This window comes from Diadema antillarum, unplaced genomic scaffold (genome assembly GCF_040938485.1).
Source record: "Diadema antillarum isolate AM-2024a unplaced genomic scaffold, OU_Dant_1.0 scf00000049, whole genome shotgun sequence".
NCBI lineage: Eukaryota > Metazoa > Echinodermata > Echinoidea > Diadematoida > Diadematidae > Diadema > Diadema antillarum.
In genome coordinates this window covers 564936-632500 of record NW_027270938.1, presented here as the reverse complement: position 1 = coordinate 632500, position 67565 = coordinate 564936, and the positions used below count along the sequence as shown (strand labels likewise).

The following is a 67565-nucleotide window of genomic DNA, read 5'->3' as shown; positions in this document are numbered from 1 at the left end:
TCACGTAACATATAGCGTCACACAGGAAAAGCACAAATCTTGAGCGCACAATAGTTGACTGTACGATAAAATTAGAGGTAACTAACGATTTAAAATCACGTATGCATAATATAGTTTCAAACCCAACTTGTTACATTGCCCATGCTCTAAGAAAACTATTAGGGGTTCACTAAAGAGCACAGCTCGTACACTGTTGCCAACTCATGCAATCGACGAAAAAAGAAAAAGCTTTCATTTCTTCACATCCCATTCTTCCAGTTCTTCCACTTCTGGCTTTAACATCGGAGAGGGGTCTCCTTTTCAGACTACTTACCAACATCCACATTCTACATTCTCTAGAAAACACCACCACACCATCCACACTCGTTATACCCAGCAGTGGCATGTGAGCCCTAGCAAAGTTTATAATGAAAGAAAGAAAAAAAATGTCAAACGTAATAAAGGTCGTTTATAGATGTGTTATTGTTATGTGTTCCCTGCATGACCACACTCGTAATACTCTCATCCGTAAAACAAAACACCTCGATTAAGCTATCGTTGACAGCAGGCTGCCTATTCAGATGTGAAAGGTTTTAATGAATAATATACACCAGTTGATTTTAATGGGCCCAACGACGATAGCACAGATGTATTTAATCACCGAATATCTCACACGGTTCGCCATGAAAGATTCGGCACAACAACATGCAGGTCAGTGCCCTTGTTAACGACATTGTAAAGGTACTGTGCCTGATCATTATGTGTACTAAAAAGTAAATAATGAACCACTATAGATATATCCAAAAGGGTGGGTGAGATAGGAGAGACAGAGAAGGAAAGAGATGCACCATCTGTGTATGCACGTGCACGTGTGTGTCTCATTACAGGGGACTTTAATAAAAATACAACCGATCTCCTTTCATGAAAATAAATGCTCTGGTCTTTTAAATCCCCCTAGACACTAGGTTAGAGTACCAATTTAAGAGAAAAAAAGTTACCTTTAATTATCTACTGGTAACTCATGCTGTTCCATCTTTTAATCATGTGCATGTTTAGTGAGTCAAAATGATAAAAAGAAAAATAATTATCATCAATTGAAAAAGCTTGATTATGCATCAACATTTTCATGACTTGTGTTGGTTATGAATTTCGTCTGGAAGTGAGAGTGAATAAACATACAGAATGAAAATGTATGTCATCATTCATTGAGTGTCTTGATGCGTGGAATGTGTGAAAGCTACTTTATTCAACGTACTGTTATTGCGTTTACAGTGCATGCCTCACTATATGCTACTCAAGGATTAACAAATTAGTTGTTACTACAGCTAAGCAATTTGGCAAGGTCTTTAGTTGCGTACGAATGAAGGACCATGATTGAGATGATTGAGATAAAAAGAAACTACAGATATTTTATGACATGTATAATAAACATGCTAAGGTAGCATATATCCAACGTAATTTAATACCTTCTGTCATTTAGTTGCTACTAAGTAATTCTTGCAGTTTATTATTACATTTTCTCTTAGTGTTTTCTGTTACCCTGTAAAGCGTTGTTGATGTCATTATGCTTGTATGTCAAGATGGTGCGGAAAAATAAGAAAGAAGGAAAGATCAATATGAATAAACTCTACTGTATCCAAAGAACAAAAGACAAAAGATGAGAGATATTCAAATAATCACTGTCATCATAGAGTCAATGTTTAATCCACAGATACGTGCTTACACACACACACACACACACACACACACACACACACACACGTGACAGACACATACACACCAATACAAACTCATACCAAGGAGGTTCTAGAGAATGGAGTCACAACCGTCTTATTTACTTTGCTAGATGTTCGAAGCCGCCGCTCAAAAAATATTTGAAGCATGTGGCAAACTGGATCTGCCGCTCAGATAGGAAGACAATTGACTCGTGTCTCATTGCATAATCACCAGCCCCTTTCAAAGGAAGATATGTCTTTGTGATGGTAATTACTCTTCGCTGTCCCTTCTTATAAAAGGTAGGAGGTACAGACACGAGAATGCGCGAATAGAATTGAGCAAAAAAATGCTGAAATAAAGATGAAAATTACTCGACTGGGCATACCCGGGCACTAATTTGATATATCTATCAATAAAGAATTATACTTGAAGATTATTCCACATTAGTTTCATTTGTGGAAATTAAGCGGAAAAGTGATAAAAGCAGCTTTCCAGGATGGTAGTTTTAAACATTTTCACATGATACAGCTCTGATTTACACTTTTGCGCAAATTTCTGGACGGAATTGACTTTTGTTTTACATGCTTTATCATTACGTAAAATTTCATTTCATTTAATACATAAATAAGCAAAATATGACCAACATTATGATAACGTTCAAAATGAATCTTCAGATTGCTCAGCAAGACGGCGGCTTGGAACATCGATCATCAAAGGCACAAGTGCACCTGTGGAATTCTTTTGTACATCAATAGAAATCTGACAATTGTTTGAATAATTGCAGCCAGTTGGAACTCCAATGTATTAAACCTCCTTGCTCATACAAATGACACACACGGTAAGCACTCAATACAGACACACGCAAACGCACACACAAGAGGGGATACGAAAGAGAGTGTTAAACATGCAAACGGTTAAGAGCGGTCATTGTAGCGGCGCTCGGCGTCTCTCCCATATATTGAATGCAGGTGCACGGTGTAAAAATCACTTTACGTGTTGGAGCTATGGTCTCGAATATTACATCAATTAAGGCGAAGTTATGATAAGAATTCATCATATGCAATGTATCTGTTGCTGTTATTTGTTACAGTGTATCTCAAAGACCACACAAAATGCACGGGGTGATTTTCTAGTGACATGAAATAATCATGCATGCACTCTTGGTCAACTTGTGGGCTTAGAAGTTTTCTGACAGTTAGAATGTTCATCGAGATAATTACAGTATTATGTTAATTTTAAATTAACCTTGATTGCTGTACGATGCCTTGAGTTTGTTGGAGGGAGAAACCTTGGCAACGGCGGTGGAATGCCATGGCCTTCGTCTACTAGTATACATAATGAATGCCATTACTGATTGCTTCCTTTTTTCAGAAGTCAATTAGGCGAGGTCCGTTGCTATTGTCATTGCATTCTTCTATTGTCCTAAGGGAACACAAACAGCAGACATTCCGGTCTATGTTCATAGCAGCATATCGATTAATTCTCTATAGAGCAAAGTTCAAGTTACAAGCGGGGCGCACAAGGTTTCAAAATGTTTCAAACTGGAGACAACGACAGAATGTCAGGAAAATAATCCCGCTTCCTGTCCAGGTTAGTGTGGTGGTGGTAGTACCACGGGGGAACAATGGTCACACGGGTGATTATTGTTTTAACTTTCTGTATTCCATTCGAGCAATACACGGCTATGGCTCGTTGGAATAAATCTATCAATATTGCTTGTTTGTGACAAGTGACCGATATGTCTATGTTCAAGGGAGGAGGGTGGCTCCTTCACTGTATGGCATTCATGAACATGGAATTGTCCATTATCATTTTTTCGAATGAATACAGATAGATACAGTACAGATGGGTACATTTTTAAAACTTTATGAATTTCACGGTATATACATTTATAGGCAGAAGGAGCTAGCCTCTTTTTACCCTTTGTGTAAAGAATAATGCAAAGATTGTAAGTGATTTTTTTTTTTGGTCTATCTTTTATCAAATGTATTGTCAACATGCTGTATAACTATTTTTTTTTTCTTTATTGAGAGCGTTAATTCATTTTAAATGTTATATCTTGCCAGAATACAGCGTCACAATTCCTACATTTTTCAGTCCACATAGGAAGACTCTGATTTCCAAAATGTGTTTCTTCATCGTATCATAACTTCTTCGTATGGCATTGCAATGTGCCTGGTTGATACCGTTTGCTGACTATTGCTATTTACCTGAAGGTAACCCCGAAGGGTTGGCATCATTTTCCATTTTCTGATGTGAGTGTTATGGTTGGACCACATCACTGGACTATTACCCTGCTCTTTGAATGAAGTGGGACCTTGTATATGTGAGTGAGCCGTGGCTCCATCACACACGAAACCTCTGTGTCATTATTGTCTTATTGGAAGGACAGAGTGTTTTACCTTTTACTACATAGGAGATAGCATAGTTACCAGTGGTTACACACAGTACTGTTCAACTACACTTCACAGAAGTAGAAGCCATCTGATTGCAAGGCAGACGAACCACCGACTATAAAGTCACATCACCGCCCTGTTTATACAAACCGATACAAGTCCTTTAAAAGGTCCCTGCAATCCAAATGTATGTTGACCTCTATTGATGCCCTTTGATCTTTACGTAACCAAATTACTAAATACTTCACGAAAATATGCATCATATATCTTTAAACATTTTTCATTATTTTTTCTGCACCCTATTTACCCCACCTCCCCCAAAAATCTCAAAACATTCCTGCTGTGACATTGATCATCCTCCTATATCACTTGAGCTGAACAATAGGCAGTTATCTGCCTTGCCAATCATTGCTGTTACTACCTGCACTCACAATAGCATCACATGTTCTCTTCATGCAAATATTTCTGACAATTTTTTTTTTTGACAAAGCAATGAATGGTAAGGCACATACTGTGTATCTAGTGAGTAGGTTATGTACAGATCCAAAGGCAGCAAAAGGCATTAATACATTTTGATTGCAGGGACTTTTAAACATGACTGGTAATTTTATGTTACAATCTTTCATGGGGTCAAGTAATCGAGTATCTCTTGACGAACGATTTTAATCGATTGTTTCAGTGTGTTTTCACACGATTTGATATTGATAGTGTTGCTTCCTCTATGAGGCTCTAGTAGTGGTCATCAAAACTTCTTGTCACCTTTTGAATTTTAAAATTCCTTCTGTCTTATAGGATTTCCGATTACGGAGCAAGGGACGGTAAAGAGAAAGCATTACTCCTCGTTTCACCTTGTCAAGTACAAACTTCTCTGTAACATTTCTCAACTCCTTTCGAGTTATATGCTTGAATTCATAGTTATAAAATGAGTAGCTAGTACTGTATTGATGTGTGCGGTATCTCGAGATTAAAGCATTTGGCACATGGCTTTGTTTTCAAATTTAAGTCATAATTCCACTTATAAATGATGTAACTGTTGAATTGTACAAAATGTTTTTGAATGCTTGTTGTGTGACACATTATCGCTGTCAAAATAAACTTTGCTATTCCCCTGAAAGCAATATTCCTTCCGTACCTCTCAACGTGTACTTGATCCAAAAATCATCCAAAACCATTCTATTCATTCATTTCGTCAACGATGATCGTCATAATGCAATAAACTCCGATGAAAAGCTGCCTCACCTGAATCGAATAACAGGTGACAAGGTAAAACGGAAACGAGCTCATGGCGTCCGAACGAGTGAGTCTCCTTGTTTGAACACGTGCAGTATGGGCCAAGTGTCAAGGTGAACCAGCCTATATCACTCCAATCAGTCCGGCCGTCATTAAGCAGTCATTGAACTTCACATCTGGCAAAGCTTCCATTCACTGACAGTCCCCACGTTTCCGATTGCATGATTTATGTCCCATTGCGCTTTGGCACTGAGTGTAAATGAGATACATATTTATTTACTATCATCGTCTCTTTTACAAAATACTCTGCTCCTCGAGGCCTGCACAAAATGATCTAAAGATCTAAAAACAGAGAGTGAATTAAATGCGATATTTCATGTAAATGTAGGAATGGTTACTTGATGTTTCTCATGACAAAGAGAAGGATTCCGAAACTTAGTTATCCCCTCAATGAAAACCCATAAATATGTTTTGAAATAACTGACCGTGGCCCGACTAGACAGACATAAACGGAAATACTACATACCATAAATCGTCTGTAGTACAGATGTCATATCAGGGACTAAGAAATCTGTAAATTCCTTTTATTGGGTTTTCTTTTTAACATGGGGGAGGGCTACCTCGCAGAACGACAGGAAAGGATTCCACATGATAAGGCATTCATCAAAATAATGTGCACATGCTTGACATAAAAAGAAAGTAAACGATGTAGATATATCTGGGGGGGGGGGGGTTTTCCATCGAAGGACATTGTACCAGTGGAACAAATTATATTCTAAGAACGCATAATTACTCCAAAATGCAACTGACTGAAATCCTGAGCACATAAGTCGGATTGACGTTCCTAAGCGGTGGAATTTCAGTGCGGTACGTAAGTCAAGACCGAATCAGAAGGAAGGTAGCAACTGACAAAATTCGAAATGTCCGTCTTTTGTATATGCAAATGATGATGTGCATGCAAGAAAAATGTAGTATAGACAACTGCTGTTGAGGTTTCTAAGGATACCACCTTTAAAAGACTCTCTGATAGTCGAACTCCCAGTGATTGTTCCAACATAATATACTGAAACTTAACGTTAGTCGTATCATGTATAATACTGGTCGGTGATTCCCCCTTCTGAATAGAACGACTGGCTGTTTTGAAAAAAAAAAGTGATTGAAACAGTATGTCTCTCCGTTTGCAAGCTAGAATGATATAACAATTAAAAAAAATAACTTTTGTTATTTTCAGGATTCAGTCACTAATGTTCATCATTATGTCTATAAAGTAAAAAAAAAGAACAAAAGTATCTGTTCCGGATAACGGAACCATTGTTTTCCGCCTTGGACTTGTATGCTAAGCACTTAGTTTTATTCGCAGACTCACCAATCTGAGTTTGTCAATAACATAGTCCAGCATTTTTCCCGAATGAGATATCAAATGACGACTTATCTAAGGCGAGTTATAGGATATTAAAACATGATAGTGTGCAAATCTTAAGTCTGATATTACATGTGCCCTGAAGCATTTTTTTTTTTGGGGGGGGGGGATGGGGGATGTTTCCGTCGCTTAAAAAGGTCTGAAGCAAAGTCTAATCAGTGTCTGCTGTGAATGTCGAACCTACAATGGGGGTTCCTGTAACGGAGACTAGCTTCTTTCAACTGCAATTGTATCAAGAAAGTTTTCAAACAAATGAATCGATGGACTGAAGCCCCTCGATCTGATACGGGTAAAACCTTGGCGAGTGGGTATAAAAACGATAGTTGCGCCAACGATCAGCAGCTTTCGATCCGACGGCGTCCTGAGAAGCAGTTCTCCAGTTTTCCGGTTCTTGCCATTCTTCGTTTTCAGCCTATAGAGTCCTTCGGCTGCTGCGAGCAGAGCAATAAATAAACAAATTAAAAAGAAAATAATCAGTCTCGCTGCCAAAGTCTTAGCCAGCTCTGAGATTGTCCATAGTTGGTGAAGAAAGACCAAATCCGTGCGATTCTGACACGAATGGAAAATCCGATGTGCTCAATGGACAAGAAATTCGACGAGTGTTCCTCTTCCTCTACGGCTGTCGTCTGCGAAAAGGACCGAGAGCAGGTTTCTTTCGAATACGGACACTTCGACTCCAAAGCCCACTCCAGGCACCTGAAGAACAACATGTTGAACAAACACAGGTAGGTGTAGCTCTCGCTTTAAATATAGAAAATCATACTTTCTTCCGGTAATGTTATAAAATTTTGAAATACGGAAATGGGTATATTTTGCCACTACGTCAACTACTATTGGGAGCAGTGATTTAAAAATGTTTGAGTTTTCACATTTGATGTATATGTGTAGGTCAGTTGTACCGCAAAACATCCTACCATAAAGATTTCGCAATAAAGCCTAAAATACAAGGAGACATCAATATTTTTTTTCTCGATAAACCATAATCTCACTGTAGACGGTTTATTCTACAATTTTATTATTACTATTGTTCACATTTTGAATGTTTTACAATACTCAACATTGATTATACCGTTTACAATTCTACATTGGTTGTTTCTACCCCTAACTCACATTTCAAAACTATTTTGAAGTACTAAAGCTGGGTTTTTGTTTCATCAACTAATAGTAAATAATGCCCTAAATAAGACTTAATTCTCGTATCGTAACGAAACAGTGGAATACCCATTAGAACTTGTTATCGATATAAGTTACTGTTACTTTCGTCATCTCAGCTGACTGATATCAATGTAACGCCTAAGATGTAAAGAAAACCAAGGGGGACAAAAGAAAGCCCGATTGTTATGTAGCGTAAGAGTGGCACTGTCTTTACTGTCTATCCTGTACAGTTTTGGGCTTCTTTGTAAAAAAAAAAAAAGATTTGATACCTCGAAAGTAGGATCAGGAAAAAGCAAATCCCATTTCATCGTGGTTTTAGCTTTAGTTTCGGGACAGGATGTAATGTGCGCGGTGGTTGAGGGCAATGTGAATGAATGAATCTAAACTTGGATGCGGTTTAGTGTGTCCCTATGAGGTCACCCGCCAGTATCACTACAACGAATTTTAAAAAAAAAAGATGGGATATGCTATCAGTATATATGTCATTGTCGTAGCACGATTTTTCCGTTGGTGTCCTTCTGTGATCAATCAATTATGGATCCCCTCTGCAGAATTTAATCCCACTATTCAGCGTGCAGTTTAATTATGTTTGTATTTTGGAAGCTTATAATCATGTATCAAACCCGTATAAAGGTTAAATATAAACGTCTTTTATAAGCGATGTAAAGAATGAATCTGCCAAACAAACAATGATAGTACCAGTTGTACATTTTTGTATTCTTTTTATCGCTGTGTCTGTAGAATTAGAATTGGGTGGGATAGGCAGAATGTATTACACTTCAAAGATTCTACTATTAGCAGTTATCATTATGAGACTCAGATGTAAAGAGAGAAAGAGGGAGTGAGAGAGAGAAGGCGAAAATGTATTGGTTTATGTGGGTTTCAATCAGATAGAATGAGAAGACATATATTTCATTTCCAGGTACATGTACTTGAAAATCAATGTGTGATTATTGATCAGTCACGATCCATGCGCTAGCGTGTGCCTTGTGCCCTGCTTGTAAACACATTCAACAACCTGAAGAAGTAAAGGATCTAACGTGTCTAAATCATCCACTTTCAAACTTCTTTAACGTATTGTTACTCTACCTTTATTGGTCTATAAAAGACATTCAAGAATACACAAGTACAAACGGATTCGACGAAGACTTACTAGGAGATATGCGAGGTGCCTGAAATCGTGAAAGGAAACAAAAGAAATACTGTCACTTTTCAAACCATAACCTCGATAAAAATTGATCTTGAGCTTGGTACACGTACTTCCTGATACCAAATATCACCTTTGAGTAAACTTTGGTTGTAAACGGGAGAGCTTTTAAAAGAGAAGAGGGCAAGAGGAAGGTTATAATGGAGGCACAGTGTACCTCCTTTGGAAAGGAGGAACAGGAAATGGGCTCCTATTTCCATCTGGGATACCTTGCAAACATTTTCACCCATTGCTTACTGGAGCCAGATTAAAACCCTTTAACTCTTCTCAGGATCGAACCACGGTATCTCGAAGGCAGTGTGTTTGGCAGTTCGTGACCGCTGCTTATACAATAGGTCCCGTATACCTGCTGTTATATTCACCAGAGCCATGAGAGGAGAACTATCAAACATCTAATAGGCTGATCTGATTAGACATTTTGCTGGAAAAGGGGAGTGACTAACAGTCCCCTCGTAAAAAAAAAAAACACACACACACACACATAGACAAGAGTTATTGAGTGGAATCTTCCATAATCATTACGTACCCATTTAAGCCAGCATTTGTGTCATTAGAACCAAAATAGGTACAATGAAAATTGCAGTTTTATTCTTACTTTTGACTTGAAAGCAAAATTCAAGTGTTGAATTTTGAAGGAAAAAAATTATTATGTAAAAATGACATTACCGTTGATTAACCCTACTTCAATACTTTACAGACTTGTTTTGGGGCCTGTTTCTTCTAGAAATGACACTTGTGAACTTCCTATGTTAAACAAATTACTCTCATTTGGTAATATTATGCACTATTCATAAAGTTTAACGAAGCAGAGCTGGCTGCCCTCCAATACCGTAAGTAAACATTGCTGCTCCACAAAGAAAGCCTTGTTAGAACTTGTTCTCACTTACATCACGCAGGTATAAAATTTAGGGAATGGCACCGCGGGTCTCTATTCCAACAAGAACCTGCTTTTGTCTCATTCTCTTTTCAAAAGGGCGAAGGGGGTGGGGAATTAGAGCGTTTACAAGACACATCAAAATAATCATGATGAATAGCCCTTTGTTCTTCACAGAGAACGGTCTGTAGCATGGTTTCGGCCACGCAACTAGCTGAAATGTCCTTCAAGCGTCACATTCATTAACGTAACCATGGTAGTTGACTAATAGGTCTTCTGAAAAAGAGACATAATATGCCTGCTACAATTCTAACTCGATAGTGGTGCCAGCATGATTAGAACATGCTTTCAATAACATGAATTACTAGTGGCGCGAAAATGTAAGCCAGAGACTGATAGGGCGACCAAAAATATATATATATATATATTCCATCCAAATGTACCTCTCTTTGATACAGGTCTTTTGGTTGTACATAGGCTAATAACTAAGTACCTCAAGAAATATGCGCCATATAGTAGTAAACACTTTTTACTGTTTTTTTTTCTGCACCCTGTTTAGCCCCCAGCTCCGAAAAATCCTCTGGAACATTTTTTTTTTCATATTCCCACAGTGACATAATCCTCATGTAACACTTGCGCTGAACGATAGACACAGTTATGTGCCTTATCACTGAAACTACTACCAGCACTAACTCAAGACAGCATACCATGTTCTTTTTTATGCAAATATTTCTGACAATTTTTGGACATAGCAGTTGGACATTATACGAATGATGCACAGGGCAGAGTGGATCGGTGAGAATTGGATGCGCGAGTTTAACTTTGGAACTGTTTAAACCCACTCACTGCGCTCGTGGGTTTTTTATAGACTGTTCCAAAGTTAAACGAGAGCATCCAATTCTCACTGATCCACGAAAAAGGCCTGTGCATCATTCGTGTTATAAAACGGGCCAGTAAATTCATGAAATCCAACCATTTTCGCCAATCATGCGTCCGGTACACCTACGACACTATACAAGACTTGAGCCATGCGTTCGGATTTCACCGGACGCATGGCTCAGTGTGGATCAGTAAAAATCAATGCATGACAATTGACCAATCAGTTGGCAGAGATTCTAAAGCCCAATGTATTTAACGCACATAAGTGTGTATCTAGGTGATTAGGTTATGTACCGACCAAAATGCATCTATTTGGATTGCAGGGACCTTACAGGGTCTGGCTCGTGATGCCTGCATGATTAGCAACATGCTTTGCATATGATAAATTGGATAGTTTTGTGAAAGAGTAATCCAAAGACAGGAAGATACCGGACATGTGTAATGAATATCATTTTTGTCCACTCATGTAATGAGAACATCACAAGGCAACTTAGCTTTGCATAATGTTCCACGAGGAATTACAATCGAGGTATAGTACATTGTAGTGCAATCAACTTTGAACAATTTGATCTTGTCCAACAGATCAAATTTCGGCAGTTTGATAGGCCTAAATAGGGAAATGGGCAGGGAAGCATAAATGGGACAGGAATACAAATTCCGCTAACAAGTACTTTGTGAAGTGAATGCATGATTATAACTGATGGCTTCATGATAACCTTCCTCTCATGCAGTTGTCGCTTCCTAACTCGCAGGTATCATATATCGGCAAGCGATAATGTTTCCTGCTCAATATCTTTGAGCTAAATAGACAAAGATCGTGACTCACGTTCATGCATTTACGTAATCTTATATAGCTACAACACATATGCCGCAATGCTTGAGGTTAGAGTAAAATAGGCAGGTTATAGGGGACAGAAAAAAAAACAACAACACTCCATCCAAATGTATCTTTTTTTGACATGAAACAGAAATCAGGTACATCAACATCATCTTTGTCACTATAGTGACATCATTCATATTTTATCATCACATTAAATTTCCAACGAGATTGCAATTGCATCGATCGATAGCACTGCTATAAAAGTAGCTGGAAACCGACTAACAGTCATTAGAAATCAGTAGGGCCTATATATGCAAAATATGCCCCCAAAATGCGTTTTGTACGTGATCACCTAAAAAAGCAAAACAAAACAAAACATACGCATGAGCAAGTAAAACCTGCTGTCACTTTAAGCCTTTGACCATCTTTGACCTTCTTGATACAAACACGTAGATGTTCTTAGAGCAAACAGAAGCAATCGGAACTATCTATTCACAAGTCTGGCTCAAGTCTTTGATATCATCTTTCCCATTAACTGAATTTATCATTATGCTTGATATACCAAAATTTGCCAAGAGGGGATTTTTGCTACGCAAAGTGTTGTTGAGAGTTGAATAATTTATACAATGGTGATAACATGGGAGTTTGTCAACATACTATATCAAATGAATCCAGAAGAATAACGTTGATGCAAAGTTGATTACATTATAACATTTTTGTAATTTATGTCCCTGTTAATTTGGAAGCCAATTATCAATGTCTTGAATATGAGGCCCTTTGTTATTTCTTTTCCCGAAAAATAAGTAAAATATTGTTGAGATTTGAATATTTTATACGATGGAAACAAGATGGGGTTTGTCAGTATAAAAAAATCAAATGAATCCAGGGCCCCGTCTTATAAGGACTTGTGATTGATTCAAATCAATCGCAACTTTAAGATTGAATGCAAATCCATCTTATAACAAAAAGTTATGATTGAAGTTAAGACGGAGAACTGCAATCATTCAATCAATCACAAGTTGCGACTGATTGCAGCTTTCAAGAGATTTGTGATTGATTGATTTCTATCACAAGTTTTACAAAAAAGGGCATAGAAGTAGCGTTGATGTAAAGTTGATTACATCACATTTTGTAATAAATGTCCCTGCTAATTTGCAAACCAATAATCAGAGTCTTGAATTATGATACCTTAGCACTCTGTTAACAATAAACCAACAAACAAGCAAAGAAACAAGCGTTCAGGGAGCGATTCATGTGTTTTCTAACTCAAAACCATATCACAGCGTCTCATACAGATGTCAACGGCAAATTGTTAGTGTCACTTTAATCGTCAGTGCTTCAAACTTACAGTGTACCTGTAAGTCACTTTGACTGAAAATTGAATGTCGAGTAAGTACTGCATGTACAAATTGGATTGTCCTCGATAAGTGTGAACCCGATGTCATAATCTGTTGTCATCCTTAAATATAAAAAGGATTTATTAGCACAAAAAATACTTATGATAATGGCTGCATGTGGCACCTTATATAGCATTGTCACCGCGTCCACTTATGTATTTTATATGGAGGTATTTCCTTTAGCCCATCCTTAATGAAATACAAGTTCATAATTATAATGCTAACTCTCGAGCTAATGCTGCAGTGCGTTGGTAAAACCGTATATGTTTCAAAATAAGACAGCTTTTTACACACCGACTCAGAAGTTCATAGAATATAATCAATAATCAAGCAAAGGAACAGAGACTTAATCAATGCACGTCACTTTTACTCTAACCGTTGATTGATTTACTGATGTGGTAAGTAGCACATACAGATGTTGCATTTATAGATTTAATGAATTAAAAGCGGTCGGGTCACTTAAAGTAAAGTTTATAAGTGCTACCTCCATAAACCCCAGATCTTGATACGTGATCAAAGATGCTAATAATGATTATCTGTCACTGTTGGTCAAAGTAGATGAGCTATTAATATGACTTTTTTTCTGCTCCTAACAGGTGGATGGTCCCATACTGCACTGTGGCAGCTGTCCTCATTGCATGCGGCGCCCTACTGGGTCTGGTAGCGGTGTACGTGGAGCTGTGTCACGCAAACTCCATACTGGAGTCAAACCGAGATTTGATTCATGCTCAGGACCTCAAGATTCTCAATCAGACCATCGCCATGGAACGGTTCAGGATGGAACTCAGCAATGTGCAGGTATAAACACAAGCTAATTGAATCCCGTTCTATTATCATGCCTTAAACCATGACAGCGGTCTGACCTAGCAAATACGATAATGACACTTTCATATTCATTTTCATTTTATTTTCATGTCCAACAAAAGTTTACAATTCAAATGACATTTGCATACAAAAAAAAAATGAGTCCAATGTGACTTCTGCATATTCAAATGAAGGTAATGCAGATCGGGGTTTGGGTTTTTTTTTTACAATGCTTTGTTTCTACTGTGTGTGCATTTGTGTGCATGACTAACCATGGCATGCAATATAACATAATATGGCAACACGTACATCTAAACATAAACAAATATTATGAGGTAGACATCATGACGATGTTTACAATAAACATCAAGGGTTGAAGAAACCAAGACATGTGATGTGAGTGAGGCAGATCGAAAGATAATGAAAAGACAGTGTGGGATGAGAGAGGTGGAAATAATGTTACGAATATGAAACAGAGAAACAATTCAATGGATTGAATTAAAAATTAACTCAATATTGTTTAATGAAATACGAATTCACAAGGTACCAATTGGCAAATAATTAATATCATTTTTTTTAAAACAAATATGCTTGTCGTAACAATGAATGCTGAGTTTAAGACAAGTCATGCTAGGTGAAAAAATGGAAGGACCCACTAAAACGCAGTGTTTGTGATGTGCGGATCCCACGAAGGGAATCGAAATAAATTGATGACGAATAAATTTACTAAGAATTATCTATATATCTATCTATATATCTATATCTATATCTATATCTATATCTATAAGAGAGACAGAGAGAGAGAGAATATGAATATGAATACAGATAAAGATATAGATATAGGTATATATATAGCTATGGATAAAGATACAAATACGAACAACAGCAACAAAAAACAATACCAGCAAATCTTCCAAAAGCAACGGAAACATCGGAAAGTACACAAAGACACAAACATTTCGCATCAGCGCTCTCTCTCTCTCTCTCTCTCTTTCTCTCTCTCTCTCACACACACACACACACACACACACACACGACGTTCGTTTTGGGTATATAAAAAAAGTAGTCTTGAATAAATAGTACAACCAAATATGCCTTGATAACTTTGTTTTCAGACGACCTGTCCTTCAGTATCAAACAGAGTAATCAATGTCCTGCCTGTTGAATGATTCTTATCATAAGAAGTCATTCACAGTTGAGTTTGAAGATTCCAATCGTTTCCTTTTCTTTTCAGTTCATTATTATTAGCTTTCTTCTTCGGGAGAAGTATAGGTCAAGTAGTTGAAGCGTTCGTGTGTGCATGTGTTTTAATTTACATATGTATTGGAGTTGCATGCTTAACAGATATGAATGAGTTCGATTCAATCGTCGAAAGAACGCGAAATATGTTTATTTCATTTTATCGTTTCAACTTATTTTCTGTGAATGTATTATAGTGTTCAAACGTACAACTATGCTTGACAAATTAACTTAAATGTTGATTAATCCAGATCTTTCAATTTGAACTTGCGTGAAAGTCAAGGTTTTCCTTATGTCACAAAAAATCCTGCCCTAAAGCTGATTACTTCCTGTTTTTGACTTTATCTTCTCATCGTCCGTTATCTCCCCTTCCGTTTTGTTCGGTCGTCTGAACCACAGCACATAATGTCGCCATTACATCTGTTTTTACCGGCTAGGGTGGTAGGTACGTCTCGCTCTGTCGTGCCTAAAGGATCCACTTTATTTCCTTGTATAACATGAGAAACGGGGTCACGATGAGGCCAATGAAGAGACAATCAAGCCATTTCAAGGTCATCTACAGTAACGATTTCCTTGTTTTTTATGTGTTATTCTACGACAACACTTGGACGGATAGTATAGGTGCTATTGCGTAATGATGGCGTCAAACAATTAATAGGGTACACAAAACACGGAGTAGATATTCAGTGTGATGTCATAAGTATTCATGATGCACTCGCTACCAAACAGGATGTTCGAACTTGGAAATCAACGATTGCGGAAGTTATCGCAGAATCATGATAACAAAATATCTGTCTAGAATGCTCTAAGTGTTGATGTACACAAGTTAAAGATGAAGTAGTTCTGCAAAGATCAACATGGCATATCAACCTCCATTCTTCAGGTTTACGTCAGAGACTAACAAACCTTGTTCCCGTTTTTATCCACAGCTTACCTTGTCACACACACACACTGTGCATGACTGAAAAGAGCACAACACATAATAGAGCAAAATCATTCCAAAGTTTATATCAATGGCGATTGACTACAGAATTCGCATAAATATCGATTACAATTATTTAGGGGTGGTTGTAATTTTTCCACGCAGTTTGATAATCGTGATTAGAATCAGTTTGGTTTATCAGTTATCCAAATCAATAGTTATCATATACCCAATAACCTTTTAAATAAATCAATTAACAATTAGTGTTTTACAACAGTAAACTAAAAATGACAAATGTTAGAAACATGAAATTGTAAAGGTTTGAAACATTAATTTTCCATAGAGTAGAGGATGATACTTTGAACCACCTTTATCGTCGAAAATGATCGACGGTAGAATTTGTTTTTCTCTCCTTTTCCTTCCTTCATTTTCTGTTGTATCAGATTCTGAATTGTTTCGATGTTTATCCAATGATCGATCAGACGTCTTTACGCCATGCAAATTGTGAAAAAGGGGAGTGCTTTCTTCTTTAATATCAATAAAATTCAGAAGAAAAAAAAAATGTTTCGCCGGCAAGAGAGTGTTCTCTCATGTATAAGCCCTTTCTGCATACGTTTAGATGGTGGTCAATCTTTGGACTCACGCTAGATACTTAGAGAGGATGTGGAAGTAGCAAGTTATTAGCATTGTAATAAATATTTAACAAAACGACTGAGGTTGGCGAACTAGGTGAGCAGAGATTTACTGAAGTATATTATAGACATTGTTGTCATCACATTTAATCACGTGGTTATCATATATCTTTTATCCTATACCTGGAGGAGACAAAGCTCATAGGGAAATGATAACCACCCCATCGGAGAAAAGATAAGCAGAATGCCGAGGTCAGATTGGTAATCTGTGTAAAAAACACGCGCCTGGCACGGCTCCATCAGGAGGGCTCCGGCCAATCTTCGAATAGAATCAAGGACTAGTTATTGGAGACGCTTTCTCCATGTACTAACACACGACTCTCACCACGACCATAATCATTGTGTAATTTTAAAATGCATGGCCCTGTTATCTTCAAATCAGCTTCAATCATTAGAGTACAGTGTATGTATTCAAACAAAGAGAGTGGTGGACGTTTTTCATCAGAATCAGGCACAAATTAGAAATGCTCTATAAATGTGCAACAATATCATCCGTCATTCAAAACATGTAGGAGTTGAAAACTACATGCATGTAGAATTATTGATCTCCCATTACCTCTGATTTCGATAAAACCTTGTACCATTAAGCTGCACTAATTTTGCACTATATTTCCTAACTTCAATCTCACCGCGCAGTTACATTATGATTATTTCGAGGAAGACAAATGAAGATTTGTATCAGTATCGTGTCAGCCGGGAAAATTGGAGAGTTCTCTTTCACCCTATCATGGAGCAAATGCTTTGTTGTTTCTAACGGTTACTGAGTATCATCGTGTGTAGTACTCAATGGACTCGTCTTTGGGTACACAAATTCCATCGGTGCCAGATAAAAATGTCAGGGGTAAAAATGACAGAGGTAGTAATGCAGAGGTTAAGAAATAATTGGAGAAAATCAGAAAGGGGGTATCTAGATTCAATTTTGTATGTGGACTAAAGATATCAGGTCCAATGCAATCAATGCGCAAATATTAATGATTTTGAAACTGAAACATGCTAAATATTTGTTTACGCAGCACGGTAGTGCAAACGGTCGTCATGACATTATTACCTCTAACACATTTGCCTTTGAAAAAGTTACCTCTGACATTTTATCTCTGAAAATTTTACCCCTGAAATATTATCTCTGGCATTATTACCTCTGACATTTTTACCTCTAGCATTTTTACACCGAACCCTTCCATCTTTGCCTGTTTTCCCATTGATGGGAAATATTTTGCAGGATTGAAATTGCCAGAATACTGTATTTGAATTCCGATTCTTGTGTTGCATTCTGTTGTTGTCCTGTCACGAGTGACCAGTCATAAATCACGAAGATTTTGACCATAATCATGGGCTGTTTCTGTGATAGGAAAGTATTGCTCCTGAATGTCTCATTTGCCTCGTACGCCGGTCCGAATTTCGCTACCCAAATCAAGACTATTGTACAGTGCTGCAGTCTTATCGGCTGAAAGAGATAAGTTTATAAAGAACGAAATTCCTCACCCTCCACTTTGGATTTTTATCATCTGTGAGCTTAATATAAGAGTGTTGAACGCAGTGATGATGTTTTCATGGTGCGATAAGAGGTTGAGCTTTGATATTCTCATGAGCCACTGTTATTTCGATGCCCGGAAAATAATCGGAAGTGTCCTCGTTTGTGCGTTGCTTTGAAAAGAGTTGAGGTTTCTGTCACCAGATCGAGCGCGATGAAACACATTTATAACAATGTAAACAAACATTGCTCTGAGCTATACAGAGGTCCGAATCGTTTTATCAATCATCGTGACCACTCTTACAAAACAAAAAAAAAAACAAAAAAAAGAGCTGACTGCCCTTTTCATGGATCAGAAAAGATAGAGAGAAAAAATCGTAACGTTGTTGACTGAAGTACAGGATCTATCGGGAAACGAAAGGTGTCATCGATGAGCCCTGATGATTTGAAGAGGACGTAGATATTTATTTGCTGACGGTATCACAGCCGGTTCCGTGAGAACTGGGTTGCAATTCCTGTCCCAAATCCAAACACGATCAAAAATATAGCAATATTTCAGGGAGTGGCACATGATGTGCCATCGTATCGTGGTTCATTGTTGCAGCTCGAAGGAAGAGAAACAAACAACCAGTGGGTGAGGAAGGTCATCATGGTCATGTGACGTTTCAAAAAAAGAGCCTCACTTCATTTAGATATGAGGTCTTGATTTTCATATTATTATACATGAATCTAACGGCACCATATTCGGGTGTGTATCTGTCAGGGACTGTTAACTCAACCTTCAAAGGAATTCCTGTAAAAATTAGAAATAAATAAATAAATAGATAAGGATACATTTCCAGTACAACAACACCTTGGCAACTGTGGATGAGAAGGGTTTGTACACTCTCGTCAAGTCTTATTTTTTTAATTTCAACCCAAATAAAAGAGAGATACTGTTGTCATTGTGGCACCAAACCTACCGGCCTACAATCTACTTCTTATATCAAGAAATGGAAATCTATCACTGCAGATGAATGAATTCCTGAACTCTACTTATATTAACATATTTATGGTTGGGTTAATTTACTATCACTTTATAAATGAAGAGGATTATGGCGGGAATTTTCGTTGGGGCAAGTCCCTTGCTACCGGAAGAACAGGCACCTGTCCCAGGTAGTCGTAGCTAGTTACAATTAAGGCTCCCAACATGTTGCTTTCACACGCTCATACTCTCACCTTCGCCAAAACATTGTCTCCATTGTAACTTCATTCTTTTTAGCAGTAGTCTGTGACCGTATCTACTTAGTATTGGCTATATTTCTGTGAATAGATAGATACTAGGCTCATCTACATTTTCATTTTTTTTTACATATTATTGAAGCACAATGATATTTCTGACGGTTACGAGATGTGTAAGCAGCTATCAGTATCACCATGTCTAATAAATTTGCGCCAGTGGGACACATAGCCATTATTTTATTTATTTTGAAATATACAAGTGTTCCCTTTCTCTACCGTCCCCTCGCTGTCGGAAGCCTCCCGACGTCTCCGGTCCAGTCAAATCCCGCTTGAGAACATTTGGCTCTGGTTTCCATAGTGAAGATACTAACTTGGCAAAACTGCTGAGACCGGAGTTATAAGGCAGGCCGACCTTATTTTGACACAGCACTTTACTACATCTTCGAGGTCTACGTGCAATACAGCACCGTCATGACTTTTCTTCAACTTTGGGAGCTACTTGATTCACATTTCGTCTGAATCACGGGTCTCAAATAACTGTGCTTTCAAGAGAAAACCTAAAAATCACAGTGAAACTTATACATTTGGGTTTTTTCGGCTACATCTTCTATGTTTATCAAGTAGCTAGCTGTATGTTATGCCTATTTCAGGTCTAAATGTAACGTTTAAACAGAGGTAGCCTTAAACACGCATACGCAAGTTATACTGCATGTGTGTATATACGTATGTGAGTATGTTTAGGTGTATATATGTATGTTGGATGTATGATTTTAGGAATGAATGAATGAATGTATGTATGTATAGTATGTATGTATGTATGCATGTACACGCAAGTAATGCATATTGCAAGGAAATGCATAAAAAGGCCAGTTTACAACAGGGGAGTGTGTATTCTATCCTTGAGACTTTGTAAAGGACCAATAGCCAGCACTTGATCCTGTACATAGATTATTCTTCTCTTTCTTCCGCCCTTTCCAAACTTTACGTCGAATAGTTCCTATTTCCTTTCTTGTATCCATAGGGACTAGTTTTAAAGGTAAGTACCATGTAACTACACCTCAAATTGTATTACGGCAGAATTAACGGTACGATTTCTTTCGCTTTCTTGTTCTTTCGTGTTATGCAAACGGTTTATTTTGGGGGAACAAACTCTTACATGATCACGTTTATGGGTATTTGGTTGGGGAAATATTTTGATATTTTAGAATTTAAGAAAAAAACAGTATTTTCAGTAACTACAACGTGTCACTGATAAATCATGTAATTTTGTTCATGGATATTGTTTTATCTCAAAAGATATAGTTTTGAAAGTGTTCCAAAATTCAGTGATTCTTTAATGGAAACTTTGCGTGTGTCCTTTACATCTTCGTAAAACAAAATAAAACATTTCAGACAAACACCTCTTTATTGTTCAAAAAGAGTCGTACATCCTATAGATGGGTGGCGGTTCGCATCGAATTTTTATTTCTGTAGAGATGGGCGTGGGAACTGGAAATCAAAGTGAAACAATGCATTGAAACCAAGGTCTACCTGTTTTTACAAAAGCGCATGCTAAACTGTGTACCGCAAAACAATAACTGACAAATCCAGGGGTAATAGTGCAATGTTGGTTAAATGTTTTGTGTAGATGAGTTCTAATGTATTTCACCTTAGAGTACAAAAAACAGAATAGGTGCCCATCCACATGGTCGCTCACTGTCAGTTGTGAATGTAGGTCGTCAGAGTTTGAATGCAGACGGCAGCAAAACGGTGAAATCTTCCTCCGACGTGGGACTCGCAATTTCTTTTCACAGTTTTTTAGGAAAAACACTTCTTGACCAGTCGTTATGAATATTCAAATCAGCTAGTTGACGATGTCATGCTATCACAATTTCTTTTTCATTTCGTATACAGAAATGACAAAAATCTCATATTTTAGGCTGTATAAATATAAAACTTGCCTTGAAACCACCCAAAATAAAGAAAGAACAGATGCTAATTCTGATATATATTGGTATGGAAACATGTTTTTATTTATATTAGCTAAAAATAACAATTTGTTAGCATTTCATACAATGTATATTACATAAATGTAAAATTGTGAGGGTATGATATCAGCAAGTCACTCATTTGAATATTTACAAGGACTTGTCAGAGAAAGGTTTTCCGAAAAAAAAACCATGAAACTTCAAAATGTCATATCTTCCATATTTCTTATCCAAATTTTGTTATTTTTGTATTGTTCAGTAGAGAATGTTTTTTGTCTTTCTTTGGAAGTTTATTTATTTTTTGACGTGGATTTCTTCTTTAATGATGCTGTCGCATGGCTGTTGTTGTTGTTGTTGTTGTTGTTGTTGTTGTTGTTTGCATCAACAAGATATCAATCACCCCCAGAACTGGTAAGAGTCATTAACTGAATTGAATATGTCTCAGTCTTACATAATGAACACAACAAACAATTGGTAACTGTTGAAAATAATACTTGAAACATTATAATGTCACTTCTTAAATGAGTTTTCTGTCCTGAAAGGATATTGCAGTCGACCACAATTATTTCATTAACCGCAGAATCAACCGTAATGCACATGGTTTTTGAAAGACTGTCAGAGGAAGAAAAAAGAGTGTATTAAAAGTCTTTCGACGTCTATCAACAATTTACTATCATACTCCTATATACACATCTACATAACCACACACAGAAATCGCCTATGTAATGATACACAATGTAAGAAAAACGTGCGCCAATGTATACGTCTCTATTCATATCCCAAAGGCATGCCTTTTCTACTCGAGGGCATCTTCCCTTTAACAACCTCGTTTGTCAATGTTTGAAAGAAATGACGTCCCATTCGAAACAATTCAGTGAATGCTAATTTACCCTTGTCCTCAGCTGAAAGTGGCTCGAACACTTCTTATCTAAAGTCCTAAGTACCTAACTACTTGTTTCAAGACAAATGCATTTCTGGACTCACGGGTTTTTTTTTTTATCATCTTTTTTTATTTCATTTAAAACAAAAATGTAATTACAACATAACATTTGCATGTATATAGGTATACAAAATCAATGTAGATCATTTCTTATGATAAGGGAAAATACAATTTGTAAGGATAATATACAATCATATTACTGTGATTTCACTGAATGAAAGAAAAGTTTTTTGGAATGGAGGAGACTGTTAAAAAGCTTTTCCTGTAATTTGCATACCCCTCATAAACAATGATTAATTATATGTATGCACTGAACTAACGAAACTGGACACATTGCCTGAAAATCAAAATATAGAGGAAACAAAACAAAACAAAAAAATGAACAAAACATACACAAAACATACATGAAGCCGATCTCAAACGAGGATAAGCGTCGAAAAAAAATAATAATTGAGGGGACTAAAGTGGGCAGGAAAAAGAAGACAGCGAAAAGGGGCGAAGGAAGAGGAGTTCAAAGGTCATTAGCAACTCAGGCGAAGACAGAGCTCACCCAGGTATAAAGGAGACTGTTATATTGGGATAAATGTAGAAATGTTGAAATGAATTTAAAAAAATAAATCTAGGCCTTTCAAGAATGTCATATTTCTACAATAACAGAATTAAAAAACTTTTTACGGTAAAAGTGTTAAAACTTAAAGCTTCTTTTATGCTGTTGTCAAGAGAAATTGGTCCTAGCGAAGTAAAATTCATTGGATTCTCTATGTCCATTTTTCTCCTCGTCCTCCGATTTCTTTCGTTTTCAACACATGTGAATGCGGATCATGACCACACTAAGTACTGCGCTTTGCACATAAAGCGAGTCAAATCAAACACTGCATTGGCTATTTTTTCTAGGGTTTCTACAATGTTAGCGTAGAACCAAATAAACCGACGTTGATTGGCCTTTCGTTACGCACGAAAGTATAAATAAATATATAAATGAATAAAAATAAATAAATTTCTAGAGGCTAGGGCAGAATTTAATGTATCCCTACTTCCTTAAAACGATCAAGAGGGTGGTTTCTATTCAACCATGAAAGTAGATCCATCAAAACATCAAAACACACAGTCGATGCAAAACACAGGAAAATAGGTGCACGTGGTTAGCTCATCCAGGGACTCACTATCAGGTTTAGTACGTATACCCAGGAAAGTCGGCGAGTAGCGCCGAAGTACATTATATTCATTCTAACGAGGTAAACAAGTTCATTTTAAGCTTGGAGTCATTTGACCCCAACAGGACAGTCAATGCAAACAGGGAACAACCATCACCGGAAGCTTGTGTTTGAGCGTGTGGATTTCAAGGGTTCAAATCACTTTCCCCGATGAAGGAGGTCATTACACAGCAATTCTTTTATCCTCGATGTGATCAGAACATTGTTCCAAGGGCGAATCCAAAGTCGCTTCAACGTGAGCCAATCAGCTTCCAACTCTATGAGTCAGAGTCTATATTTTTTGATTAGTTACTTATGACTCCCTCCCCCCCCCCCCCCATTCCTGCCCTTCGTGGAAAGTTTTAACATCAAAGATTCCAGTTAGCATGACATTGGCGTTGTTGAGACATACTAAGATTTCCAACAATGGCATGATGGACAACACCTACTGTCTGTCGATGAATCGATATCAAAATATTAATACAGTAGATCTAGTCAGAGTATACACTCTAAAAGTATTACTTCATAAGATCTTTCTTTGAGCAAAAAAGTAGGTTAGAAAAAAAAAACAATAAAAACTAAACCTTAAGCCAAAATCACCTGTTCTTCTGATCAACGTATGCACTTTTTCTTGAGTTAACCCTCGATCGCTGTCCCAAATAAAACGATACCCGTTTCCGAATGAGCAATGATGAGTAATGGTCAGTGGCAACACTGTCAGGTGTTTCTCCTTCAACTTCCAGAAACTGTTTTTATATGGAGGTGACCAAAAACAAACTCGTGTTGGTTGCGTTAAACGAGAAAAAAATCAAACTCACGTCTACTGACCTATCAACTTATTCATTTCCTGATGACAATGACTAAAATAATGTGTCATTTTGTCAGGAAGATCCGGACGGTTGTGGACCAATGGTCATCCCTAGAATGATGTCGAAATATTTGATGGAAGAAGGCGACCAAACCTGATGCACCTGTATGTATTTATGTTTATGTGTGTTTGTGTGTGTGTGTGTGTGCGTGCTTGTCTGTCTATCTGTCTGTTCCCCCTAGCCAAGAAGTGTCCTGATCACCAATACCCTTCATTTACAGAGCATTAACAAGAACTGCAGCCCACAATTTGGTCGTAGCTGTATTATCATGATTATCGTAGCTTGATATTAGGTTTGGCCTCCTAATAAATCGGGGCCACAGGTCTATGAAAGAATTGAGATAAGAAACTTTTCGACTGAGAAATGATAACCTCGTTGCTTGTTTAGTTCTCTTTTGTTGTTGTTGGGTTTTTTTCTTTGCACGGTGTATTACTCTTCGAGGCGCCTATCATTGTAAATTATGTTATCAAAATGGAAACGTGCTGCAAACAACGCCACATGACAATGGGAACAGGATACACCATTATCAAAGTTTTTAGTGAATGGCCGTGAGAGTACTGTTTCAAAAGATTGCCGATTAATAACAAAAGAATGATAGAAAAGACCTTGGTGTCATGGAAGTAGGTCAAAGTAGAGCAATGGAAACAATGAGTTTAATGAAACACGACATAAGAGTACTAAAGAGCCGACTCTCCAGAGTCTACAGGAAGTAACAAAGATAATGATCAACCCAAAAGCTTATTTCGATTGACGAAAACATATTCATATTTTTTCTCAAGGTGATACAAACAATTATGTAGTTCTCTGAGACACATTCAAATTGCGTGCTAATGAATGACTTTATCAAGCTGTATACGATAGGATGCAAACATGCATCGAACGTTCGTCAGAGGTAAGAATGAATAAAACCAAAGATGAGCAAAAACATGTTTCGCATTATTTGATTTGCTGAAAACAGATTATGATGAAGTTGTATTCACATGGCATTTTCTTCATATGGCATTTTTCCATTTCCATTTCAATTTTATTTTCGTATTTCTCGATGGAAAATACACAAAATATAATAATACAGAATGTCCAGCTTGGATATATACAAAAAGAATTACAACATAGTACATAGCGGTCGATGTGTCATTTTCACTCAAAGTAAAAGAATGTTAAAGAGAAATACGATGGAACCTGGCGGTGTTAGTTGTCAACCCCACGAGTCTCTAGTGTTTGTGATGTGTAGAACAATAATTTAGACTAATCAGTATATACATCACAAAAACAAAAAACTGTTTTCCTTCAGTCCTGAAGTACACAATTCATTATGAATGTCTAGTCTGCCATACATACAAACACATGAAACCTAATGGGGTGTGGAATGATAAGGAAAAGTTAGCCACGTGATAGGGAATAGATTTTAATTTTCTTTTATTATATGAAATGAACTGCACTGATTTCATATAATTGTATATAAAAATTCTTGAACTTTAATTGTATTTTTGTTGGGAAATAAAATAATTGAAATTAGATAAAATGAATGAAAGGTAATGTGTCTGTAGTAATTTTATGTCTGGGTGTAAATCAGCTGCAAAATGATACGTATTAAGCAAATTTTCGATTATGATTATAATAATGATTTTTATTATGTTATTTGCAATATGTCCTTCCTTGCTATGTTTTTATATTTTAGTATTTACTTTCTTTGTTTACAAATACAGTTTTGGATTTTATTTTCAATGATGTGCCCCTCTAAAAACCCAACCCTAACTATGATTGAAAGTTCTGTTCAATCCTTCTCAACAGCGGAAAATAAATACATTATTATCCATCCCGCGACCGCTGTATTATTTGTGTGCACCTTGGACTGTGGCGCCATTCAAACGGTTGTCTACAAAGATTCACCTCTAATTCGCGGTAATGGAGAACAAGGACATGTCACATAACCCAATATCCTTGGATGAAATAATTACTTTTTTCCCCGCTAGATCTATGCATAAGCCTGATTGTCAACGTCCGCCCCTAGATCGCGAAGTATTTCTCTGATATCCAATCAGGTCACTGGATATTCAAACTTCGAACATTTTTGATCTGGTATTTCGGTGGTGCTCTGCGTTGGCGCTCTGCGTTGGCTAATCATGACTAACAATATCCGATGATTGACAGATACAGGTCAGACCTTGAAAGCTAAAAATTGGTGGCATGATGTTCTTGGTAGATAATGAGAGAGCATTTATCTCCTGAAGTGTAACAGGACTTCTATTTCCGTGGTGGCGACATGGACTTCTCGCTCCTTCCGATTAGTTCTCCATCGCTGGAGTCGCCCATAGACTGCAATAAGCATCATGATGACTTATCACAGATGTCATCTGAACTTTTGAAACTAACGGAAATAATCAAACGGAATGAAACGGAAACAAACAGCATTGCCCGAGGATTACCCAAGACTTTTTTGAAATGCAGCCAACCAACCCTATTAAATGGGATGAAGGACATTTCTACCAAAATTGAATTCTACAGCTACGAATTACAGTTTAGGTGCCCATTTCAATGAGCAATTAATAGTGACTATGTTAAAGTATTTCGTGTAAGTCTTTCTTTTCTCTGAGTGAGCTCCACTTACTTTGATTGTATCTTAATGATCATGATGTGACACATTCTTTCCATCGCATCGCTTAGTGTGTTGTTAAAGTTAAATGATGTTGTTAAAGTTATAAACTAACAAACAGTTTATCATCAGGTGATTTTATCAATACAATCGCCAAAGCAAATTTCCATCTTTGTTTTTACCTAATCCAACAGACAAAATAGCACATTCATTCAATGAACGTATTTCAAGGTTAAACCGAATGTTCGCAATTCAATCGTGACTGCTTGTTCTCTTTTAATTCTACAAATTTCACAATTTTGCAATAATTTCAACTCAAACTAATTCAAACATTTACACAAACAACAAAATATATCTTGTGTTCTCACCTTCTCCGTAAATGAAATTTACACGACCAACCTTATTTTAATTTCATTTCGTTGCATTTTCCATGTATTCCTTTTCATTTTCAACAAAAAGTATAAGTGTACAAAATATTTCGTGCATATAATATACAGTATATATATATATATATATATATATATATATATATACATACTGTATATCGTCTTCACGTATCGAAATGTTATATAAACACAAGACGAATTTTGAAACAAAGATCCATGATATTTACTAAATGATTTTTAAAATGGAAGGGAAGCTAAAAAGTAGAGCTTATTCCCCTCTTCGCATTTTTTCTTTTTATGAAAGATGCTCCTTATTTGTGATTGTATAGCAGGTAGAGCCTATGATGATGATAAAAATGCTCAAAAGATAGAGAGGAAAAGACAAAGACAAATAATTACTCAGCAAGGCAGGTCAATGCTTGAATCTAAGGTCAAGTTCACATCCTGCCATGTGTATCTGTCGAAATCCGATAATCAGGAAGCACATGCTCCTTAGATCCCTTCACGCGTTTCCTCACTTGGCAAAGGCTCGTCTTTCTTGCATATTGTTGTCAGGGCCCTGGTGCCGGACGTAGGATGGCGTCGTCGGTCGGTGGTAGAACCGTGCCGGTGGCTCCGGGGATCAACAAAGACTCGTCTGCTCCAGGAAGCACCTACGTTCGCTGGGGCGTCACGGAGTGCCCCAATACCTCGACCCTCATCTATTCCGGTAATTATTGATCCCTGTGATAAAGCTAATTCAGAAGGACAAAAGGAAAGGTGACAGGAGACCTTGTGGATAACAAGAGATCATTTCCCTTTCTAAAAAAGGAAGAAAGAATAAAATATGAGGATTACTGAAATCCAATTAGCCGTGTGGTGTTCGGCACACCCGTTTAACATCCAAAAGGAAGACTCAGTTCATACTCTATTATATATTCAATTCAATTCAATTCAAACTTTATTTTCACTCTTTCTTTCCAACAGAATGTACAAGAAACAGTATTATGAGTTTGACATGGAAGCAACAAAATATACATAACCAGACAGAATCAACAACATGTTCATGTCTACATGATCAGTACAAAAAAGATACATACATTCTATATACACTCTGCGAAAAAAAAGAAAAGTGGAGGTACCCACTCAAAAGACTAGGCTTGTATCATGTGGGTACCTCTGAGGGAAAGGGGGAAATAAGGGGGTGAAAAGCTTACAACTACAAAGAGTGCGGGAAACTTATTAAAATTACTTGAGATTAAGAATCACTGTTCCATGTCTTATATCTCATATAATATTTATATTACAGTACATCACGTTTAAATGGCTTTCCTTCTAATAATATAGTCCATATCCACCACCACCCCCCCCCCAAAAAAAGTGGCAAATAAAAATCATGATTGTGTTTTGTTTTGTTTTATTTTTGTTTTTTGTGACATATGGCTATTATCTCCACGTTTTCCTTCATGCACCTGTCTTGGTGGGTAGGTGTGGCGGCCTCTGGAAGCAGTCTCTCCTTGGCTAAAGGAAGTGGGAGCAACTACCTGTGCATGACTTCTGACCCTGAATACGGAACGGTCATCCCTGGACGCCAGGAGCCGCGAGCAAGGATCTACAGCGTGGAGTATAGGAACGGCAACACTTTCGGTGACCAGTCAGATCTACACGGCCACGTGAGTCCAGTTTTACTTTATACAAGACTCCAAAGCCTACTGTCATTATCCACGAGGATATTTTTTAAGTTCATCGGGCAGCTTGTGCCAAATTAAATTCTATTTGGTTTTTTTTTTTCAGATTGTCATCGCACCACATATCAAATGGTTACCCTGAAAAATTAACTTGCATGTATAAGAATAATTCACTGACTTGAAAACATGAGTGAATGAAAACGCTGAACCCACGATCAAGAGGGTTCAACATGGCGGTATGTATGCCATACAATGACTCACAGCACTTTGAAAAGTTATCTGCCTCAAGCTAAGGTCTAACTCTGATGCTAATTGCCTAGTTTTGATGAGGATAATAGTGTTATTGTCTTTTCAGTGGTCACAACCGTTATTCCTACAGTTTATAGGAACGGCAGCACTATCAAATCTTACTATGAAAATGATACCAGTATACTAAAAAGAAGAAAAAATATATATATATGATTATATATATATGTATATACAGTGAAAACTTTGAGCAAAGAAATGGGTTTTCCATAGTTTTCACTATTCATCATTTGTTTCTGGTCAGTTTCCCTTCTTTGTTTCGATATACGCGGTTGAGGTATTGGACGCAAGAATCTAAAATTATTGTTTAGGAAAGTCAAAATGGAAGTAGCACTCCTTATATAGGAAGGAGAGCTACCTTTTGCCGGGATTCTTTAACTATTGCATGTTAGTATACATTACTGAAAGTATTTTACGATTTAAAACAAAAAGAAAGGAAGAAATGATGCTATTTATAACTAACTGCAGGGGAACCAGTCCAGAGGAGATACGGGAAAAGGGAATGAGCCATTCTGGAAATTAGAAATAAGGATGGATCGTAAAATAAAGTCAGGGGTAATATTGGGGAGGTGACCGGTATTGAGACCAGATGTTTAAGATATCAAAACCTACCTATCCCCGTGTATAGTCCATGGACCGAGGTGTGGGACGTAACGCATGCGCAGAAAAAGACACAGGGCACCTCTTTCTCATGTATGATTATTGCAAGTTCTTCAAGGTTATCTTTGTCGTTTTACCACTACATAGTAAGATAGACATCTTAAATAGATAGATAAATATATAGATAGACAGACAGACTATTACATTATGGATAGATAGATAGATAGATAGATAGAAAGCCCAGTTGAAATCGAATGAGTTAAAAAAAGGTTCTGAAAATCAAAAAATTGCAGAGTTCATATTTTTGAATAGTCTGCTAGGTCCCTCAAACAAAAAATGAGACTTCCATAGCTGACATTGTAAACATCACAATATTCAGTTCTTGATGTCTGGTTAACTTTTACCATTATTAGACATTCGATGGTAGCAAAGACTAAAGAGACCAGTGATACTAAAGAAGGTAAAGATATTGGCTACCTTTCATTTATGCGCATGGTGCACACGAGGAGACCTGTAATAACTTTTCAACATCTACTCACTTTATAGGATGTTCCGTGTGCCTCTTGCATGGCGAGCGGCCGACAAGGCATTATTATGATCCCTGGGAAGGCTAGCTGTCCGACCAACTGGACGTTGGAGTACGGTGGAATTCTCATGGCTAGTAGACACAACAACGTAAGTTTCAGAGGTCGTAAAGGGGACATCTAACCCAGTTTAACCAGCATGAAAATTATTGATTGCAGAAAGCACTAATATTATAGTGTATCGGCACGTATGACACTCGGACACTGTACAAAATATAATACGAGTAGTTAAGTGCAGTGGTTATTACAGGGCTGGCTATTAATCTTTGATATAGGTCGACATCTGGTTGTCGGCCGAAAGCCTTCTTCCCATCAGATCATGGGCCAGCAAAAAGTTCAGTCCTAAAAGATCGGCGACCAATCTGTGCAACTTGCTTTCCGTTTCACGACAAAAAACAAAAAACAAAAAAAATGCCGACCGACTAAAAGTTTTCGATGCAACATTGAAAACTTAAAGCAGCCCTACACCTGTTGCAAAGCTGACAACTACTCCATCTTATCGACTTAAAAACAACCTTCGACAATAAACTACGGCCCAGTGGTTTCAGAAGTTGTAGAAAAGTCGGCGATCGGTCTTCGCTTATGTGTGAGCGGGTCCTCAAGTAGCAACTCATAGCTAATCAGAATTGTGATTGATTTTTGACGGAAGAATGAGGGCAGTTTTCTCTTTAAATTACCATGTTCTGTCTATCAAAGAAGAAACACTATTATCATGTTTATCGTACTGCAGATGCGAACGGCCTACATCTGTGTGGACTCGGAAGCCGTCACCCGACCGGGCACGATGACCGAGGATGGAAACAGCTCTCTCCTTTTCCCCGTAGAGGGCGTGTGCGGCTCTGGCGGCGGACTACCGTGCGGACCATACGTGGATGGCAACGAGCTCCAGTGTGCCGTATGCTCGCGCTAAACACGCTCGTGAGAAACTCATAGAAAGGAAAGTTAGGCCCGTGTTCTTACCTGGAGTTTCATTAAAAAAGCAGAAAGATTTTTTTTTTTTTTTTACTTTCACGTTATGCTGCCATATGCATGGATAAAACAGGGACGTCACATTTTCTTTCATAATCATAGATTTCAAACTTATCGCATACGCTTACTTTGTTATCATGTTTGAAAAAAAAAATTGACACGGATTGTGCAAATTTTTGTAATCAAATCAAAAGGAGTCTTCTCACGAAATTGGATTTCCATCAGGATCTGTTTTATACAAAAGGTTCCCCATCTTTCATTTCATTCATTAGAAAGGCAATTGCGTACCTCAGAATACGGGTCTGTGTCATCTAGTTACGCTGTTTGCTGATCTGTAGTTTTTAGTCGTTCATAAAACCTAACAATATACTACATTGTTTGTTTAAAAAAAAAGAACGTTTGACTAATGCAGCTTCGGCATATGTATGCAGAATATCGCTGATTAACCTGTGTAAAAGTCATTGTTCCCTGAACATGGCAACTGTTGTCTATCATAAAAATGTAAATTCTTCTGCCATGACCTACTAACCTTTGTTTTGTATATAAAAGACTAATATTATGGCCGAAGACTTGTCGCGCCAAGTCGTTTTTACGTTTGATTGTCAATTTGGAAATATGTTTTTCTTTAATGGGATGGTGTAGTTTTGGTTGAAATGGAAGTCTCAGATTTAACTTTTACGAGACAATTAGAAACCACCTATGAAATTATCAAAGAGCATACAATTCCAAGAGGAATTTAAAGCTCGAGTACGTATGCCCATGATTTTTTATCATGGCCACTACTAAAACATTGATCAATCCAGTGCTTATTTACGTCGATGTAGGGCAATTTGTCAATCAGTTGCAATAAAATGCGAAGTTTATTTGATGAAAATCTGTTTTGAAATGTCTGAGATATCCAAAACATACTAAAACAAAGTGGTCCCAAAGAAAGGTGGGTCTCACCTTCTATTAAGACCTCTTTGTTTTTTAATATCTCAGCCATTTCAAAACCGATTTTCCTTAAATAAACTTTGAGTTCCTCTTAGAATTCTCTGATTTTTAATATTTAACTGGCTTGTAATTATCCCTCAAAAAGTTAAAATAGGATTCCCTCCATCTCAACCAAAACTATACTTATTCCTTGAACAAACTGGGACAAAGGGACAAAGCATGATAAAAGCTAAATCACTTCAGGGATGTAAGCCACTGCTTGACAAGATCGTATATGTCTAGGTAAGACATACAGAAATCACAATCTGTTCTCTTAGTGTTCCTTTTGGAATGCGAATATGACCTCAACACTGATTAGGTATATGGTAAGATGAACTTAATGTAAGCTTAACTTTATACAATATTTGACTTCATATGACTAATGACTTCATAGTATTGGCACGTCGGTGTCTCTGTTATGTGTTTTATATCAGTATGTATATATTGTGTCACAGTCAAAGCCTGGTGTAATATGTACATAAGGGCACAAAAAGAGAAGTGCAGGGGTACCAAATATTACTTTCGTTAGCACATAAGATGCATGTAATACGAGATGTTTGTTGGTGAAGAGGTTAATTAAATTTGCGCTAATGTTGGGAACGAAGATATATTGCGTCATCATGAAAATCAATTCTAAGGAAGAAGATAAGGATTCTATTAGTATCTCTTCCTAAGAAAGTTTGACAGGATGAAAAACGTCTTTTAATGTTATTCCACACTCTAACTCTTTAAACAATCATTTCCACAGACACGAGACTGTTGTAAACAAGGGTCAAAATGCCGGCTACAAGGTCTCCAACTTTAAAGTCCAAACGCCGCGTCTAGCTTCTTTTAAATTGTAATACATTTGAGATTCAAACCTAAAGCCGTTATATTTTCATACAAACAATACAAACTTACCGAGCGGGAAAAGAGATATTTACTGTCACTAAAACGGGAAGCAGATATCAATGGAACATCAGGTGGTATGAACTTTACCAGTGACTGTACACTGGCAATTGAACAGGACCTTGCAGCAACTGACTGGAATAAACATCATGAGAACTTGTAGGGGCGGCAGAGCGGGGGGGGGGGGGGGAGCTGCACCTCCTTCCCCCCCCCCCCACACACACACATACACTGTAACACATACCGCGACCCCTGACATGTCATGTGATAATGGTCTGCTATCGGACAATCTGACGACATCATGAGTCATTCGTGTGCTTGATATCGCCAGTCTTGTGATATCCTTCAAACCAGTAGTTAACTGAATGCTCTCTATGTACGCATTATTCTAAAGAAAACCTTTGCAGTCATTTCAAAGAACAACGGCAAACTCCTTTTTTTTTCTTCTTTTAATAATCCTATCAAATATTGATATGAATGGCGGGATGCTCTATCCAATTCCATATTCCCAGTATTAGTTTACATTTCATATATTGCTCATATTGATGCAAACCGATACCAGTATGAATGTCAAACCTGAAATTTGAAATATGACGCACCCACGTAATCATACCAAACAGCATGAAACATAGGGTTATTAAAATCTACAGACAGCAGACCTCCCTGGCATGAAAGTATCCTCTTTGATACGTCTTGCCGAGACCGTCGTGGCTGAATATTGCATCGGTAGTTGCATCAAAAAGACAGAACTTCGGACAGTGTGACATTATGAAAGGTCTACTAACTATGTGTTCATCTTTGTATTGATACAATGTGATCTTATAATGTTGTAGAGGATATCGTATTCTTACTTACCCCTTTTTTATGTAAAGTCACTCATTATACAATATGATATCGCATATTAAATGTTTTTACACATAAATTTGTGTCTGAATGATGTTGCTGTGTTTCTTATTCTGCCTAAATCCTAATGCATGCTGTACAACATGACTTGTAGTGAAGCATATCTAGTAATCTCACCTTCACCTTCATCCAAAGTTATTGATTTCTTGAGGAAGTATAGTTTTGGTATCATACAAGAATTGAGTGAACGATAGCATTGCATGTTGTAATGTTTAAGTTTTGTTTTGCTTTGTGTGTGGTTCCAGCTTCAAAGTCCTCCCACAATATCGTTATACTTCTGAGTTCGTTCATTCGTACATTCAGGATATGGGGATCTGCGATTAGGATTGTCAGTTAAGTCAATGACTGACATGGAGGATTTGTTTGATTTTGAACATTCAGGGTTTTGAGAATTAGCATTTCAGGCACTGTGTACCTCCCAAACGGGATTACACCAACACCAGGGCCCTATTTCATAAAAAGATGTAGGGATAGCAACTCTTGCTGGAATGGCAATTTCCCATAGCAGCAGCAGCTAATCAGGAGGCTGGATTCTTGTCGTTACCACGACGATTGCCATTCCAGCAAGAGTTGCTACCGTATCAACTATTTCATGAAACGGGGCCCTGAAGTATGATTTATCATCCAACTTAAAGAACCGGTTCGTGGGTGGCCCGATTCATTTGCTGCACACCGGGGTACATTCGAAAACCACGAATAGCACTGATCAGAGAACAAAATGTGCATCGTGCATCTTGGCGCGCGCTGACCGGTAACAGTCTAATCCAGTCGAGATTTTTTAGGTGTGTGCCTACTTTACATGACGATCAGTGATAGAGCTGTGCACAATTCGTTACAGGGTTTCCCCAATAAGACCGAGTCAGGTTATAGCCTTTCCCTTTCATGGTATCTCCATGCTACATGGTTTCTAAGTGCAGTGCTTTAGGGCAGTGGTATCAGGAAAAAAAAAGAGAGAAAAAAAATCAGTTTTAGATAACCAGGAAATGCGGTTATCATTCTAACAACCTAATCTGTGATATAATCCAGGTAGTTTAGTGCATGAACTTTTAAAGTTTGTATACAAGATTAATCAGTCAACCGTTTGTGATAATCCAACTGCGTTAATTTCACCAAAGTTTTTTTTTTCTATTTATTCTTTAGTTGAGATCCTGAACAGTTTCCAGAACAGAAAAGATCAATTAAAGAATTGTTTACTAAATGTGGCTGATCACGCGAACTTAAACATAACTGAAAGTCTACACACTGCAGGCAGCGAAAACACATAATTTATGGTTGTATTATTTTGCGTTAGCGTTGTGTATACATAATACACACATCGATTATCTGTTATGTATGTACGTATGTTTGTATATTATTATTATAACTAAAATGTATCCATAATAGGTTTTGTAGAAGTTAGAAGAGTTAGAAAAGTCTAATCACGTATCATGAGACCTTGACAACAAATTGTAGGTGAATATAGATTACTTGCTTTAAAACCCCTGGACGTTTTGGTCATCCCCGATAATCTTCATTAGATGGTAACTGTACCGCAAAGGAAACAGCACATGCACATAGAGAATATGATTATAAAGGAATTATTAATCTAATCTAGGCGGTGTGGCGATATATCTATATGACAATGGGTTCACAAAATCAAGAAATTCCTTTGCTAAAGCAGATGAGATTATGGCACATTCTAGAAAAACGAAAGTAAGCCGGTAAGCAGGAGCTAGAGGTGTGCAATTTATTGTCAAAAATGTCTTCCCGACTCATTCATTCCTTCAAGTCGGCCATTAACTGCAAAAACTTTAATGTGATGTGATCTGGTCAGTGCCGTACCTAATTCACAGCAGTGTATATCTACATATCAAAATGGAGTTGCGATTTGTTGTTGTTGTTGTTGCTGCTGCTGCTGCTGCTGCCAATAGATGTGAAGGGCTGGAGTGTGCGTGTGTGTGTGTGTGTGTGTGTGTGTGTGTGTGTGTGTGAGAGAGAGAGAGAGAGAGAGTGGATGAGTGCATGTGTTAGTGTGTGAGTGAGAGAGAGAGTGGGGTAGAGAGAGATTGTGTGTTTGTGTGTGATTGAGTGAGTGATTTCTGAGTGAGTATGTGTGTGCGTGCGTATGGAGCAAGTGAGGGATAGAATGAGAAAGAGAGTGTGTGTGTGTGTGTGTGTGCGTAAATATGTGAGTGTGTGTGAGTAATTGAGTGTGAGTGAATGAAAAAGTGAGTGAGTGAGTGAGTGATTGAGCGTGTGTGAGTGTGGTTGAGTGAGTGAGAGAAGAGTAAGTGTGTGTGTGTGCGTGAGTTAGTGGGTCAATGTTCATGAGTTTATAGTAAGTGTGTGTATGCGCGCGCGCGCGCGCGCGGGTGTGTGTGTCCGTGTATGTACAAGTGAGTGAGTGTGAGTGTGTACATGAGTGCGTGAGAGAATGATAGAAGAGGTTTTAAGACCAAGACATAAGCGGAAATACATAGTTAATCAATCACCCATATCTCTTGAGGGATTGTGTCACTGCATCTTAAGGTGACATAGGCCCGAATTCACGAAGGTGATACAAATGAAACCATGGTTTAAACCATGGACAAAAACCATGGAGCGCCAAGTGACGCATGGAATATTTCGTTACGAATCAGTCATTTCGTCGATGAAATGATTATTTTGTAACGAAATGACATTTTGTAACTAAATGAACATTTCCTTAACGAAACGGTCATTTTGTCGACGAACTGACCAATATCATAACATAATATTCCGTGCGACACATGGCGCTCCATGGTTTCACTTGTACCACCTTCGTGAATTCGGGCCATTGTGTTGTTGTTTATTGATATCATCTGTAAATGTAGGTATTTGGAACTATGAAAGGTGCACTGAGTTACGACAAAGTTGACGTTTTAAAACTTTTACATTTGAGACATTTTAACCCGCCATTGATACTAATCAAAATAGCATATTGAGGTTGGCTACCAGATGAAAAGTTAAAGCTTCACAACTTTCTCTCATCTGGGGGTGGAAGTATGTCTCTATTCAAGTTATATACATAAGGGGAAACAAAAACCTGGAAAAAGGGGTTTGATAAAAAGAAGGAACAGCCACTGTATAACAATATGGGCTCAGAGAGCGGCCTGTATGTCTGTATGTCAAGAAAAGTGGGACCTCAAAGGATGGTTTATTCCCGACATGGCATGACCGTGTTTCATCCTGTCATCACAAGCGGGAAAACGACTGACACTGATTTTTCCATTAACAGTAAGTTTACCGTCGGCAGGCACAGAAACACTGACAGCTTCACTCTCGCACGTCACTCACTACCCCCATCCATCTGCCCCGTGTGTAAACACACTCGTGGACAGTTTGGGGAGGCAGGGGTAAAGTAGGGCAGGAGAGGGAGACAAACAAACCGACAGACAGCCATCGACCAAGCGAGAGAGGGAGGTAAAAGATCGACGAGCGAGGATGAACATGGCTTAGACCGCGGAGCTTTAGCAGCTACTGGCGACTGGGCAACGCATTCAAAATTTGATACGCAATTACTGTTTTAGCATACATTAACACATACCAACGTGCACACATCTACACACACTATCAAACATGGACAGACAGACAAGCCCAGTTTAACCAGATACTTGTATAATTACAACAAGAATTTGGACATGTTTGTTTGGAAAGGTAAGGGCACGACGTTGGATCTTAACGATCATCTACTTGGAATTTGACTCAACATTAGAAATGACCAAGTATTCCTATGGCTCAGTCAGCCGAGGAAGGTACGAAGATAGGGACAGAGATGTGGAGTGACGAAAGATGTATCGTCAGTCTGAATGGACATGCTCTCTGTAATGACAAATGAATTGCTCCCCGAGTGGATTTATTTGTAATGCAGTTGAATTGCGACGTTTAGCACGATCAGATTAAAGAGTGGAACGAGAAGGCCAAAGCAACTGGAATTCGGATGTACCGTATGAGGTATTAAAGTTTGAGAAGATAAAACAGAAAAGCGAATAATGTGTTTCCTAATGGTGTTTCCTTCAGTACAAGTTGTTGTTTTTCATAGGAAAACAAAGACGGTTTAAATAAAAAAAAAATGTTACCAAAGTCGAATTGGTAACCTTGCCGATAGACCAACTGTTTTATAAGGACGTGGGTTCCTGAATAAGACGTATCTTTCACAGTGCCTCAGTCCGTCTATATTGCTACAAACAAGAATAGGTGAAAGTCTGAGATGACCTGCCAGTATTATATATAGGATTCACATGTTCTCTCGCATTTCGAGGCTGGGAACCAGGCGAGGTTATCTGTAAATTGAATTTAAGCCATACACATGGCTTGCAATATACGACAGCTGCTGTGAATCGCTCTATCTTTTCCGGGAAAATGGTACATAGGTTTTGTATGAGTTATCCATCTTTAAGCATATCATTTCGTCCTAAATAAATCCAGTTGCTTCTAACGTTTTGCAGTACTGGAAAGTAGAACCACTTATAAATCGGTCTTTTAAATCAGATTTACAAAACATTTTATCAAATTCAACACAGCGGGTCTACGCATTGATTTCAGACATGTCAAAACAATCTGATGTCCATTTTATAGCGAAAATGGATAAAGGCAGCATGTACCTGCCGGTAAACTATCGAAGGCGCCATTTCACCATTCACCTGTCCAAACGTTGCCCATGCTTAGCTCTCGATCTAAAAAGTGCCTGCCACCCCATTCTTCTTCTTTTCACAGATCCCGCTGTAGGCCTACCTCCAATCACATTAATCATGAAAACGTCGACAGCATCTTGAGCGCTCTCAAGAGCCGATTATCACCCATCATCACTGCTGGGAGGATGTCGGGATGAGGACAATATGGCCGAGACACCCATCTATCCATCATTGAGCCCCTACGTCACACGCGGCATGTCCATCCAAAAACAACAGCGCCCGTGGGATTATAAATTACTTGTAGCACGTACGCAATTCACAACTGCAGCTTAAAGAACACGTTATCATCTTAGTCCGTGTGAAAATTTTTGTCCCACAAACGAAAAGTCGTCCTAGTCTTTGAATGTAGGACACTTAGCATGCAACAATGTGTAAGAGCCAATAGATGGAGATGGCCATGGTATTAACACATCTGAAAGAATGTAAAGTGCAGCAAAAAGCGGGGGAGGGGGAGATGGCACATTGTGTGCTCCACTAGATTAGCCCAAATAATATGTGGGTGGAGAATAAAAAAGATGCGTCCAAACGTTTTGCTACGCCACTGTTGCCAGTGAAAGTGCAGTAGATCTCACATTCTCCGATGATACCCAGATGTACGTGCCTCTTTTTTTATCACCGTCGCTGCTACACATTTCCGGATTTGGTGATTAGTCGGTAGAAGGATGGCCTAATAGGCGAAAGGGTGAACATGAACTCAAGTTTGTTTAGATAAGCTTGTCGCTAACAACAAGCCCATAAGTTTCATGGTCCACGGCTGAGCAGCAAGGAAATGATGCAGCTGTGAGGGTGTCCCAAGAGCCGCTGGAGAGGAGACACACCAAAGGTCTTCCCTGACCGACGGCTATGTATCGATGTGATACTAGTACTTGTGCCAAAAATACAAGTGGCAGGAAATTGACGAGAGACTAACCGGAAATAATTTTGTCAGATGATTCCCCCCTTTTTCCCCCATGCTTTAAAAGCCTCGTCGGAGGTGGACCCGGGGCTTAGGCGAGCATGATGGAGCGGAAATGGCGTCTGAATTCCTTAGGCTCGGTAAACTCTCGACCGCTAGGGATTCTCCCAAACCTCACATCGAGCAAAACAGCGAAAAATGTGACCTACATATTACCGTGGAGCTATGTGTTGCAGCGCCATGATAATGACATTGAAAACAAGGTCTTTCACTATGCCTTTTGTGTCCATGGAATAAAAACATTTTATCACCCCCTCCTCTTATTTTAGTTACACACAAAAGGGTGTGAAAATCGTGCAACAAACCTTTACTTATAGCGTCATGTTTCGCTGCGTTTCGCTGCTCACTTCTTTACAAAATATGCAAATGTTTTTCTATTGTGCACATAACTGTTCTATAAGGCATGTCCATAACTGTGATTGCGAGATATTTACATGGTGATGTCTCAGCAAGCGAATACAAGAATGAGAGGGGGAATAAAGCAAGAGGGATGGACAAACAAGAGCTGTCCCGTAGTGTTCTCTGGGCCAAACTGCCATTTTCGTCGATTGGTGTGCTCTTGATGGTGGCAGACGATTATAACCTTGTTCATCCTTATCATGCTTTATAGCTCTAGGAAGAGACGAGTGGGGTGGAGCAGTATTCATGATAATACTACAACAGTCTTCACAAGGTATCCTTCTATACTTTCCTCACTAGTAATTACAGAACGGATGTTGAATTCTGAGTGTTATACGACGAGACGACAGAATGCTGATTAAAGAAGTAAGGGAGTTAAACGCCTTCATCTTTCATTTGATATTCTCTTCGACGCCACAAAGAGTGACAAACATCTATGGTTAGACTCCACCATATCCCTCAGGAATCTTGTAATCTCTAATAAGCACGCAGCTTAGAACCTGGCTTATAATAGACACGACTTCTAGTGCCATGGTAGATCTCCAAATCAAAGTAAGTGGCGTGCAATGAATATGATTTCCATAACTTTCGATACATGTTCAATCTTCACTTTTTTTCACTGGTGAGTCCAACCCTGCCGTTTCGTCATACTGAGAGGAAACTAATGATTATCGTATGGTGTTTCATTCGCGTCGAAACTTGCACAAGACATGGATCCATTACGATTGGTGACAATTTAGTGTTTAGGAAGACACCCCGGCGCTTACCCAGATATTAGGATTTAACTTTTGAAACAAATATATCCCCACTTTTTACAGTTTAAGCATATTCACTCCTTTATTTCACGAAGCATTAATAAAATACTCGTTGTGTAAATCTACTGTCGTGGCTGTTACAATAATTATTGTCGTTGTTTAGGAGTTTTGTCATTTTTTGTTTCTTGTGTGCGTTCCTTCTTCTCTTGTACCGGGTATTTTAGGGAAATGTATACCGCTCTGTTTTGACCAAGTTTATCGTTCTTAGGTGCCAGTATCGTTCTTAGGCATCAGTAACGGAAAGATAAATAAAATGAAATGAAATGACATTCCATACAGCCCATCACACGTCCCGTACTCACCGAGATTAATCTTATAATGCCATGACCTTATCTCATTGTCCACTTTCCAGAGAATGCTAACAAAGAGGCAATAATTTGCTCGCAACCTTTAGGTAGCATACCGGTAGCATACTTGAGAATCGTTAAACGCTGACCCACGCACTATTATTTTGAAGACTCCTGCAATCAATGAATATGCACGGCGCTCCAACGGCCCTCTAGCGGCAGGCTTTCTCGGCAGCGGCAAAGCAGCAAGGAAAGAGCCCTTTTCTTGCCTGGCAACGCGTCCTATTATCCACGTATATTTATCAAACATGGCTCCAGCATGCTTTGTCGCTACCTGATATACAGTGTCATGCCTTCGCATGCCATCCTCGAGTTGGCCTCATGTTTTGCGCTACAACGCCGAAAGCAGGTGTTTTTGTTGGAATTTAACTCTACAGAGAAATCGGCTACTGAACGCGGCTGAGTATAATGAAGGTCACCTCTGTGCAAATAGCACCTCGATCCATTCAAAGTACAGACTCTAGATCAATCAGCTGATTCTAACAAGTCTTTTACCGTGTTCCATATTACACTTTCTCTCAAATCATTCTCTTGAAAACGAACGTGAACTGAGTCGTAGTGTGCCCACCTCTGTACTTCTAATTCTACTTATTCATCTATTTCTTCTTCTTCTTCTTCTTCTTCTTCTTCTTCTTCTTCTCCTTCTTCTTCTTCTTCATTTGCCGTTTCAGGTAAAGTCTATATAGGTAAAGATCAAAACACACACATACACACAGAGTAATTAAAAAAAAGTTAGGTAAAGATTTCCACGTCCTTTTTGATTGCCTGTTAGTTTTGTGTGAAGGGGGATTGGTCTAGTATTTTTTTCATTAACTCTTCTCTATGTTTAAAGTTTGTTTATGAATTGTGCATGGAAAGTTTATGTTATTACATCATTCATCATTAGGATAAAGCCCTCATTCTCTATTGTAGTCGCATCGTAAGTATACAGTAATTAAAGATGCATGGTTAAAAAAGAGGGGGAAAAACCCTAATATACATTGATCTAGCCTTGCTCGCTCTCCATTTCCATACTCCGAATTAGCCTCTCAATATTTCATTTCAGTATGAAGTTTTGTTTATTCGTTCAAAGTTTAATTGTTTTTGATGCTCCAATGTACTGGGGATGTTGTTTTGTTGTTTTTCTTTTTCTTTTTCTCAACCCGTCTGTCATATGGAGGGACTAGACCACGCCTGCCAGAAGAGAATATTATTCAGCTGCGCTTCTCGACGGAAACAGTGCCCTGGAGTTACCTTGGTTTGCCGAGAGGGCGCCTCATCCCACGGGGCATATCAGCAACCATCTTCTCCATCAATGACCTACTTTGTCTTGTACAGTCTTCTATCATTTCAGGTTTAAGAATAAATGCGGCACAGCGTGTGTAAGTGTGTGTGAGTGCGTGTGTGTGTGTGAGTGCGCGCGTGTGTGTGTGTGTGTGTGTGTGTGTATGTGTGTGTCTTTGTGTCTGTGTTTGGGGTTGTTGGTTTTTTTTTACATTTAAAAATCGTTGCCAATTCTCCTATCTCTTCGTTCTTCTGTACCCCCTCTCTCTTAACTCAATGATGCGATAGTTGTTGGTTAAGATGCCGCATTCCTCTTTCGTTTTAAAATGATTTAGATATCTCCTTCCAATGACTGATATCAAAATATATTACATATTGTAAATGATAATTATAGCCAAAAGGGAATGTTTAAGTCTCAGAGATAGCTCTCATGTCGTATATTGCCAAGAATGTAGAGACTTATAAACTTGATTATCAACTATTTTATTTCACTCAAATAAAAAGTGGCATTGACCATTCATTTAACAAATGCTGTGAAATTAATAACAAGTGCAAGTTTTTGATATATTCAATGTTTAGGAGAAATCAATGAAGATTAATTCACCCAAATAAACATCAGGTGCAAAATATAATCAGAAAATGCACTTATACTGGTCCGAGAAAGCACACACACAACATGATTATTATCAGCAGAATCAGCGGAGGGAATCGATTTTTCAGTTTTCGATTTAAGAATTCACGAGTGGCTGTGAGGATACGCAAGCAAGAAAAAAAAAAGAAACGCAATTGTGAGTCAGACTTCTCTAGTGCTACAATTATTTTAAAACTGATCACAGCTTTATGTCATGCATCATTTATGATTGACAGACAGAGCAGGATTATGTAGTTCATAAACCTGTCAACTCCTTGAATCATCGTAGTGTCAATGTTTGCCAAACCATCATGAGTGAATGTCGCTTCCTTCATTGATGCATAAACCGTGCTCAGTCACTGAGAATATGGACACTATACGCTTTCCATGAACTGGGGGAATGTTTTCCATTAGAGATAGAGAGGGAGACTAACGAATACTGTGGCTGTTTGCTCATCAATCCAAACATTTTCACACAATTACTAATTCATAATCATTCGTCTATTCATCACGGGCTGCTGTCTTTTTATCCCCACAAAAATAACAATTCCAACAGGGACAGCATCAATCCTATGGTTCGCTTAAAGCCAATATCAGCTGGCTTGCCATTTTACTCTCTCTCTCTCTCCCTCTCTTTCTCTCCCTCTCTCTCTCTCTCTTCGAGATTATTTTGAAATTGAACTATCCTGACCCTTTTCTGCAGTGCAGTCTATACCGCACTCTTTTCGCTGTTTTTATTAACGGCTCCCCGTGTGAAATTGCACACTTAGTCTTCGTCGACCACAATCACGTAGACTGGTACTGCCATCTTACGCTGTCATTTTACTTTCTGCAGGGATGGTGGGGGCTTAGTTCATCTATCACATAGTGTTTTCGTGGTTGTTTTTTCATGTTGTTGACTGTTGTTAAATTGAATTGAATTCAATTTTTTTCTGTTTTTTTCTTAACTCAATGACGGTGATACGCCCACGCGTTGGTAGTGAGTATATCCTTCTTAGTGTACTCTAATTTATGGGCCTTTTGATTTCAATGTATTGTACGTTTATCAGTTATGATTTCCATTAGCTTTTATCGTCTCCTGTTGAGAAACGAGAAAGACAAAGCAAACAAACATAGTTTGCGCACTGCATGCACTACACATCAGAACTATCTCGGCAAAAAAAAAAAATGTTGATAATGACTTCGCCAGCAGTCGGCTGTTACCAAACAAACATTCAAACGTAAAAATCAAACATACTAAGTTTATTGTTTAGCAGTGCTGCTCATCAAAGTGCGATTAGCAAGATGTCAGAGAAGGGGGATACTTCCATATAATGCACACTCGTTCAATATTGACCTTGCGTCTCTGTGCAGACATAATGATAATGATAATGATATAGCCCTTGTATTAGCCAGATCTACTCTCTAAAGTGCTCAAGGCGTATAAAACATGAACACGTGATGAAACGTTGAAGAGAAAGTTTAAGGTGGATAGAGAGAAAGAGAGAGGTTGAAATTTAGATACAGCGAGAGGTTGTTGCTGCCGCCTTAAACCCAATGGTACTAACATTTATTCTATGTTTTTTAGTGTGTGTGTGTGTGTGTGTGTGTGGGTGTGGGTGTGGGTGTGTGGGTGTGTGTGGGTGTGTGTGCTGGTGTAGGCTACATCTGTGTGTGGTGCCTGTGTGTGTGCGAGGTGTTTTTTTTTTGGGGGGGTTGTTCTTGTTTTTTCCCCTTTTTTTAACGTCGGCGAGTGCATGTCTGTAAATTGAATCGCCTGCAAAAATCAGTGCAATGACTGGATGAAAATCATACTGTAAAGGAGGGTGATATAATCCCTGGGGAGCGATTCAAGGCACCTGAACTTACACACATCAGGAAGGAGCACGGAGCTGTCGGACATTCGGATGTCTGGCAGAAAATTGGCGTGCGATGTAGCGCAATCTGGGGCAAACCGTCGCTTATTGGGTACGGTACTCGCTACACCCCTCCCCCTCCTTCTCTTTACAATGAGGAAAACGAGTCTTTTTCGGCTTCCCAGGGCAGTGATTTTGTGCGGAAACACGCAAATAGACAGGTACCTCGTAGTGACGTCATTGACTACAGCAGGGTAACAATGATAAGAGGGAGATGGCGCCTAAAGCTGGATCATTGCCTTCCCTCCCCCTTATTCCCAGTTCTACGTAGGGAAAGCAGGTAAAGGAAAACACAGAAACGTCGGCTGTAACACTTTTCTCTCTTCGAACAATGTTCATTTAATTGGGTCTGTCTAGCACTATGAACACACATGCCTTGGGCACTAACTGTATCCTTTCGCGCAATCTATCCTAGTATGAAAAGAGAATTAAAGTAAGGCAGGTAACATCTTGTATCATGCTGAATAGCCTATCATCATAGATACAGGGTTGAAATCCGGAATATAATCATGGAAACTGCAGGGGCGTCACCAGCTTTTTTTCAAGAGGGGTGCGTTTTTGACACTAAATGTTTACGAGATTTTTGGACAGACATTTGGAACATAGGAAGCTCTCAATCCCTAGACTTTTACTGTTTTTTTGAGGGAAACCAAGCGGGGAAAGGGCACCGGCGTAGCTAGGATTTAATCTTGGGGGCGGGGGGGGGGGGGGGGGGGGGTAGTATGCGAGGGAGCGAGCAAGGGTGGGGAAAAGGTGTGGAAGTGCCGGAGGGGGTTGTACCCCCTATAAATGGATTATGGAATGACGGTGTGAAACGACAAATTACTGGCAGCGATATCAGGAGAATGTCATAACGACTACATGCGAGCGAGCGGAGCGAGCGAGCTTGAAAAATTTGACATTATGCCGTTCGTAGCCATATTTTTTTTTTTTTTTTTTTGCTTTGGAAATTAAGGGGGGGCACATCGGGCGCAACTGCTGGCAATTACTGGCAGCAACATCAGGTGAATGGCATAATAATCAAATGCGAGCGAGCAAAGAGAGCGAGCTTGGAAATTTTGACATATTACAGTCCCAAAACTGCCATTTGGAGCCATATTCTTTTCGCTTTGGAAATAAAGGAGGGGTGGGGGCGCAACGGGCACAACTACCGGTAATTACTGGCAGCAACATCAGGAGAATTGCATATCAATTAAATGCGAGCAAGCGAGCGAGCTTGAAAATTTTGACATTTTACAGTACAAAAAACTGCCGTTTGTAGCCATATTTTTTTGCTTTGGAAATTAAGGGGGGGGCGCACCTGGCGCAACTGCTGGCAATTACTTGCAGCAACATCAGGTGAATTGCATAACAAATAAATGCGAGCGAGCGAAGAGAGCGAGCTTTAAAATTTTGACAATTTACAGTCCCAAAACTGTCATTTGGAGCCATATTTTTTCGCTTTGGAAATAAAGGAGGGGTGGGGGCGCAACGGGTGCAACTGCCGGTAATTACTGGCAGCAACATCAGGAGAATTGCATAACAATTAATGCGAGCGAGCGAGCGAGCTTGAAAATTTTGACATTTTACAGTCCAAAAACTGCCGTTTGTAACCAAATTTTTTTTTTTTTTTTTTTTTGCTTTGGAAATTAAGGGGGGCGCACTGGGCGCAACTGCTGGCAATTACTGGCAGCAACATCAGGTGAATGGCTAACAATTAAATGCGAGTGAGCGAAGAGAGCGAGCTTTAAAATTTTGACATTTTACAGTCCAAAAACTACCATTTGGAGCCTTATTTTTTCGCTTTGGAAATAATGGAGGGGGGGCGCACCGGGCGCAACTGGCAGCAACATCAGGAGAATTGCGTAACAATTTAATGCGAGCGAGCGAGCGAGCGAGCTTGAAAATTTTGACATTTTACAGTAAAAGACAAACAAACTGCCGTTTGTAGCTATATTTCTTCGCTTTAGAATTTAAGGGGGCGCATCGGGCGCAACTGCTGGCAAATACTGGCAGCAATGTCAGGAGAACATAATGATTACATTCGAGCGAGCTTGAAAATTTTACATTTTACAGTATAAAAACTGCCGTTTGTAGCCATATTTTTTCGCTTTGGAAATTAAGGGGGAGGGGCACCGGGCGGAACTGCTGGCAATTACTGGCAGCCACATCAGGTGAATTGCATAACGATTAAATGCGAGTGAGCGAAGAGAGCGAGCTTGAAAATTTTACATTTTACAGTCCAAAAACTGCCGTTCTTAGCCATATTTTTTCGCTTTGGAAAAAAACAAAAATCCAAATTAGGCTAATCAATGGTCATAAGCATCAAATTGCAAAATCCAATCTTTCGCTTACCATTAACTTCGGAAGGCATGATTAACTTTGATTGTGAATAAGACGTTATAGACATCCGAAAAGGTCAGTATACTTCCATTTGTTTTCTCTGTCGCACAAGTGTAATGAGTCAAGCTGACTCTAACTTGTTCGCAGTATTATTATATGTAGGAAAAAAGCTGCTGAAAACTGCTTATCCAATAGTGGCGAGCCAATGGAGTAATATGAAGTTAAGGGGCCTGAGCTTTTGATCCTAGAAGAATCTTCGTCAGTTTGTAGCCATATTTTTTCGCTTTGGAAATTAAGGGGGGAGGGGCACCGGGCGGAACTGCTGGCAATTACTGGCAGCAACATCAGGTGAATTGCATAACGATTAAATGCGAGTGAGCGAAGAGAGCGAGCTTGAAAATTTTACATTTTACAGTCCAAAAACTGCCGTTCTTAGCCATATTTTTTCGCTTTGGAAATTAAGGGGGGGGGGCACCGGGCGCAACTGCAGGCAATTATACTGGCAGCAACATCAGAAGAATGGCATAAAGATTAAATGCGAGCGAACGGAGCGAGCGAGCTTGAAAATTTTGACATTTTACAGTCCCCAAACTGCCGTTTGTAGCTATATTTTTTCGCTTTGGAAATTAAGGGGGGGGGGGGGCGCACCAGGCGCAACTGCCGGCAATTACTGGGAGCAACTTCAGGAGAATGGCATTACGACTAAATGCGAGCGAGAGGAGCGAGCGAGCTTGAAAATTTTGACATTTTACTGTCCAAAAACTGCCGTTTGAAGCTATATTATTATTTTTTTCGCTTTGGAAATTAAAGGGGGGGGGGGAGGACGCCCGGTGCGCCCCTCCCCCTGGATCCGCCACTGGTAGTCAAGGGTGTGGGTTTATGTTCATCGTGGGGGAGGTATGACCAGCGAGGTGGCGTCGAAGTGACCAAGCGGGGAAAGGATGTCCAAAATCTGCACTTTTATCCCCTAAACTATTGTGCGTGTTTGTTTGTGTGTGTATGGAAAAGTTAGGAATTAGCCCAGGTCAAGTCTTTTTATTGGCAATGCGAGACATTTTTATATAGACTAGTATGTAAAGCAACACTGCAAAATCAATGATCTAGCTTTGATATAACGAAGCGTAAAGTACAAAGGTGTACATTCTACATCAAATTGCGCAACATTGTAGTGACTCTTCGTTCGGATGTACTGAGTACACTGCGCACATCCTGCTTATATGCAGAATGCCAACCAGGAATCACGGTGAATCACAATGTTTTGTCGGGTTCGGGCTTTTTAACAATGTTTCACACTATAATATGGTTAAAAGAAATCATAGAAAAAAATCCTATTTCTTGATCACCCTTTCAGTCAAAAGCAGTTTACTAACACTTGAACTACTATTTCGGTAAGTCTTTTTTTTTTTTTTACCAGCGATTGGGAGGGGGCGCACCCCCCCCCCCCCTCCGTAGTTACGCCACTGCTTTTGGGTGAAATAATTGGACAGATTTCTTGAATTCTAACAAAAAAACAAGAAAATCTTTTCATCGCGGGAATTATGATTATGTGGGGTGGGGCAAATGGTGCGCTTGCCTTCCAATATTTTTATGGGGGCAACATTTTTGTTTTCTTTCAAAAGCAAGAAAATCTTCTCATTTCGGGAATTATTAATTAAGGGGGGGGGCAAAATTAAAATATGCTTGCCCCTCCAATATTTTTATGGGGGTAACTTTTTGTTTTTCTGTCAAAAAAAAAAGATAAGAAAATCTTCTCGTCTCTGGAATTATGGAGGGGGGGGTGGGCAAAATGATATGCTTGCCCCTCCATTTTTTTTTTCATTTTTTTTTTAATGAGGCTAAGGCTCGCTCTCTAAGGGCTGGCAATATGGATTAGTCAGAAGTAACGTACATAGAGCCTACATACCTTTAAGTAGCACACGTACATGCAAACGTGTATAAGTGCTCCGTATCGTACGGATGTACATTACGGTCGATAAATAGTAAACACTGTAGAATACTAATAGATATGTATAAAATCAGTGCTGCAGAACCAGGGGTGCGAATTGTTTTTGCCGAGGATTTTTTTTTTTGTATGTGTGTGTGTGTGTGTGTGTGTGTGTGTCCCTGGTGGAAAATATGAGAAAAAAATAGAAAAGAATAATTATTTAGCGTCCGGCGTTGAGGTCGCTCGCAGACTGATTTTTTTTTTTTTTTTTTTTTTTTTAAGGATCTGAAGGGGGGTGCGTTCGCACCCAACGCACCCCCCCTGGTGACGCCCATGAACTGTGATTACAGTATTAGGAAATTTGCTTTGCAACTGTTTAGTTACATTGATAACTATCAACTATTGATAAGGAATTTAGTAACGTACTAGTGATGAATTTGATATGTCATACAATAAAAGACAAATTTTGGTCATAATGGATGGTATAAATTATGGTGGTCATTGTATTATTTGTAGAATGGGTGGCATTTTATGGTAGTCACATGTATACAATGAAAGGCATATTGTATATGTGTACAACATGTACAATTGTGACCCTGCACCTCAAAACAAACAAACAAAACAAAATATTCTGAAGGAGCAGGCTTTAAGCTTTAAAATGATGTATAACTCAAATCAAGTGGACTCTCCTAACCTATCTAAATATTGGAAAGAAAGCACAAACTCAGGAAAAATGTGAACTGAGAAAAGAGGCTCTGAAGTACAGTGTCTATTCAAGCGCTTAATCTTTACCAAACCGTGCTGGCTGTGCGAAGAATGGGACAAAAAACAGGAAGTAAACCACCAGAGTAACAACAATGAAGGGATTATCAGATTAAACTGAAATTAAGCATGCCTCATTAACACATTCTGTCCATAATTAATGCCAACTTTTAAAGCAGTAGCACTATCCTTTAAAAAGTTATTGGAGTTGAAAGTGAAGAGTGTGGACAAGGTTTTTCAGAAATGAAAAAGGGATTCTAAAGACACACCTAATCACACTATTCTACCAAAAATGCTTGAGATAAACTGCTTAAAAAAACCACACTTTCCTGCCCGTTTTGTGATACCAAAATTTAGCATAATGTAAAAGAAGACCCGCTCTTTCAGAAAATATGAAAAAGTCAAGTTCGGCTAGGTTGACCCATTCCACTTATTTTCAGTCCTCACGCAAAATCAGTGTGTGCGACTTTATGTTCGTTTTGAGGTGCACGGTCACAATTAGTGACATATTGTAGATATTTTATGTTCATGTCACATCCGCGCTACAGCTTCATCAGTAAATAATGCTTGGCGTGAGGGGGAACATGTAGAATTTCACATTCAGAAAGTTGGAAATGCACTGGGTCTTAACTTCTTCGTTGGATCAATCATCTTACCGCAAAAGCTTGCCAAACCTTGAAGTTAGATCATTTTGTGCATTTCCGACGGCAGACATCAACTGCTACATTGTATGAGTTAAGTTTAATATTGTCAGCGTTATGGTAAAATCCTAGGTTCTTATAGCCATTTCTACAGTACCGTCACCAAGCCGACATCACGCTCAGGGCTGCAGTGCTTAAACAATTATTTTATTATCGGCTGTTTCTCCTAATTACTGTCTTTGTACGCCTCATTGCAAAAACCAAACGCTTAGGTTTGGTATCGTTTTCCAATTAGTCACACGAAAATGCTCTCCGAAGGAGAATATTCCAGAATGTTTGGCCCAAGGAAATATATTCCAAGTAGTCGACTATCACGAAATCAGCTATCACGTACAGTTGTAATCATGTTTATCCAGTCGGTAACTAATATTTCAGAGCCCCCTTAAAGCTCCGACATTGATTCATTATTGACACAAGGCAATCCATGGCTAATCAATGCCCCCCCCCCAAAAAAAAAAAGAAGAATGAAATAATCAAGATGAAAAGTGCGTCGCAATAAATGTGACAATATGAAATCACACTGTGTGCAAGCTCGCATAGTATGCTAGCACTGCAGAAAACCCGAAACAAGAACATAGAATAACAGACGAGTTAGATGCAGTGCTGTCTATTATTTCATCTGATGCAGATTCACTCTTTCACAATAATCGCACACGGCCCGCCCGAGGCATTCGCTGTCCCCTTGATATCAATTCTTTTCTCTCAGCTGCCCTGCATCCTCCGCACCTACCGCCCCTTCGATCCCCTGAAGGCGAAGAATTATGAACGTCTGCATCCAAATGTGCCTTAACTCCTCAACTACCAAAGTTACATCTTAAGTATACGTTATGATCAAGGACGCCAGAATTTCTCTCTCCAACGTGGATGGTATAATATGGGGACGCCATCCATTTGTGATCATTGCCTCGGTTCATTTCTTTTGACGTTCTCAGCTCCTATCATCCATGTTACGAATCTGAATATCTTTGCAGTTCTCATAACACACTGTTTGTTAAAGCCCTATTCCTATGTCCAAAGTATATGGAGCATCACTCTTTCTATTCCTGTTGCTGTAAAACCGGAAGTCAGATGTGGCATAACACGAGAACACCATTCTCTTAAAGTCCGTGACAAGATCCATGTGTCTCCATGCAGTATCGTAAAGAATCGATATCCCATTTCAAAGTCCATGGATATGTCGCAACACACTTGTCGTTTTTCTTGCTTAAAAGGAAGCAGTCCTCACGAAATTAAACAAATATGTTGTTGTTGGTACCTCCAATGAACTACTTTCACCGAAAACAAACTTTCAAATCACCAAATAAGCTCGTAAATTTTGGTTGAAAAAGTGTGAATCTGCATGGTGAATATGCTAATGAGCAAATCCTGGCGGAGAGTCAGACGTCATCGATGCACAACTCTTCCCAGCCGTGTTCTGCTCGTTATCCGTACGCTCCCTAGTTACCCGGATGCATGAATACGTCGGTGGCTACTACGTGTAGTAGTATTTGACATTGTTTCTACGTTGTGTGTGTGTGACGTGTGTGTGTGTGTGTGTGTGTGTGTGTGTGTGTATTGTGTATTATAGTCGCACAGTACACGTGTGGACGGTACAACTAGATCTACGGTAGATACCCCGTACGCGGTTTGCCCTTTACACTTTTCCAGTCTACTAGTATCACAAGCGCAACTGCAGCCCTGTCGCCGCTCATGCATACGTTCTAGTACGTACAGATTGTAGGTAGAAACGGCTACAACAGCTACAGGCCTGCTAGTACACATAGGGGCGACCGCATTCAGCGTCGTCTGGTCAGGCTATCTTACATCAGTAGTTTTGCTCGAATCGTGCAGAAAATTTCCCAGGAAAATCCTTTTTTCCGTCCCAGACCCACAAAAGTATCGTGAAAGGTGAGCTATATAGCTGGGAAATCTCGGTACAACGATGCCGAACATAAGAAACCTAGGGCCTGCAAAATCTCGATATCGTGTCGTGACCTACCTGGGCGTGGACCATTTGAGAAACGATGTTTTTACGTGGACCGGCAGGCTGTGGCCCTCGGTTATAAACCGAGAAAACTCCTGAAGCCAGATGCAATCCCGACCATTTGCTCACATGAGTTATAAAACAGAAACACCTCGAGCACCGACTTCGAAGAAAACCGAGGGAAAAAAGCGTAGAGAGGTAAGGAAAGTGGCTAGCTATGTTTCATTTACCGTGGGGCTGCAGCCGGGGTTGGACTGCAGTACAGTGCCACTTTGACCGAAAGATCGGTCTGTATCTGGTCCGTCGGGGAATGTTCCGCGGAGACTGCGTCTGGCTTCACGGATCCCCTCCGTATACAGACCGAAGTCAATGATGCCAGCTACTGTGTGGCAGTAGCGCACAGATAAAACGTTACGATAAACCAAATTACAGGCAGCTTTTTTACATTCAAACAAGTTTGACATGATATGACACATTATGCAGCAATATTTGGGGTTAATTTCTCACATTTTGCAATCGAAATACTCACAATGACGCGGTTATAATGCAGAAATTTTATCCATATCGCAACATCGCCGTTCGCTAGCTGTAAGTCGCCATTTTGAATCTGTAAACCAATCACATGCGAGGTACTTTATTTAGTAAAAAAAACACATAGAAACTACCTCGCATGTGATTGGCTAATAGATTCATACTGTATGTTTCTGCAGTTTGAACGTGACGACGCGACGGGCTGGTTGATGTGTGTTTTGCGTTGAAAATTCGACCGAAATATTGGATTATTCATTAATCTGGTGAGTGTAGTCTATTCTTGAATAGTTGATTTAACTATTCAAGCTTAAATTTGCCGAACTAGGGCCGTGAATTAGACGCAATCGAGAAGGGTGAGGTACCTCACCCAATTTTCCATAGAGACAGTGGTTAAGAACATCCACACAGCAATGGGTACTACAACCTTCCGTCTGTCTACGGAGGACGGCGCAAAAGAGTCCTCCGGACAGACGGATCTTTCTGTCTAAGTGCCACTGAGCTAGCTGCTGCCAGTGCCGACTGGACATGCACAGCAAAGTGGAGCGAAATCATATCCCTACGACCCCCTGTGTTAACCCTTCCCGGCTCACGTCATAGTTTTGGGGGGTTTTTTAGAGGAAAGGCGATATCTGACTACTTACAGAAATATTGAGATACAAACAATATTTTCTTTGAAGAATTCGACTCTCTCATGCACAGGTTATCTTCGGCAAAATCAGCTAGACGGAGTACTGTGTACATTAGTATTGTCAAAAACTCATTTTTCTATCGTGTTACCCGATGACAAAATTACTGGATGCATTTCCTTTTGGCTTGCCGTAAACAAGCATGCATCAGTTTTTACTGGACGCACGGCCAGCCATGCATCAGTATTTATTATATACCTCATAAGTGAGATTCGTATCACTGATTGGTCAAAAGTATATCACGTGACAAGGTGTAGTCCCGTCTATCTTGCCTTAGGGTTTTCATATAAGTGATAGAAAGGCAAAACCCTCGTGATAGAAAGGCAAACCCCTCGTGATAGAAAGGCAAAACCCTCGTGATAGAATTCGTAAACCCTCCGCGACTTTTGTACACATAACAAGTACACTAGTTCGCGCGCGGTGTCCGCACCCCCTCCACCCAAGGAAGGACGTTCACTACGCGCATCGTATAAACACATGCAAAATCATCGCACCTATCTCTTTGCATCGCACTTAGTATAGTAGCGCACAGCAGCAGTAGGCATGTTTCAACGTGGCATGGTGATCGAGCGCTCCTCCGTGATTTAAGTGAGCTGGATCAAAGATCGTACACTTTGCAATTAGAATTTTGTTGGAAATACATGTATATCGAATTAAAACACGAGCGACGGGAAACTGGATGTATACTGAAATCTTCTGCCAAGATTTTATGCAGGAGCTCGCCGAAGGCCGTGTGAGTGAGTACAATGTACCGTGCGTACTGGGTAGTGTACGAAATGCACGAAAACCATGCAAGCAAGCGCAGGCTGTGGCCTGATTTTAGGGCTAACGTTTAGGCCTAACAGTTAGAATTTACTTCGTATTTGCCTAGCCCTAGATCTTGGTTAAGTCTTAAACGATGAGGTATATAAAACAAATATTAACTGCTCTGTATTCGGATGGTGGTGGAAATTATCACTCCCTCGGTGCTTTTCATACCGACCCTTCCATCACCCCTCGGCTAACGCCTCGGGGTGATAGAAGGGTCGGTATGAAAAGCACCTCGGGAATGATAATTTCCACCATCATCCTCATGAGCAGTCAATATTTGTATACTGGACGCATGGCCAACCTGAGTGCGCGAACGCTTGCTTAGTGCGCAAACCTTTGTTACAAGTACGCGTACTCTTGCTACAAGTGCGCGATAACATGTTTACCACACGGTGACTCAGCGTACGTAGCGTGCGGCCAGTAAAAATCAACACATAGCTCTCGACCAATCAGATCGCAGGATTCTCGCTACCCATTCTATAATATGGTAAGAATTCGCGAGCGAGAGTGGTTTCTACGCTAAGAAGTATGCAACACGGACGGCAGCTAGAAAAGGACCGTGCCTATTTGATGTCAAGTTCATGGTATATTTGGTTTGAAAATACATATAAATTTATGTTAACAATATTAATTTTTTATGAATTATATAAATCTAAGCTTGAAATATTTTGTTTGAAATAATAAAACCACAAACTTTCACATTATATGATAAAATTGCAACTAATCATTTCAACACTTAAATTGGTTTTTAGAGGCACGGCTGTCAACTTGGTGAGATATTTGTATCTCTGTTGATCATTTACCTATATTTCTCTTACAATGTTATTCTGTTCATCGCATTGTGGTACTGATTTCATGACGTCTGTGTATATGAGTGTTTCTTTGTATTTCTTATTTGTTTGTTGGAAGTGAAATAAAATCAACTTGAACTTGAACTTGAGTAGGGCATGCACTACGTAACATCTTTTTGCCGGCTCTTACACGATCGCTTGCAGGAATTATTTTTCAAAAATCGCGTACGGAGACAGTTTTTCATTTCCACGCGTATAAACTGGTGAAAGGTTATGTTTTTTACTCTTCTTAATTATCATTACAGTGAAAATCTCAGGACTGCTTCCCTTTAAGCTACGGTCACAAAGGTTGGTGCGAACGATGCGTTCGTACGAATGTCACTGTTCGTACGAATTCTGGAGTTCGTAGAGATTCGTAGATGGGGCACAGATTCTTATACGGCCTTCTTACGAATTTCATACGAACGCTGTTTAATTCGCAAGAACAACTTTAGACCTTTAGAAATGAAATGATTTATGACCCTAGAATTCGTACGTTTTTCGTAAGAATGCCTTGAGTTAATCTTTCGTCAGACTTATGGTCATCTTACGATTTCTTTTTGTCGTAAGATGGTCGTACGTGCAACTTACGGTACTCTCAAGTCATTCGTAAGAAGATTTACGATTTTTAAAATATTTTGTCGGGTTGTTAAAAAGACACTGCTGCGTCCTGTCGAAAATTTTGTAATGGCTTGGTCACAAATGGCTCTACGAACTGCTCTGAACGCCGTACGAACGATTTTTAGACGATTTCGTAAGATCTTCTTAAGAAGGCCGTACGAAGCCAGCGTTCGTAGACCGTTCGTAGACCTTTCGTAAGTTCGTAGCCAGGGCGATGGTCTTGTCCAAGATTTTTTTAACTTCGTACAAAACCCTCTCTTCGTAAGACGGCCGTATGAACGTCGTACAAACATTGTAAGAACAACGCAAGATTTTTTTAGGATCGAGAGACAATTCTAGAAGCCTTAAATTCTTTCAACTGTTACATAATTTTCGACAGGACATGGCAGCGTCTTTTTAACAACCTCACAAAATTTTCTTACGAATGACTTAAGAGTGCCGTGAGTTGCAGGTACGACCAATTTACGACAAAAAGAAATCGTAAGATGCCCGTAAGACTGACGAAAGAATAACTCAAGGCATTCTTACGAAAAACTTAGGAATTCTACGGCCATTGTATAACTGAAAATCCTTTCGTTTCTCTAAAAGGTCTTAAGTTGTTCTTGCGAATTAAAAAGCGTTCGTACGAAATTCGTAAGAAGGCCGTAAGAATCTGTATCCGATCTACGAATCTCTACGAATTCCAGAATTCGTAAGAACAGTAACATTCGCATCGTTCGTACAAAGCTTTGTGACCGTAGCTTTATTCTTTCGTTAGACTTACGGCCATCTTACGAAAGACATAAGAACCCTCTATGAACAACTTAAGACGTTCTTACAATCATCGTAAGAATTCAAGGCTTCTAGAATTGTCTCTCGATCCTACAAAATCTTGCGTAGTTCTTACAATGTTCGTACGTCGTTCCTACTCCCGCCTTACGAAGAGAGGGTTTCGTACGAAGTTAAAAAAAAAATCTTGGACAAGACCATCGACCAGACTACGAATTTACGAACGGTCTACGAACGGTCTACGAAAGCTGGTTTCGTACGTCCTTCCTCAGAAGATCTTACGAAGTTGTCTAAAAACGTTCGTACGGCGTTCGTAGCAGTTCGTACAGGCATTTGTGACCGAGCCTTTTAGCTGCTAAGTTGTATTATACAAATGATGCACAGGACAGAGTAGATCGGTGAGAATTGGATGCGCGAGTTTAACTTTGGAACTGTTTAAACCCACGAGCGCAGCGAGTGGGTTTCAGACTGTTCCAAAGTTAAACGAGAGCATCCAATTCTCACTGATCCACGAAATAGGTCTGTGCATCATTTGTGTTATAAAATGGGCTCTTCAATATATGAAATACAACCATTTTCCCCATAACGCGTCCGGTATACTTACAACACTGTACAAGACTTGAGCCATGCGTTCGGATTTTACCGGACGCATGGCTCAATGTGGATCGGTAAAAATCAATGCATGACAATATTGACCAATCAGATTGCAGAGATTCTAAAGCCCATTTTATAACAGCTACTTTCATGAACCGTACTTCCTCCAACACAATAAACCACCAGTTCGACGTTTTATGCGAAGTTGGGTAATCAAGAAAATATCCATTAAAATAACAGATGAACCCTGCTGATCCTGCAGGAAACGGTGAACTAGTCTGGAATGACATGAAATCCACTGATTATGTTCACAGAGTACTGAAAAATTGCCCCTGCAAGCTTTGTGATTAAATTGACCTCCTTTAAGGAAAACGTTGTTGGGAACATCATGACCGATTTCAGACAGTACTTTCTCCATGTCATTCTTAAACTCCCAGCATGTACCACGGAGTTTCTTTTAAATGGAATACCATCTTACTACTCCTAATGAGGGATTAGAGTGAATGCCAACTACCCCTACTCAAAAAAAAAAACTCCCTGGAAAATTTTGGATAAACTGAGTTTATACATGTATATTTTTCTTCTTCTTCTTATTCTTTTCAGCCGAAGTGCTGGGAACGGCACCAGAGTAATGTCGGGGTTTTTTCTTCATTAATCATTGCTCACTAAACGAGAAGGGGAATTCGCAATTAAACAACTTCAACGTTGCAGGAGTAGATCAATTTCCTTTGCTCTACAATGTTCACGCCCTGCGATCTAACTTAATGAAAACACGAAACATCCATGAGATTGAAAAGGGAGGTCCATTCCATCGAAGGAAGGACTTTAGGAACGGAATGTTCACAGAGTGCACCCGGGATGCCATGAACTAACGAGCGCCATTTACTCATTACTATCCAATAACATCGACCCTCCCCTAATATCCCTAAAATTCCTGTGGTACGTGTCGCACGCGAAATTCGAATCAGGCCTCTGGCGTAATGACACAACAGCTGATACTATCGTCTTTAGGACCCATGCTACTGGGGTACATGATATATACACGTTGTTTCACTTGGCCCCTGTGAAATGGATGAAGTAGTGCAAACCCGCCCGACTTATCCCAGGCATAATTTGTATCACACCGGTAAATAATTCTCCACAGAGACAGGAGAATTGAAACTAGCTTTCAACAAATCCGGCAAAATATACAAAGGATTCGATGTCTGTCTCCTTTCAAAGTGAACGACCTCGCTCATTCTTGAAAAGGCCTTTCTGCAGCCCAATCCTCTTTTAGACTGTTGTAAGGAGTTCGTAAAAAAAACTTACGGTTTCATCGCTTAAAATGTGGACATCTTTGGGAATCTCGATACGCCAAACACTGCCGAATAACAAATGAAATCGTGTTGCGGCTCCAAATGAGATGCAGCTCGTATAATTCATACTTATCAACCATAGCCAATAACCTCTTATCAAGCTGCTACGTATTTTTTTCTCAAAATTTTACCCCAATTCATTTCAGTATCTTTGCCACGACAAAGTGATGAGGATGGGGATTGTCCATTGAATTTATAGGTGTGAGACTTCTAGAAGTTTCATCGCCGTTGATGAAGACAGAAGGTCAGCAAAAATACATGATGCCCAAAATTGATTCTCTTCACTATTAGTCACCTCTTGCCTCGATATATTTTGTCCTCATAGAATCATTACATGACATACTGTGTTCCCTTGAGCAATAGTTTATTGGTTACATTCCAGCCCCGAGAACAGGATGACACAGTTAACCCTCTCTGTGCCGCAGACTTTGGACAGTGTGTACAACGCCATGATTTTCTGTGCCAATCGGAATTCAAAGCACACAACGGGTTAAGAAACATTGTGTATAGAAGACGTAGAGAGGGAGAGAAATAACAGTTTTCTTTAATGTGAATGCTAGTAGTTTAAATGTCAGGTTATGTACTAATAATGGAAATGATAGCAAATTGACATTGCCGGGATGCTGGCATCTCAGATATTTTCTTCCTTAGTTCATCCTATTACATTATGAATTGAGAGGCTCCTGAAATTACTGTCTGACATTGTCTATTATCACTGTGTCTGCTTGTCATTCGTGAGTAAATTCAAAATGTACGCATCGGAAAGGAAAATGCAATCAAAAGCTGCAAAATACAGAATGTTTCACATGTATCTGCAATGAGGAAGGTAGAGATGAACGAAGGGAGTACCAGTACTAATCCAAAGAAAAATGCGAAAAATACTACGAAGGTATACGTGAACTTATACCGAAGCACTCACGAATGGCCAAATGAAGCAAGTATTATCAGTTCTCCTACCGAGTTAGTACTTTGTTTTCACCAGAACAAGTCTCGACCCCTCCCCCCCCCACACACACACACACTCACACGATCTCGCGAGCTCTCTTCTCTCTCTCTCTCTCTCTCCCTTCTCTCTCCCTTTCTTTCAAACATTAACCTTTTTTCTCTCTGTGCTTCATCTTCATGTGTATTCAGTCTTTAGTAATGGTATTCATTGTTTTGTGCACTAATAAACCTGTAGTGTTTTTATATAAACGGGTGTTTTCCTATTCTCTTTTCCCTTTCTCTCTCTGTGTACTCACATATATAGGCACCCTAATCCATACCTCTTAAACAGTATTATCAGTGTATGTACATATGTCTCTGTCTTTGCTTCTCTCTCTCTCTCTCCAGATGTTATACAGAATATAATAAGATGCATGAGATGATCGAGGTATGTGATCTTCTTTTAATATCCAAGGAGGCCCAAATCGAACGTTGTCGGGAAAATTATTCAAAGCATCTGTTGACTATGCATACTCTATACGATGACACCTTGCACATCTCCCCCATCGTGGGGCACCGTTTTATTCTGATTACAGGGTACATAGCCTTTGATATCTCGGCACCCGAACATCATTTGCTATGGAAAAGGAGCTCAATCTAGGATCAATAAGTGTTTGATTGTTTCATTCTGTTTCTGAATATCATGCACACGCCGACAGTGGATGAGCCATTAATAAGGCAGGTTTACATTTTTTTTTTGGTCCATCAAACGCTGCATACTGTTGCTATCTTCAGTATCCCTTTGGGCAGGTGTGTGTGTGTGTGTGTGTGTGTGTGTACTTGACACAGTCACGCAATAGTGAATTTGAAAGATGTCTTAAGATTTGATAACTAGCACGGATAGATTCAACTTTGATAAAGCATGTGGTGGATGGACAGACTGGTAAGTAGCCTACATTCAAAACTGGATTGATTAATTGATTGACTGATTATTTGATTGATTGATTGATTGATTGATTGATTGATTGATTGATTGATTGATTGATTGGAGGAAATTATATGAGGGGTTACTCAGACAATAATTATGAGAATGCTTGAACAGCAAAACTGAAAATGCCTTATTTTTGTTTTCCGCCATGGCTACGGTTGACAGACATACGAATCTGAAAACTATCAACATTATGACACAAGACTAAATGCCCAGTTTGAAAGATTGTATCGAGTATGCGATTGGCGTGAGCCATCTGCTCGACATACGTATGGACAGGATACTGTTCACTGTCAGAATCCCACGAAGAGATGAAAGGCGACGCGCGAAGCCATATTGTGAGGATTTGGTTGCGTTTAGAAATGGGGCGACGCCAGAGGTCGTGTTTTCATACACGTCTATCTGTCTTGTGTGGCTTTGCTTACCTATTGGCTCAAATCACGCTATGCTCCAAAAACAGTTTCAGTCGTTTCATATTTTTGGCATGTTTTGTTTTGTTGTTGTTGGTTTTTTTTTTTTTTTTTTGTTTCGGAACGTTTACTTTGTTTCCCCTCGTCTTCCTTCAGCATTGGTTGTACAATACTCCAATTTCGCCAAAATCCACAACATTAGACCCTCCTGGCCCGATTCGTGACGTGGGACGTAACTGCATATACGAATGCACACACACACACACACACACACACACATATGTTATATATATGTATATATATATATATATATCCAACAGGCTTTACAGTGGAGTACATACGACCCCCCCCCCCAAAAAAAAAAAAATGCAGAAACATGACTAAAGGGAAATGGATCTCGGATTCAAGAGGGCGCTGTTGCATGGACCACCCTTACGCATCTCCCATGTTCCTACAGTGTTTGGAAAGTTCGAAATGATGTCAATCTCAGTTCGTCCTTTGATTTGGCCCTTGCTTCTGGTTGATTCCGCCTACTACATGCGGACCCTTTAAAGAGAAATACTACCTGCTAAAGCTAGCCGCACGTGTGTGATGTCTTCGAAACTGTAGGTCAGAGGCTCCACATTTTACCGTCTGTGACAAACGCTAGAGTCAGCTACGCCATATAAGTTTCCGCGCGTTCACGAAGTATTCAACAGTTTACTTTAGTGTTTGCGTGTCAGGATTGCTCTGGCTGAGGGAGAGGGTTCGGGAGTCGTGGCGTCCATATTCGACCTCACGTTCGTCAAGATATAAAGAAACAATGGTGGCCCATTCAGATACTCATAGAAATGTACTTCCTCTTTTATGAATAAAGAAATTCAAATGCAATCGACATGCCATGATGTCTTCGGAGTTGGTGTAGTTCATAAGAAAAGACCAAGGACTATCAATCATGACGTGAATGGTTCGAGTCCCCTGTCAGTAGCGGACTACGTGCCCCTGGGGATTGATATCTATTTACATTATCTGATCTTTTGGAGGTGACTGGCTCACAAGGGTTCCTTGCTTCCGTAAATGCCACATATCATAATTCTGGATCTCAAGGGACGCCAACACGGACGGACGCACAGAAAAGAGTCTCTCCGAACATCACTCTACTTTCACTGAATTTTTATTGAAGAAACTGGGATTTTCGTCCATAGACTCAGAGAACTTTTCTTTGATTTTGTATTTCTTACAAAGTCACAGCGGCCGTGTTTTTTTAACTTGTTGGATAAGCTCATGTTCTCAAGAAATAGTGATCGAGGAACTTGGACGTGATTGCGTACTGTGGCGGCCAAAGGCGGTACAGCGTGTTGGAACCTATATGCAAGCGCGGTATGTTGAATGTCCATTACTCACCGCGTATATAGCTCGTGCATATACCTTTCCGACATACATTTTGCATTGTCAGTGATTGTTTTCATATGGCTACTTTTGCAGTATCTATGATCCAATAGCAGTACCTGATGTCTCCGTTTGAGAATGCACCGTATTCGTCATTTTGAACTCCGCATGTAGCCACTTGTTGAAATGGGCATTACACACAGCAATGGCCGGCGCCATGTTGACAATAGTCGTGTGAACTGATTTGACTCTTGGATCTAAGGGAGTTTTATCTGTCATTTTTGAGCCATTTTCAACCATACAACTTTATTTGTACTATACCATTTCAACTGTCATCTGACTTCGCCAACTTGGGCGTTTGTAAAGGTCTACCCGTCATACGATATATATCATCACTGCAATTAACTCATCCGCCATCATGCCTAACGCGTCGATGACTCAGGAAAAGGTCCGAGCCATCATTGATGAGACAATGAAAGCTTTTGTTGAAGGAGATGCATTCCTCCAAGCAATCAGGAATGCTGTCCATGAAACCGTGCAGGCCGAACTATCAAGCATTGTCCAACGTTGTGAGGCGAATGAGGCTAGGATAATGGACTTGGAAAAGCGCATTGAGGTCCAGTCAACCTAAATCACGAATCTGCACAAAGCTCTTGACAAGGAGCGCAACCTTGTTCAGAGCATTCAGCGAGGTGTCTGCGCACAAGAGCAATACTCAAGACGTAATTGTCTGAGATTCTATGGCGTGGAGGAGTCAAAAGGCGAGAGCACCGATGATCACGTTTGCTACATTGGGAACGAAATCCTCAAAATACCTCTCACAAAGAATGACATCGAAAGATCTCACCGCATCGGATCCCCTAGCGAAAGTGAAAGCCCGGACGGATCTCTGAGGAGGAGCAGTCGCGCTTCGCGGAACAACAAAACGAAGCCTCGTCCAATCATGGTGAAATTCGTTTCATATCGCGTAAGGAAGCTTGTCATTTCCAAACGGCGTGCTGTCAAGGGTTCCAAGATGGGCATCGATGAAGATCTTATAAAGGAAAACGCTCCGCTGCTTCGCAAAACCAAAGCGTGTCGCAAGGTGCTTTCAGCTTGGACTTCCGATGGGAGAGTGGTTGCCCTGCTCCCTGCTAATGGCGGGAAAACTATCAAGCGTGTGATAAATTCTGAAAGTGACTTAGATTTGATATGACTCTCTGAATTGACACTGTATAGTTATGCCAGTTCACATCAGTCCGCTCTATTGTAATAGAGCTTGCTTCCCAATATATGTAATAGTAATTATGATACATTCTCAACTCTGTTCTATTTACTTAGTAAATTGACTGTGTTTCCTTCTTTTTTCAAATCTTGCGTAACCTTAATTTTTTTTATACTTTTCTGTGTGTTTTTTCTTTTTCAGTCAGATCTCTTAATTCATATCATTTCTATTTTACTAAAAGTAACTGATGATTGGCTGACCGCCATAGACCACGGTCAGTACACCGGTGCAGTCTTTATAGACTTACGCAAAGCGTTTGATACTGTTGATCCTTGCCTTCTGTTAAAAAGGTTATCTGCTATAGGTATTGCTGAGAGCTGTTTGCCATGGTTCACTAGTTATTTAACTGACCGCAGAATATATACACTTTTTAGTTCATCAACATCAGTGGAAGCCAATATCGATTACGGTGTTCCGCAGGGGTCAATTTTGGACCCGCTCTTGTTCATCATATATATTGACAGCATAGTCAAACAAGTACATTCCTGTTCAATACATAAATACGCTGATGATACTGTTATTTATTTCTCACATTCAGACATCACTATGATTGAGTCTGTTTTGAATTCTGAACTACAGAACATTTTCAGTTGGTTGTGTACATCTAAATTGACCCTCAATCAAGAAAAAACTGTTTGTATGTTATTCGGCTCTCAGATGAAGTTAAAAAGTGTAATAAACTGCATTTATTGGTAAATGAAAATGTTATTTGTCAGGTACATTCTACGAAATATCTTGGCATGATCTTAGATCCATGTCTGAAATGGAACCTCCATATTGATAAAATGTGCTCTCGAAAGTAATTTGGTTCGGTTGTTATCCCGATTACGACATACAATCAATTTGTCCAATCTAAAAGTAGTTTATAATGTAATTATTCTTCCTATTTTTGATTATGGAGATATCATATATGTTGCAACCAGTGCTAAACATACAATGTTATTACAGAAACTTCAAAACAGAGCATGTCGAATAATATTAGGAACAAGAGACCCGCGGGTCTAGCGCTCACCTGAGTATCGCAAGTTCACCTTTCACGCAGTCACTAATCTAAATTATTCACAGCTCTACCAAAATTTGACGAGGCATTCTCAAGTGGAAGATGAAAATGTACAATAAGGGCCCAATTTTTTCAAGATTCCTTAATTTGGGGGAATTGGGGCCCCCTGGGGCCCTCTGGGTGGGGCATGGTGCCCAGTTTGATAAATTGAGATCCTGACCACCTAGGGATGCTACCTGCCAAGTTTGACAAAAATCCATCATGAGGTTTTCAGGAAGAAGATGAAAATGTACAATTCAGGCCTCCATTTGGACCCTTCCAACCACCCCCCCCCCCCACCCCCAAGAGGGGCACCCCTGGATCTCCTATGAACAAACTTGAAACTACAGTCATTACTGTACTCACTCATAGTATTATCTCAGCTCTATAACTTCTGATTCTAGAGAAGATTTTTAAAGATTCCTTCATTTGGGGGGTTTGGGCCCCCTGGGGGCCCCCTGGGCGGGGCATGGTGCCCATTTTAACAAATTGAGATCCTAACCCCCTAGGGATGCTACCTGCCAAGTTTGGTGAAAATGGGTCATGGGGTTCTCAAGAAGAAGATAAAAATGTACAATTTAGGCCCCATTAGGACCCCTCCTCACCCCCACTCCCCCCCCCCCCCTGGGTCCAAAGGGGGGCACCCCTGATTCTGCCATGAACAAACTTGAAACTACAGTCATCAATGTGCTAACTCATAGTATTAACCTAGCTCTATCACTTCTGGTTCTAGAGAAGAAGATTTTTGCGGATTCCTTAATTTTGGGGGGTTTGGGCCCCCTGGGGGCCCCCTGGGTGGGTCATGGTGCCCATTTTAACAAATGGAGTTCCTAACCCCCTAGGGATGCTACCTGCCAAGTTTGGTGAAAATGGGTCATGGAGTTCTCAAGAAGAAGATGAAAATGTACAATTTAGGCCCCATTAGAACCCTTCCCCACCCCCTCCCCTGGGTCCCAAGGGGGGCACCCCTGATTCTGCCATGAACAAACTTGAAACTACAGTCATCAATGTACTAACTCATATTATTAACTTAGCTCTATCACTTCTGGTTCTAGAGAAGAAGATTTTTACAGATTCCTTAATTTTTGGGGGTTTGGGCCCCCCTGGGGGCCCCCTGGGTGGGGCATGGTGCCCATTTTAACAAATTGAGTTCCTAACCCCCTAGGGATGCTACCTGCCAAGTTTGATGAAAATCGGTCTTGGGGTTCTCAAGAAGAAGATAAAAATGTACAATTTAGGCCCCATTAGGACCCCTCCTCACCCCCCCCCCCCCTGGGTCCAAAGGGGGGCACCCCTGATTCTGCCATGAACAAACTTGAAACTACAGTCATCAATGTGCTAACTCATAGTATTAACCTAGCTCTATCACTTCTGGTTCTAGAGAAGAAGATTTTTGCGGATTCCTTAATTTTGGGGGGTTTGGGCCCCCTGGGGGCCCCCTGGGTGGGTCATGGTGCCCATTTTAACAAATGGAGTTCCTAACCCCCTAGGGATGCTACTTGCCAAGTTTGGTGAAAATGGGTCATGGAGTTCTCAAGAAGAAGATGAAAATGTACAATTTAGGCCCCATTAGAACCCTTCCCCACCCCCCTCCCCTGGGTCCCAAGGGGGGCACCCCTGACTCTGCCATGAACAAACTTGAAACTACAGTCATCAATGTACTAACTCATATTATTAACTTAGCTCTATCACTTCTGGTTCTAGAGAAGAAGATTTTTACAGATTCCTTAATTTTGGGGGGTTTGGGCCCCCCTGGGGGCCCCCTGGGTGGGGCATGGTGCCCATTTTAACAAATTGAGTTCCTAACCCCCTAGGGATGCTACCTGCCAAGTTTGATGAAAATCGGTCTTGGGGTTTTCAAGAAGAAGATGAAAATGTAAAAAGTTTACGCACGACGCACGACGGACGACGCACGACGGACGACGGACGACGGACGACGCACGACGCACGACGCACGACGCACGACGGACGCCGGACGAAGGGCGATCGCAATAGCTCACTTGAGCCTTTGGCTCAGGTGAGCTAATAAGTCCGCATAGACATATATGTCGGTCAGAGAGCTGCATGCACGTCTAGGCTGGAAGTCAGCAGCTCGGCGTTGTTGCCACTTGAACACCATGGTTTTTAACGCATTAAATGACTTTGCACCTCCGTATTTAAAAGATCAATTTCAATATTGTCATTTTAATTATTTACTTAAGTCAACAGGTAACTTAGCATTGCCAAAACCTAGGACAGAATATTGTAAAAGAACTTTTAATTATAGGGGTGCTGTGCAATATAACAATCTCCCTCCAAATTTAAAAGTTGTTTGTAGTCCTGCTTCATTTTCTAGTAAGTAATATCATTTGTTTCAGATTTTTTATAATCCCTCCATAGTATAAGTTTATTTTCTTTGTAGCTCAGTCAATATACTTTTTTTTTCTCTTGTCAATGATATACATATTTTT

At 39.5% G+C, this 67565-nt stretch overlaps 1 protein-coding gene across 1 annotated transcript; it reads left to right on the top strand.

Moving 5' to 3' along the window:
• The first annotated feature begins 7299 nt into the window (after window positions 1-7299).
• On the top strand, window positions 7300-31474 carry LOC139715487 (uncharacterized). The gene is made up of 6 exons (XM_071627057.1): window positions 7300-7466; window positions 13670-13871; window positions 27926-28079; window positions 28838-29022; window positions 30490-30618; window positions 31258-31474. The coding sequence occupies exons 1-6, from the start codon at window positions 7300-7302 to the stop codon at window positions 31435-31437; spliced, it is 1017 nt and encodes a 338-aa protein (XP_071483158.1). The 3' UTR covers window positions 31438-31474.
• Window positions 31475-67565: the final 36091 nt, after the last annotated feature.

Coding starts and splice junctions, on each gene's coding strand:
- LOC139715487 (XM_071627057.1), top strand. CDS start 7,300: ATGGAAAATCCGATGTGCTCAATGGACAAGAAATTCGACGAGTGTTCC. Junction 28,080..28,837: donor CTCGACCCTCATCTATTCCG/GTAATTATTGAT, acceptor CTTGGTGGGTAG/GTGTGGCGGCCTCTGGAAGC. Junction 29,023..30,489: donor AGTCAGATCTACACGGCCAC/GTGAGTCCAGTT, acceptor CTCACTTTATAG/GATGTTCCGTGTGCCTCTTG.